Genomic DNA, 72,089 nt, shown 5'->3' with positions numbered 1-72,089 from the left:
TCCTATTGGATGATGGGACGTTGCGTACGGTGACGTGACAACGACGAAGCAGAGCGACGCCATGCAGTGGAGCCCAAAAAGGACGGTCCAGAACGTTGAGGACAGGTGAATGACACTCACCGGACCACACAGGGCACATTAAATGGCTATGCGGCAGCAGCTGAAGCAGTCTGCGCTGCCGGATAGCCGTTTATGCGATGGCCCCGACATACAAAAGCATTGTATGTTGATGCTGCCTTCAACATGCGATGGCCTCTGAGAGGCCATAGTATGTTGATATTATCGTATGTTGGGGCCATCATAGATCACGGGATCACTGTATGTGTGTACACTGGATGGATGACTGCTGTACAGTATATTTATTCATGTATGATGGATGTATGACTGCTGTACAGTATATTTATGATGGATGTGTGGTGAGGGTGTGATGAGGGTGGATGGAATTATCCTAGGGGCAGATGGCATTAACCCCTTATGTTTGTGATGCCATGGCGTGGTTTTACCTCTATACCACACCCAAAGGTGGATCCTGGGCTAGGCACAGGGGCAAATAATGACTCCAACGCCATGTTATAGAATAACGGCAGCTTTACTGAGTCAGACAGGTGTAACAGTCTATACAGCTTGGCTAGGCCCAAGGAGGTGACCAGTGACTTCAGAGACGACAGGGCTTGCTGGGACTTATAGTGGAGTTGGCCAATTTGTTGCAGGGCAACGCTGACTTGAGACAGATTGACTTGGACTGACTTGACTGAGACTGACTATGACAGACTTCACCCAGTTTTTAGCTTACCAGGTTTTGACTTTCACCTGTGGGGTAGTGGACTTGTGGATTCATGGCTGCGTGGTAGACTTTAGCCCCTTAAGGACTCAGCGTTTTTCCGTTTTTGCATTTTCATTTTTTCCTCATCACCTTCTAAAAATCATAACTCTTTCATTTTTTCACATAAAATTCCATATGATGGCTTACTTTGCAGTGACATTAGTCATTTTACCCAAAAAGCCACAGCGAAATGGAAAATAAATTCATTGTGCGCCAAAATTGAAGAAAAAAAATGTCATTTTGTAACTTTTGGGAGCTTACGTTTCTATGCAGTGCATTTTTCGGTAAAAATACCTTATATTTATTTTGTAAGTCCATACGGTTAAAATGATACCCTACTTATATAGGCTGGATACTGTCGTACTTCGGAAAAAAATCATAACTACATGCAGGAAAATGTATATGTTAAAAATTCTAAAAATCTTCTAACCCCTATAACTTTTTTTTTTTCCGCATATGGGCCGGTATGATGATTCATTTTTTGTGCCGTATTCTGAAGTTTTTATCAATACCATTTTTGTATTGATCAGACTTTTTGATCGCTTTTTATTCATTTTTTCATGATATAAAAAGTGACCAAAAATACTCTATTTTGGACTTTGGAATTTTTTTGCACGTACGCCATTGACCGTGCGATTTAATTAATGAAATATATTTATAGATCAGACATTTACGCACGTGGCGATACCACATATGTTTATTTTTATTTACACAGTTTTTTTTATGGGAAAAGGGGGGTGATTCAAACTTTTATTAGGGAAGGGGTTAAATCACCTTTGTTAACTTTTTTTCACTTTTTTTTGCAGTGTTATAGCTCCCATAGGGAGCTATAACGCTGCACACACTGATCTCTTATGCTGATCCCTGCAAAGCCATTGCACGGATCAGCGAGATAGGGGCTTGATTGCTCAAGCCTGTAGCTCAGGCTTGGATCAATCAAACCCCAATCAGATGCCGCAGAGACAGGTAAGGAGACCTCCGCTTGCGTCCTAGCTGATCGGAACATCGCAATTGTATTGCGATGTCCCGATCAGCCCGACTGAGCTGCTGGGAAGCGTATACTTTCACTTTTAGACGCGGTGGTCAACTTTGATCGCCGCGTCTGAAGGGTTAACAGCGCGCGGCACAACGATCGGCCGGGGTTTTAAACACCGGGATCAGGCTCAGGGCGTACATGTACGCCCTGAGTCCTTAAGAGGTTAATCCTCCTTAGGACACCAGACACACTCTCAGACTTGACCTTACTGCAACTCAGCTAAGCAGGAAAAGAGAATGAGCTATCTCCATCCAGGGCTTATATGGGGAGACTCAGGAGAGGTCCCATAGGTCACCCTGTAGGTGATATGGTCACTGGTACCTTCCCTGGTTACAATCACATGACAACAACACTTAAAGGTATATAACATTTTATGTACAATGCATTACATATCATAGGCACTTGAAGGGATAAATAAGACACAAGTACGGGGGGGGGGTTCAGGGGTCTCGGAATGAAGTCTGCCTGACAGGGCAGCTAGGGTGCAGGGGTGCAACTCTTGTACTGGACTACTGTGGTGTCCCAGTACCGTATTACATACCGTACCTGGTGTAGAGGTCCCCAAAGTCAGAGTAACTACACTCAGGTAGGGTCCCTCAGGTGGGACAGCCCCTAGTCGCCTCTTCTTAAGTCTAATTGTCTAATGTTAATATATGTATATATTTAATAATAGTATATATCTAGGATAATGTATAGTACTTACCTTGTTTAGCGTCGCAGGACCTTCGGTCATGTGACCATGTTAATCTCCTCTATGGTATGTTGGAGGACCCTAGGAAGTCCTTGGGTCACGTGTTACCCACAAATCTTTGTAATGGTGATTGACATCAGTAATGAACCAATTAGCACTAGTCCAGCCCCTGCCCATATATGGGAGCTGCAGCCAATTATCACTATCTTGGGTTGCTGCTCTCGTGGATGCCGGACTAGCAGGATGGATCTGCGCAACTTTCAAAGACATGCTAGGCCTGAAAAACCTACCGGCCTCAGCAGAACTAAAACAGTGAGTTCTGAACTACCCCCGCTAATGCTGGCGTGACTACTGGACCGCAACTAATCCCCTAAATCCAGTGGAACAGTGCATAATACTTAAAGACTCTAACTTGCTAAAGTCCCAACCTTTGTCAATTTCCAAAGAGACTACTTGTATGCATAAGAGACTGTTTCATTATTGAAGCTTGCAGAAAATCTTCAGTAAAAGTTATACCTGTTTCAGTAAATTCTCCGGTTGTGGACATTCTATTATTCTATACCTCCCTATCGCTCTAGGGAAGGGTGGCGGTATGACAAGCATTACTGAGGAGCCCTCACCCTGGCGTCACAAATAGCAAAGGTTAACAAGCACCCTTTAATAACCGCACAGCTACACTCCCCATACCCTACATCCCCCAGGCTATCACAGATGTATGACTAATGTACAGTATATGTGTGTATGATGGATGTATGACTGCTATACAGTATATGTTTATATGATGGCTGTATGACCGCTGTACAGTATATGTATATAGTCATTACAAGTGCCACATTGCTGCAGATGCAGGGATCTGTATTGATCATGGCATCTGAGGGATCTGCCGTGCATGATGCGAGCACCGCTACGTTGTTTTCCACCTCAGTCCACCTTAAACCTGCAATCTTTCGATTGAAAACACTGAACAATGATATTACATAGCATAGCATTGATCAGTGTTGTTGGGGCTCCATTACTACAGGCTGCTGAGGCTGCCTGCACATTTGGAGCACCAATCGGATAAGACAGAGCTAGGTAAGGGACTTCTGCCTGCCCTCTGAATTGATCAGGACCCCATAATTTCCCTGCTGGGGTCCCTATAAGCTCCACTGAGCTAACAGCAACTGAATTTTGAACTTTTAGACACCCTGATTGGTGATGTCCAGCATTAGCCATGTTTCCCGACAGTTGATAGCACTAGTTATGACATGTACACCTTTGATAACATAAATTCATTGAAGGGATATTCCCATCTCATAAGGTGATGGCATGTTGCTAGGATATTGGTGGAGTCTGGAAGCCCCCACTGATTCTGATTTCCCCCACACAATGGTGGACCGCCCAGCTGTTGCTGTTTCCTTTCACAGTGGGTAGCTGGGTGCTGAACCCTTTCATTCTCAGGATAAATAGTGCCAGATGTCCACCTATCATGAGGTTAGGGCATATCCTAAAATGGGAATACCCCTTTAAATACTGATAAACTGCTAATTGCATAATATGTTAATAAGTAAAACCTGAGGATTTGTCTCTAATGTTATTAATAAGAAAACAGAAAAAAGCACCAAACCAGACAGGGCGTTTTTCCTTCTAGTATTCTTTACTGTAATATATCAAGAAGAAAAAGGAATTCTGCTAGTTTCCACAATCATTTAAAACAACATTTTTTCTTAATTCTGGAATGCTGGCTCCTGGGCTACATTTTATTCTTTGAGCCTATTATTTTCCACTGTTTATGCTGGTAACCCACTAATGTTCAAACTCATGGGAAAAGTCTGCTGGAAAGCTTTCTGTTTCTACATTGTGATGAATTACAACAAAAACACCGACCCACTAAATCTGAGATGAAGGAATGAGGGCATTACCTGGTTCCATCTGATAGGGAGCGAATAAAGCTGGACTTATAGTCAGAAAGTTCATGGTGCCCACATTCCACGGCAGAGAGCACATTTCACAAGGGTTATGAAATAATGGCAAGGCATGAAGGGAAGAAAAATCAAAGATTTCAACCAAATTCACATTCTGGAGTTTAGTTTAAGAAAAGAGGAGAAAGCTTGGGAAAAAAAAAATTCAGGTCTAATTTTTCTAATGCATGAAAAAACGCCAAAGCCTTAACTGGTATGCATAGCTCAACAATAGCCTTTTATGGGTAAATGCAGTTCAACAATTTAAAGGGTTACTCCGGTTTTGACATGCCCACTCCATACGTCACTATGGGAATACCAGGGATACACGAGTACATCACTTGTGTATCTCTGGCTCTCCCATAGAGAGGCATGGAGGTGGCAGCATGTCAACCCCTGCTTTGTGCACCAGGAGAGCCATGCACATTGCAGGAGATTGCAGAGTACCCCTTTAAGATCATAGGCCTTGTTCAGACCATGTCTTTTAATACTCTTGAGTCATACAACCTTTTTTTTCTCTGCCAGACACACATTCATTGTCATATTTATTTTTATTTATTTTTTTATCAAACATTTTTATTACGTTTTTGTAATACAACGAGGTCATCAAATGAAAAACCAAATGGATACAGGACAGTCACGAACATAAGATTCAATCGTGAGAGGCATCATGCATGGAGTACAGAAACTTCAAGCCAGTCCCTTTATTAGGAAGGAGGGCTAGTTGTGTGTATGTTTTAAAGTATTTTGTTGTCAATATGTATCTAATTGTTATTTGGACTACAGCCACCAACAAAAACATAGCAGATAAAGGCCAGAAATGCTGCACAATAAATAAATACTGTTCAACAGAGGACAGTGGCACTAGCAGAGGTACGTTAGATACACTGCACTGTAAGCAGAGAGGCCAGAAATGATGTGCAATCTATATTCCGCAGTGCCACTGTAGGAGTTTTGCAGCAGTGTGGCACATATATTGTTGTGTTCCTAAATTTTACAATATGCTAATAAAAGTTAAGTTCCACAGTGGGGATAAAAGTGGGGTATTACTGATTTTTGAGGTTGAGTAGTCTGTAACTCACCTTTGCCTCCACTGGAGTACCTTGTTGTTTTGTACTTCATGAGGCCATACACTTTCCGTATTAATCACATCAATAAATAGGAGACTAAAAGCGGAGGAGTAAATTACCCTTCTATTATTGTCCAGTATACAACAGTCACATAATAATCAAGTTAATATAATGTACAACATTGAAACTTCTGTATATTCCAGGAGAGGAAAAGGGCAGAGACAGGAACAAAAGGGAAGACAAATAATACATATTAGGGAGAGGGGATTAGAGGGGGGTGAAAAAAACTTCCATAAGTAAGAAGAAAAGTGTATATAAGGTATGGAAATTAGCAGGACTTTTCTAAATATGTTTTTTTTTTATTATAAAAGTTATGCTGTTTACCACAGCAGTAAATATTAGTTTAATGGAAACCTACCAAATATATGCCATAAAACTGCACTATTTGCCCCTTAAAAACCTATGGGCACTATATTGTACAGTATATCCTTTTTCATTTCCTCATAGTACAATTTAGATGTGTATTGATACGTGTGTTTTTTATTGACTTCACTCCATGGTGTGGCTGTTTTTTGTCCATACAGTCATGTCCCCTACCGTACCTTGACACAGCAACAGTAGAGATTGGTTATTCAAACTGAGCTTAACCCAATTATCTATAATAGTAAGTAACCACCTGCACACTCACCCATTGCCTTACCCACTACACGCTTTTAATAAGACACTTAACTAAGATTTTGAATTAAATTGGCCACAGCAGCCATTAATCAATCAATCAAAGATACATAAAACAGATATATAATAAACAGTCTATGGATTTAACCCTGATAAATGTAAGGTGATACATATTGGGGAGGACAAATCCAGGCTGGTATTATGCACTAAATAGGAAGACACTGGGCACAACTAACATGGAAAAAGGACTTAGGAGTTTTAGTAAACAGTAAAATGAACATCCAGTAAACAACCAGTAAACTGTAGCAACCAGAACTATATCACTTAGAAAGATTATCAAAATCAGGGTTGTTTAGTTTAGATAAAAGTCAGCTAAGTAGTGACCAAATAACTATGTATAAATGTATAAGGTGGTATTTATATGGATACACCTTAATAATATGGGAATGGTTGGTGATATTAACTTCCTGTTTGTGGCACATTAGTATATGTGAGGGGGGAAACTTTTAAAGATGGGTGGTGACCATGGTGGCCATTTTGAAGTCGGCCAGTTTGATCCCAACTTTTGTTTTTTCAATAGGAAGAGGGTCATGTGACACATCAAACTTATTGGGAATTTCACAAGAAAAACAATGATGTGCTTGGTTTTAATGTAACTTTATTCTTTCAGGACTTAGTTACAAGTTTCTGACCACTTATAAAATGTGTTCAATGTGCTGCCCATTGTGTTGGATTGTCAATGCAACCCTCTTCTCCCACTCTTCACACACTGATAGCAACACCACAGGAGAAATGCTACCACAGGCTTCCAGTATCCGTAGTTTCAGGTGCTGCACATCTAATATCTTCACAGCATAGACAATTTCCTTCTGATGACCCCAAAGATAAAAGTCTAAGGGGGTCAGATCTGGAGACCTTGGGGGCCATTCAACTGGCCCACGAAGACCAATACACTTTCCAGGAAACTGTTCATCTAGGAATGCTCGGACCTGACACCCATAATGTGGTGGTGCACAATCTTGCTGGAAAAACTTAGGGAACGTGCCAGCTTCAGTGCATAAAGAGGGAAACACATCATCATATAGAAATTTTGCATATCCAGTGGCCTACATGATGATGTGTTTCCCTCTTTATGCACTGAAGCTGACACGTTCCCTAAGTTTTTCCAGCAAGATGGTGCACCACCACATTATGAGTGTCAGGTCCGAGCATTCCTAGATGAACAGTTTCCTGGAAAGTGGATTGGTCGTCGTGGGCCAGTTGAATGGCACCCAAGGTCTCCCGATCTGACCCCCTTAGACTTTTATCTTTGGGGTCATCTGAAGGTAATTGTCTATGCTGTGAAGATACGAGATGTGCAGCACCTGAAACTATGGATACTGGAAGCCTGTGCTAGCATTTCTCCTGCGGTGTTGCTATCAGTGTGTGAAGAGTGGGAGAAGAGGGTTGCATTGACAATCCAACATAATGGGCAGCACATTGAACACATTTTATAAGTGGTCAGAAACTTGTAAATAACTCATGAAAGAATAGTTACTTTAAAACCAAGCACATCATTGTTTTTCTTGTGAAATTCCCATTACGTTTGATGTGTCGCATGACCCTCTTCCTATTGAAAAAACTAAAGTTGGATTCAAAATGGCCAACTTCAAAATGGCTGCCATGGTCACCACCCATCTAGAAAAGCCCCCCCCCCCTCACATATACTAATGTGCCTCATACAGGAAGTTAATATCACAAACCATTCCCATTTTATTAAGGTGTACCCATATAAATGGCCCACCCTATACAAAGATCTCCACTATGATCAATTGAGCTAAGAACTGGTGAATTTCTCACCAGACACTAGAGCAGATCTACCATCTGTCCTTTTCTCAAAGGTCTGTGACTCCGTTTTTGAGGATCTACTACCATCTACTCCCATCATGACCCAGGGAAGACTTTCAGAGTATCAATTATTTACACCGATTGCTGCCACAGTCAATACAGATTTCAAACCCTGATACAAACTATACTGTACCATGTTTTCTATGCCTTCATCACTTAGTCAAACAGTCTCTGCCACTAACACCCAAAAAAGTTGTCCCTTCTTTGGAACAAATACATATTACACCCCCCCCCCCCACACACACACACACACACACACACTAGGTCAAAAACAGAAAAGCATATGGAAAAGAGGGTGAAGAGGAGGGAAGGCTAAAAAGAAAACAAAAGAAATGTGGAAATAAGAATTCATATACTGTATAATTCAATACTGTTAAGATCTTCAACCTGTCAAATTATCTGCTCAATAAATCTAAGGTCCTCAAGACAGGATTAATACTTCGTCCCACTATCAAAATGGTTTTGATTTCTGTCAGGATTTAAGTAGGGCTGTCTGGTTCAAAAGAGTAAAATGCTACACCCCTCCAACCCCCCACCCCCACCCCCCCTCGCCCACACACACACACAAAAAAAGGACAATTTTGTGGGGCAATCATTTTTTCAGGGTTCACAATACGGTAAAGCTATCCTTTTTTTAATACAACGTTTTATTAGCATTTTCAATTTTTTTTTTTACAAAACATGGCATCAGGGCATAACCTGATATCGACAGTCACCATAAGGGGAATAGCATACGTGCAAAAGTATATAACAGGAAGGCATTAATGCCACTTAGAGATGAACGCATAACCCCCCCCCTGCCAACAAAAAAAACTTTTCCCAACCAGTTTAATCCCAACCCCTGCTCACTCACCTATTGCCTTACCCACTACACACTTTTAATAAGACACATAACTAAGTTGTTGAATTAAATTGGCCACAACAGCCATTAATCAATCAATCAAAGATACATAAAACAGATATATAATAAACAGTCTATTGACTTAACACTGATAGATGTAAGGTCATTCATATTGGGGAGGACAAATCCAGGCTGGTATTATGCACTAAATAGAAAGACACTGGGGCCCAACTAAAATGAAAAAGGACTTAGGAGCTTTAGTAAACAGTAAAATGAACATCCAGTAAACAACCAGTAATCTGTAGCAACCAGAGTCAGGCAGCTGTTGCCAAGGCAAAAGGGATAATGGGATCAGGGCAACAAACAAACAAACTTTCCCCAACCAGTCTGGGATAGCTAATCACCCAAGTTACCCGTCCTCTCATGAGGTTGAGAATATAGGGGGAGAACTATGGGGGAGATTTATCAAAACCTGTGTAGAGGAAAATTTGCCCAGTTGCCCATAGCAACCAATCAGATTGCTTCTTTTATTTTTCAGAGGCCTTGTGAGAAATGAAAGAAGCGAGCTGATTGGTTGCTATGAGCAACTGGGCAAATTTTCCTCTGGACAGGTTTTGATAAATCTCCCCCATAGTTCTTGAAAGTAGTGATGGAAAATCCCATTGATAGTTTTAGGATTTCTATGGCACGTCCCCAACCCATCCTTAAGCACACTACACGAAGGGTGAACTCCCTTCGCAAATCTAGCTAACAATTGTCCGGGTTTGTTGCCAAACCTAAACAAAGAGGCCTCAAAATGAGACCTTTTCAAGTTATCACGCCTCTCCAGCCAGGAATCGTAAGCCGACTTGGCTAGAGACCAAGTTTGTTTTGCTAATGTAGAAGAGGAAGCAACTAAAACTGTGTATGCCTGCTGTAAGGACTCACTTAAACTGGGAAGATATGGACTTTTTAAAGGTGTTAGTGTAACCTATAATGCATCCCCTAATGACTGCCTTTGCATTATCCCAGTAGAGCTGCGGGTGATCTGCATGGGCTGCGTTATCCCCAGAAAACTCCCACCACCACCCTTTTAGTAAGGCTTGGAATTGCTCATCACGGGCTAGGCTAGTGGGAAAGCACCACAGGTAATCAGTACCTCTCAGAACAGAGTCAATGATGTGGATTAACAGTGGCACGTGGTCAGAGACCACTAAGTTGTCACGATTCGGCTTACAGGTTGTGGATCCACTGTGTCAGCGAGGGATTGGCGTGGACCGTGCCGGTGGACCGGTTCTAAGTGGCTACTGGTGTTCACCAGAGCCCGCCGCAAAGCGGGATGGTCTTGCTGCGGCGGTAGCAACCAGGTCGTATCCACTAGCAAGGGCTCAACCTCGCTGACTGCTGAGAAGGCGTGGGACAGAAGGACTAGGCAGAGGCAAGGTCAGACGTAGCAGAAGGTAGGGGCAGGCGGTAAGGTTCGTAGTCAATATGGATAGCAGGAGATCAGGTAACACAGGCTTGGACAACACTAAACGCTTTCACTGGCACAAGGCAACAAGATCCGGCAAGGGAGTGCAGGGAAAGTGATGTGATATAGCCAGGGAGCAGGTGGAAGCTAATCAGGCTAATTGGGCCAGGCACCAATCATTGGTGCACTGGCCCTTTAAGTCTCAGAGAGCTGGCGCGCGCGCGCCCTAGAGAGTGGAGCCGCGCGCGCCAGCACATGACAGCCGGGGACCGGGATGGGTAAGTGACTTGGGATGCGATTCGCGAGCGGGCGCGTCCCGCTATGCGAATCGCATCCCCGCCGGCAATGTCAGTGCAGCGCTCCCGGTCAGCGGGTCTGACCGGGGCGCTGCAGGGAGAGAAACGCCGTGAGCGCTCCGGGGAGGAGCGGGGACCCGGAGCGCTCGGCGTAACAGTACCCCCCCCTTAGGTCTCCCCCTTTCTTTGTCCGGCAACTACTTCACACGGGACGAGGACACCGGGAGTGAATGTAGGGTTTCCTCAAAGGCAGGCAGTACAGCAGGAGTGGGAATGGGGAGGGAGGGCAGAGGGTGAAGCTTGGCACGGGGCTGGGTGTCACCAGGACGGGGACCATGAGGAGGCAAGGCACAGTCCTGATAAGCCTTGGGGGGACCAGGTGTAGGAGAAATCCGCACGGGCACCGTGAGACGTGGAGAAGCAGACTTCGAACCAAGAGACGCCACACCCACGTGAGCTGGGTGCGTGCGTGCGTTTCCTAGACGTGGAGGACGAATAGGGCAATCCACCAAGAAATGTTCGGTACTGGCACAGTACAGACAAAGATTTTCTTCCCTACGGCGATTCCTCTCTTCCTGGGTCAGGCGAGACCGATCCACTTGCATGGCCTCCTCGGCGGGAGGCCCAGGCGTAGATTGCAAAGGATACTGTGGGAGAGGTGCCCAGAGATCTAAGTCTTTTTCCTGGCGGAGCTCCTGGTGTCTCTCAGAAAAACGCATGTCAATGCGGGTGGCCAAATGGATAAGTTCTTGCAGGTTGGCAGGAATCTCTCGTGCGGCCAGCACATCCTTGATGTTACTGGATAGGCCTTTTTTAAAGGTCGCACAGAGAGCCTCGTTATTCCAAGATAATTCGGAAGCGAGAGTACGAAATTGGATGGCGTACTCGCCTACTGAAGAATTACCCTGGACCAGGTTCAGCAGGGCAGTCTCGGCAGAAGAAGCTCGGGCTGGTTCCTCGAAGACACTACGGACTTCAGCGAAGAAGGACTGGACTGTGGCTGTGGCAGGATCATTGCGGTCCCAGAGCGGTGTGGCCCAAGACAAGGCCTTTCCTGAAAGAAGGCTCACTACGAACGCCACCTTAGACCGTTCTGTAGGATAGGGTCCGACAACATCTCCATATGCAGGGAACATTGAGACAAAAATCCACGGCAGAGTCTAGAGTCCCCATCAAATTTGTCCGGCAGGGACAAGCGGAGGCTAGGAGCGGCTACTCGCTGCGGAGGAGGTGCAGGAGCTGGCGAAGGAGATGGTTGCTGCTGTAGCAGAGGCAGAAGTTGCTGTAACGTGGCGGTCAACTGCGACAGCTGCTGTCCTTGTTGGGCAATTTGCTGCGATTGCTGAGCGACCACCGTGGTAAGGTCAGCGAGACTTGGCAGCGGCACCTCAGCGGGATCCATGGCCGGATCTACTGTCACGATTCGGCTTACAGGTTGTGGATCCACTGTGTCAGCGAGGGATTGGCGTGGACCGCGTCGGTGGACCGGTTCTAAGTGGCTACTGGTGTTCACCAGAGCCCGCCGCAAAGCGGGATGGTCTTGCTGCGGCGGTAGCAACCAGGTCGTATCCACTAGCAAGGGCTCAACCTCGCTGACTGCTGAGAAGGCGTGGGACAGAAGGACTAGGCAGAGGCAAGGTCAGACGTAGCAGAAGGTCGGGGCAGGCGGCAAGGTTCGTAGTCAATATGGATAGCAGGAGATCAGGTAACACAGGCTTGGACAACACTAAACGCTTTCACTGGCACAAGGCAACAAGATCCGGCAAGGGAGTGCAGGGGAAGTGATGTGATATAGCCAGGGAGCAGGTGGAAGCTAATCAGGCTAATTGGGCCAGGCACCAATCATTGGTGCACTGGCCCTTTAAGTCTCAGAGAGCTGGCGCGCGCGCGCCCTAGAGAGCGGAGCCGCGCGCGCCAGCACATGACAGCCGGGGACCAGGATGGGTAAGTGACTTGGGATGCGATTCGCGAGCGGGCGCGTCCAGCTATGCGAATCGCATCCCCCCCGGCAATGTCAGTGCAGCGCTCCCGGTCAGCGGGTCTGACCGGGGCGCTGCAGGGAGAGAAACGCCGTGAGCGCTCCGGGGAGGAGCGGGGACCCGGAGCGCTCGGCGTAACATAAGTCCTCCAGGGAGATATGCTCAACTCTATGGAGCAGAGCATCAGGGGCAAAACAATAGTCTAGCCTAGACCATGAGTCGTGAGCATGAGAGTAGTGGCTGTATTCCCTCCCATCTGGGTGAAGAAACCTCAAAGCATCTACCAATCCCATGGACATCGCCCACTGTGCCAAGTCCAAATCATGCCATCTAGGGACAGGAGGCGAAGGCCTACTACTATGCTGATCTTTCAGAGAATTGAGGACCGCATTAAAGTCCCCCGCTACAACTTGTGAGGGGTGCTATGGGCAGCCAAACTGTTTGTTAAGCCAGCAAAGACAGGGCCATTATTATCGTTAGGACCATAAACACTATAAATGTCATATACATTAGAGGCCATCTTTATTCTACCAGAAGAATACCTGCCGAGATCGTCCACAGTGACAAATAGGAAGTCATATACAAAAGCCTTATGAAACAGGATCAATACACCGGCCTTACGGGCCGCAGCAGGCAATCCCTCCACCCTACCCACCCACCATTTATACATATGGCTGAAGTCATCGGCTTCCAAGTGGTTTTCCTGCAATGGGACAATATTCGGGGAGAATCGCTTTAAGTGTCATAAAACTAAGCTGCGCTTATGGGGGAACATCAACCCCTTCACATTCCACGAGACTATCTGCATGGAAGTGTGAAAAAGGAAATATAATGGCTATTAGATTCAGACAGGTACCTGAAGTCACAAAAGCAGAAACCCCCCAATCCCTCTCTCCCCCCTCCCCCCCCCCCGTGAACTAGCCCCCAGAAAACCAAACCCCCAAAAGAACAGGGCAAGTCCCTCACCTTCCCATGAGGGTCACTTTCACTCGTTGCCTTTTGGACTTCCGGAGATCCCATACTGTCGAGACACAACCCAATGAGAGCACAGTAGCAACCCCTCCCCTTAACAAGATTAACAAGTGCAACAAATCCCACATGTCTCCCCAGTAACCCAAACCACAAGGACCACCTCCCCAACTAGTTAGGACCCACACCCAAAATAATATGGCAGCTCCCCCCCGAACCCTGCTGCCGAGCCAAAGCAGAGTCTCACAGCATGACAATCTAGAAAAGAACCAGGGGAGTAACAATAGTAATAGGAAGAACAACCCCAGACGTCAGTCCATGTGATTATATAGCTATGAGAGTCATATAGAGGCCACTGGCTGCGTAGAAAAGGGATATATTGGACGTGCAAAACAAATCAATAACAAACATAAGGTAATAAGCAACCTGTAGCAAAACATATTATATAATATATATATATATATATATATATTTTTTTTTATTTTTATTTTTTTTTTACCTAAACCCCCCATCTATACCCCAGCCCCCACCCCTGAATCTTCTCAACGACCCCCGCCCCCCACAGCCCCCCAAGAAATATAACCAGCACCCGGGGCAACGATATACAGGCCTGATCTAGGGTCAAAATATCAACATAAAGATAAGGCTGAGGTCCCTTAAGGACACCCGAGGTCACAGAATGATCCAGTGATAACTTGGGGAACATATCAGTGATTCCTCCAGTCCTTTGGAGGGAGATGTCAAGGGTCTTCAGCATTCCTGTTGGCGGGTGGTGCACCTGAAGATATCGCAGACACAGAGGGTCTTGGTGAGGATGTCTGGGTGTGACAAGGAGATCCAACTGGAGCATTCCCATGATGATCAGGTGGAGGGCCCAGGATATTAGTTAGGCCAGCAGCAGCATCGTTGGGCGAACGGTAGTTCACCATTGAGTCACCGAGAAGAACACCCTGAGGGTAAAGTAGGGCAAAGCAAATGTTCTTTGCTTACAGCGTCTGGTCACCTGTGCTGAGAAGTCCCCAAATATTAGGAGTTTCGCCCTGCCAATAACCAGGTCTTCTTTTCGGTGCTGAAAGGCGCGTAAAATGGCGAACTTATCCTGCAAGTCCAAGTGTTTAGTGATGACTTGGCACGGTTGAGTATGAGAATCCTGGCCAGGTGGTACCCCTGTTCGGGATCCCCTTAAAAGGTCAGTGCCTAACCTATGGGCCTTTTTGACTTTGCATGGTTTGGGGAGCCCCAGCATCTTGAGGATAAGGTACTCACATAGGTGCAGCAGGTCGGCAGCCGAGACCCTCTCTGGGATACCGACAATCCTTAAGTTGCTTCTGCGAGACCTGTTCTCCAGGTCCTCTAATTTATCCCACAGGCAAGCCACTCACTCTCCAAAGTAGATACCCGGAAGCCCACAGCATCCCCTACATCTTCTATCACACGCACTCGGTCCTCCACTGCAGACAGCCATGCTGCGATACCATGTGCTGCATTTCCTGTAGCGTAGACTGCATAGTGGTGATGAGAGTCTCTTTTACCCCTGGAATGATCCGCTCCACCATGGCTTCAGCCAGGGTCGCATAATCGGTGCCCTGACGGTCATACAAATCGTCTCCTGCAAGTAGCCTGGATTGCGAGGGGGTTGGGGAGGCAGCCCTATTTGAGGCCGGGGAGGAGGCCATACTGGAATGGCCGCTCCGGCTTCTTGGGGTTCGCATAACTTCTTTTTTGGCTATTCTTCGGCCTATAGGCACCAGGAACCGGTCAATACAATGCACCCTACCAAAGCGGAGAGAAAGGTGAGGCACAATCGGGTAATTGCGGGTGTTTAGGGCATTAAGAGAGTTGGCGGGAGAGGAGCCGAAGTGCCACACGTCCTCACAACATGGCACTGGAACTGGAAGTCTCTGACATGCTATCTTTATTCTGTGGGTCAGTATGATTCCAATAATACCAAACTTGGATAATTTTTACAGCTTTTTCCTACTTAAAACCAGTAGTTCTATAAAAGGCATTACGTAGAAATTGTTTTAACTAGGGAAAAGCAGTACATTCTAGTTTTAACACAGGCGTTCAGTAAGAACTGGTTTTCACTGTAACATTTATACAGCCATGTGCCATAATCTTGTTATTAATCTGATGAAGGGGTCTGTGAACCCTGAAACACGTTGTTACTGTACTGTGTTTTTAGTGGAATAAAGATCATCTGCTTTTACCACTAATCTCATTGTCTATTGGAATAACCTAGGACATGCAGCATTTAATCTAGGAGGGCCTTTTTCTACTCCTCTTACTCATTGTGCTTTATACAGGATGGGAAACACTCTGTTCCCTCTGACTCCACATCCCTGCGGCATAGCAACCCCCGGCTTTCAATTCTCAACAGGAAGAGCTCTCAATATTCACTCCATGTTAACAACTTGACAGTCTTGGGGCATTGCTGCTGTCCATGGATTATCAAGAGGGAAGTTACCAGTGCACCCTCTTTGAGAAATGAGTGTTGGTGGATGGAAAGTTGACACTCTAGGCCCTAAATACACCACCAATAGCTAGTGAATTTGAAATGGGTTGATTATAGAAAGATAATGATTGTGACACTGATTGTGATGAGATGAATGATGATAGCTGCTTTTGGAAGAGGCCACAGGTCCTCTTTAAAGGGGCTATCCATGATTAAAAAAAACATAACAGGTTTCTTCCAAAAACAGTGCCACTCCTGTACTCCATTCACTTTAATTGAACTGAGCTGTAATACCACACACACATTAATTTATTTTTATTAATCTTGCATCCCTTTTAAAGTCTACTTTTAGTTAACAGTTTAGGATTTTTTTTTTTACTTATATAGTGCAGCATAGGTTATTATTTCATAATACAGTAGAGGCTGTTGTGTATACATTGTGTATTCCTGTTTTAGCTGACAGGCATGGATTGTCTGCCATCTTGATTCTTATTCAATATGGTTTTCAACTGCCACTTACGCTTACCATGATGCATCTGGGTTTTCAAAGAGTGTGGCTTCAGTCTCATCCTCGCACTTGCTCTTTGCAGTTAGTGACACAGATCTTCTTTTCACTCATTTCCATTATGAAGTATTATATTGTATGTGAACAATTATATCACAGCTGTCTCCTTGTCTCCCTCTTTGTTCTTACACACAAGAGAAAGCAGTGTCTACAACACAGGACACACTACAGAGCCTGCACACAGTATGATCACTTGTATACTTGCAGCTGGTCAGGGTACGGAGTCACCTACTGTCACTGAGCCTCTTGTCTCTTAAGGAAAATAGTAAGGGCAAGGAACGGAGTTAAGGGAAAATACCTTACTAGACAAATTATGTTTTAATCCTTAATAACATTAAAATAAAATGACATTTTGCTCATAAAAAAGACTGGTACAGCCAATAGTATCATATATCCTTGTATAGATTTATATTGCAATGTCCATACTGAACCTTGATTCTCTGGTTTGTGTAATTGATATTCTTCCTGTAGTGGAATTCTATGTATCAGCTACTGAGTTATCTGAGGCAAAGGTTTCTGCAGTAATATCAGGAAGTATTACTTTACTGAGAGAGTAGTGGATGCATGGAATAGCCTTCCTGCAGAAGTGGTAGCTGCAAATACAGTGATAGAGTTTAAACATGCATGGAATAAGCATAAGGCTATCCTTCATATAAGATATGGCCAGGGACTATTGATAGGATTCAGATTATTGGGCAGACTAGATGGGCCAAATGGTTTTTTATCTGCTGACACATTCTATGCTTCTATGTTTCTAATACAGAAACAGAAACATATTACAAATCATGCCAAGTTACTTAACTGACATATTTTTAGTGGTAGTCAGTGTATTAATGCATTAACACTTTTAAATTTTTTTATTGCAAGGTCCACAAGTTTAAAAACTATTTTCAGTAAAACTTGGACGTAAGGATTTAGCTCAATCTGGCTTTGCTAGAACTTTCCAGATTATCATTATGCTGGAATTGTGTCATAATATCATTTCGATTTGCACTTGTACTTGGTGCTTTGCTGTTTCAAATCCAGGGCTGTTGCAATGACACATTTCCAATTCATAACTCTTTGCTTCACACATTAGTCTCCCTTTGATTCCATATCATCAAAAATATTGCATCCCTTCAAAGAGGTTATCCAGCATGAGGGGACTTTAGTACTTACCTTCCAGACAGTAATGTAAATGCTTAGGAAGGATTTGTGCTTGTCTTGGGGCTAAATTGCTATGTTGTGAGATTACCATAATGCTGCTGCTTTTTTTCTGTGAAATGGCTATTTCCTGTTTGATTTCCTTCCCTCCAACTACAAGTTCCAAGACCCCTTGTTTGTAAGTATGAGGTCCTTTGTCTCCCTCCCCCAAATTAGCCACCCCACCCATTGCAGCACAACTGAGCTCACTTACATGCAAGCTGTGCTTGAAACAACAATTCCCTGCAGCCCTCTACAGAATGATCTGCCTCCCACCCAGCGGCCGCTGCATCCATTAAAGGGGTTGTCCGCCCCTAGACATCTTATAAGATGATCTGATAAGATGTCTGATCATGGGGGTCCCGCCACTGGGACCCCCGTGATCTCCCTGCAGAACCCAGTGTTCGTTTAGAATGCTGGTGCCGGAGGCTCATGACGTCACAACCACACCCCTTGTGATGTCACACCACGCCCCCATAATGCAAGTGTATGGGAGAAATGTGACGTCACATTGCATCGCTAGTCATCCAGCATGGAGCGAAGTTCACTCTATGCACCGGATGACTGTGGTCCCACAGCAGAGATAGCGGGGGATGCCAGCGGCAGGACCCCCGCGATCAGACATCTTATCCCCTATCCTTTGGATAGAGGATAAGAATTCTAGGGACGGAGTACCACTTTAAAGCAGACAGGCTGCTTTACAACACGTGAGTAGTGAGGTAATGTCTTGGGCCACACTACAACCTGGGAAAAGCTGAGACGACACTCATTTTGTATGCTGGTAAAAAGAATTGGGAGACCAGCCATCAAACACAGGTACAGACACTATATTATGAACTATACTGATTTTACACCCCTGTAGCATAGTCCAATAAAAAACAAAATCCTGGAATACCCCTTTCATATCTCATTTATGGTAAGGCCATAAGAACATCATACTTGGTTAGGATTTGGACAATCTAGAATCCTGGAGGCCCATTCTTCTTGTAGTTGTAAAATGTATTGCCTTTTCATTTTGGAAAATGTCTCACTTTTTGCATCAACGCATCAACTTTTTAATATTTTCTGTAGCCAAATAAAACAATAGCTGATTATTTTTTTTCATCTGCTATCCCATCATCTCTTAAAACATATTTGTTGGCTAAAACTTATGGTAACATGAGCCAAGCAGATGTTTACTGAATGCCAATAGACTCCATCTACAGAGATATCCATTATTGTTAAAGAGAATGGCAACAATTCCGGTACTTATCTCTGAGCCAAGTCATGACAACATTTTCTTTGATGCGGAACTACAGTTTAGAACCTTTTATGTGGAGCACAGTAAATAGCATTAAGCATTCTACATAAGAAAGTTGTAAACACATGATTCATGATGTCATTCCTTGCTCAAAGAGGCTTACCAAATCCTCTAATAGGCTTAACAAACAAATCAGATTATTGTAATTACAATCTTTTGTGTACAGAAAGTCATTTACGTACGTGCATTGACATACATGTTCTCGCTGGTCATTTTATGGCACGGACATAAGTCTGACTAATACATATAACTGTGCTCTAGGTCAGTGTTTCCCAACCAGTTTCAACACTACAACTCCCAGGATGCCTGGACAGGCTGTCCGGGCATGCTGGGAGTTGTAGTGTTGCAACAGCTGGAGGCACCCCGGTTGGGAAACACTGACCTAGAGCATAGTTACATCTGTTCTTAGTTGTAAATAGCAGTAAGTGTCTTTTTTGTGGTCTAGGTTCTAGTGAACTATTTGGGGGGTGCTAGTGAAGTATAGGGTGCCACATTCTGGCATTATAAGCTCTAGACTATGCATAATAACATCCTTTAACTGTTCATGTCACTATTTTTTATTTATTTATTAAAAAAAAATATTATTTTCCAATGTACAAATTAACAACCGTACAATGAAATAAGGGAGCTAATACAGTAGAATGATAAATCATAGAAGCATTGAATCAAAAGCACATTCGATACCCACCACCCCAACCACAAATACCCCACAGTGGTGATGCTATCGGCTCCTATCAGAAGGGTAGGAGGCAGAATAACAACTAAGAGACCGGAGGAGAAACTAGGGTCAGATCGGTGGGCCAAAGAAGCACCAGAAAAGGATCATTAACATAAATGAGGAACCTGACATAAAGGATAACTTAAACTGCAGTAATAACACGTAAGAGAGTAAATCCCTGACCAAAGCTAACTAAAAAGCAAGAATACAAACACTAAGACAAATAGAACAAACCGACAGATGACTAGACCAACAAACATATATACAAATGTGCAGACATACAAACACAAACGCACAGGTACACAACCACCACATGGAAAAAATCAAGACAGTGGCCCTCATTTACTATTTCAAACCCGACATGTTTTGTCGGGTTGTGCGCCAGATTCTGTCGCATTGCACCAGAAATTCTGTCTGCTCCAGATTTTGCGCCAGAATTTGCGTCAGAATTGAAAAAAACCCCGACTAACTCCCCATTTTGCTAAGAAAACCAGAAAAGGGCCGTGGATGTCTGGAAAATGGGGTGTGGTCTCCAAAAAGGGGCGTGTTCCCGACATTTTCACAAAAACCCAACATATTCACTAAGGTTTCCACATAAAATGTGCTGGATTTGAGCTGAGGAAAACCAAACAGATCAGAGCATGTGTAAAGAAAAGCAAAACGTAGGGTAAAGTGCAAAATGTAGGGAAACCTTAGTAAATACCGTGGAAAATAAATTGTAGGGAATTAAAACCTACAAAGAAACCTACACAACACTCTTAGAAAATGAGGGCCAGTATGTCTCCAGAAATCAAAAGGTTTTCAGAGCGCCCAAAGAGTCAGGGAGCCCAGCCAGTAGGTACTATTGCGTATGAACAAACGGGCACATAATCGAAGCCCAGTCAGGTGAGTCATAGTAATGAGTAAGGAAGAGCTTCCACTTTGTAAAAAATATTTTGCCCATACATTCCATATGTTGGAGCACCTCATTTCTGTCTAATGTGAATAGATAATAACGCTACTAAAATCTACCAATGAGGCCACAAAGGACGCATTAAGCTAAAAAATGTATAATTTTATTGATAAAGATAATAAGAAAAACAATGCCTCACGATACAGTGCTCAGAAAGGTATCAGATATAGCACTGAATAATGAACAACAAACCAAGGGAGGGGGTTTGGGGTACAGGTGAAGAACCTGACCTAACCGACCCTACCTAGTCTAACCCCTTGCCCTCACTACAATAAGTGTGGACAGGGAGTAGGGATAATATAAGTCACATAAACATAAAAAATGAACAATGCAATGACTTAATATGTGTATATTCTTACTCCTAATGACCTACGCGTTTCACCCTTACTTATAGTTAGGGGTTCATCAGGGCTCAGGGGAGCAGTCAACATATCACAAATAATAATCAAAAAAACTCTATAAAAAAGTGATAAACAAACAAGTGAAGCACACGTGATACAAAGGTATAGTAACCGCACATTGATACTGAGTAATGATAGATAGATGTATGAGAAGTAGATAAATCATCCCACACTGGCCACAATGGAAGAAATGTGGATCCTTAATTGTACTATGAGTAGATGAAGAATATGTCCCTTGTCCAAAGTAAGTACTCCAAGAGTAATTAGGTAAATATGAAATAGCCCAGCGTCGTATTGTAGATATAGCATCACAGGGATCACTGTTTGCCACACCCTATGTTAATGAATGTGCTAGAACCCATATATGATGGTAATAGGCTAAAAACTGATGACTGGTGTGACACACCAAATATAATAGTACAAAATGTTGGGCCAAAGGTACCCCTGACCAGATAATGTACAGCGTCAGGACGGAAAAGGTGGATTATAGATAGATTAGAGACACTTCCAGCAGAGTACCTAATGTAGGATGTTTACAACATCAGGCAGTCCAGGATACAAGATGAATAAGGTAATAAGAGAACCTGGTATCACCTCCCTAATGTGGAGGCTCCAGAGGAGACGATGACTCCCAATCCCCGGTGTCCCATGTGTGGACTCAGTGCGCGGCGCACTGAGTCCACACATGGGACACCGGGGATTGGGAGTCATCGTCTCCTCTGGAGCCTCCACATTAGGGAGGTGATACCAGGTTCTCTTATTACCTTATTCATCTTGTATCCTGGACTGCCTGATGTTGTAAACATCCTACATTAGGTACTCTGCTGGAAGTGTCTCTAATCTATCTATAATCCACCTTTTCCGTCCTGACGCTGTACATTATCTGGTCAGGGGTACCTTTGGCCCAACATTTTGTACTATTATATTTGGTGTGTCACACCAGTCATCAGTTTTTAGCCTATTACCATCATATATGGGTTCTAGCACATTCATTAACATAGGGTGTGGCAAACAGTGATCCCTGTGATGCTATATCTACAATACGACGCTGGGCTATTTCATATTTACCTAATTACTCTTGGAGTACTTACTTTGGACAAGGGACATATTCTTCATCTACTCATAGTACAATTAAGGATCCACATTTCTTCCATTGTGGCCAGTGTGGGATGATTTATCTACTTCTCATACATCTATCTATCATTACTCAGTATCAATGTGCGGTTACTATACCTTTGTATCACGTGTGCTTCACTTGTTTGTTTATCACTTTTTTATAGAGTTTTTTTGATTATTATTTGTGATATGTTGACTGCTCCCCTGAGCCCTGATGAACCCCTAACTATAAGTAAGGGTGAAACGCGTAGGTCATTAGGAGTAAGAATATACACATATTAAGTCATTGCATTGTTCATTTTTTATGTTTATGTGACTTATATTATCCCTACTCCCTGTCCACACTTATTGTAGTGAGGGCAAGGGGTTAGACTAGGTAGGGTCGGTTAGGTCAGGTTCTTCACCTGTACCCCAAACCCCCTCCCTTGGTTTGTTGTTCATTATTCAGTGCTATATCTGATACCTTTCTGAGCACTGTATCGTGAGGCATTGTTTTTCTTATTATCTTTATCAATAAAATTATACATTTTTTAGCTTAATGCGTCCTTTGTGGCCTCATTGGTAGATTTTAGTAGCGTTATTATTTTGGCAAATTGTCTCCAAGGGCATATATATTACTGGCTGAAGCACCATACATCTCCTTTTTTCTGATTTTAATGTGAATAGATGTTTCAGCAATTCTATAAGATGGGGCATAGATGGTAAAGAGGTTGAGAGAAAATCCCTTAGTAGTCTCAATTTTGCCAAAACAATCACTGAGTGGGCTATAGATGTAGGTGGGTATAAGAAAAGGCACCTGGTGAACCCGACACCGAAATATTAACCCCTACAGGACCCATGAGGTAACGTTATATCATGATACCCTGGGTATGCCTGCTAAAATCAGGAGTGAGGAGTGAGGTGGCAGGGGAGCCACCCCTCCTATCCCTGCTATTGGTCGTATAGACGCGACGACCAATAACAGATTGGGGGCTGGGGGGTTAAGTTTTGGTTTCCCCGTTCTGCCCACCCACTGTAGGCGGGGCAGAATGGCGAAACTGACGGGGACCGGCGTCGAAGTCCACTTACCCATCCGTGGCAGCGGAGCAACAATCGGAGACGAAGATCAGCGGCAGAAGAGCACGGCGATGCAGCTCCCTGAATTCTACGGAAGCCGGTGAGTTGCCTAGCAACATCTGGAGGGCTACAGTTTGAGACCACTATACAGTGGTCTCAAACTGTAGCCCTCCAGATGTTGCAAAACTACAACTCCCGGCATGCCCAGATAGCTGTTTTGACAGGCTGGGATTTGTAGTTTTGCAACAGATGGAGGGCTACAGTTTGAGAACACTATACAGTGGTCTCTAAACTGTACCCTTCTGATCTTGCAAAACTACAACTCCTAGCATGCGCACACAGCTGTTTGTTGTCTGGGCATGCTGGGATTTGTAGTTTTGCAACATCTGGAGGGCCACAGTTTGGAGATCATTGTACAGTGGTCTCTAAACTTTAACTCTCCAGATGATGCAAAACTGCAAATTCCAGCATGCCCAAACAGCTGTCTTGCCATGCTGGGAGTTGTAATTGCGTACCCCCAGCTGTTGCATAACTACATCTCCCAGCATGCCCTTCGGTGATTAGTACATGCTAGGAGTTGTGGTTTTGCAACAGCTGGAGGCACACTGGTTAGAAAATGCTGAGTTAGGTAACAGAACCTAACAGAAGGTTTTCCAACCAGTGTGCCTCCAGCTGTTGCAAAGTACAACTCCCAGCATGCACGGTCTGTCAGTACATGCTGGGAGTTGTAGTTTTGAAACAGCTGGAGGCTTGCCCCAGCATGTGAATGTACAGGGTACATTCACACTGGCGGGTTTACAGTAAGTTTCTTGAAGTTTGAGCTGCGGCAAATTTTTTGCCGCAGCGCAATCTCCTAGCGGGAAACTCACCGTAACCCGCCAGTGCTAATGTACCCTAAAAACATTACACTACACTAACACATAATAAAGGGTAAAACACAACATATACACCCCTTACACTGTCCCCCCCCAAAAAAAAATGAAAAATGTATTGTACAGCAGTGTTTCCAAAACAGAGCCTCCAGCTGTTGCAAAACAACAACTCCCAGCATTTCCACCCCTATGCAATCCCTAATGTAGTCCTCAAATGCGCATGGCGCTCTCACTTTGGAGCCCTGTCGTATTTCAAGGAAACAGTTTAGGGCCACAAATGGGGTATTTCCGTACTCAGGAGAAATTGCACTACAAATTTTGGGGGGCTTTTTCTCCTTTTACCCCTTATGAAAAGGAAATGTTGGGGGCTACACCAGCCTGTTAGTGTAAAAAAATAAAAAAATTTACGCTAACATACTGGTGTTGCCCCATACTTTTTATTTTCACAGGCGGTAAAAGGAAAAAAAAAAAAACACAATTTGTAAAGCAATTTCTCCTGAGTACGGAAATACCCCATATGTGGGCGTAAAATGCTCTGCGGGTGCACAACAAGGCTCAGGAGTGAGAGTGCAATATGTACATTTGAGGCCTAAATTGGTGATTTGCACAGGGGTGGGTGATTTTACAGCGGTTCTGACATAAACACAAAAAAATAAATACCCACATGTTACCCCATTTTGGAAACTACACTCCTCATGGAACGTAACAAGGGGTATAGTGAGCCTTAACACCCCACAGGTGTTTGACAAATTTTTGTTAAAGTTAGATGGGAAAATGAAAAAAAAAATTTTTTTTCACAAAAATGCTGGTGTTACCCTAAATTTTTCATTTTCACAAGGAAACATAGGAAAAAGCCACCCAAAAGGGTAAGAACATACCCCATATGTGGATGTAAAGTGCTCTGCTGGTGAACTACAATGCTCAGAAGAGAAGGAGCTCCATTGGGCTTTTGAAGAGAAAATTTGTCCGGAATTGAAGGCCACATGTGTTTACAAAGCCCCCATAGTGCCAGAACAATGCAACCCCCACATGTGACCCCATTTTGGAAACTACACCCCTCATGTAATGTAATAAGGGGTAAAGTGAGCATTTACGCCCCACAGGTGTCTGGCAGATTTTTGGAACAGTGGTCCGTTAAAATGAAAAATGTAATTTTTCATTTGCACAGCCCACTGTTCCAAAGATCTGTCAAACGCCAGTGGGGTGTAAATACTCACTGCACCCCTTATTAAATTCTGTGAGGGGTGTAGTTTCCAAAGTGATATCACATTGGGGGGGTCCATTGTTCTGGCACCACAGGGGGCTTTGTAAATGCACATGGCCCCTGACTTTCATTCCAAACAAACTCACTATCCAAAAGCTCAATGGCGTTCCTTCTCCTCTGAGCATTGTAGTGCGCCAGCAGAACACTTGACGTCCACACATGGGGTATTTCCATACTCAGAAGAAATGGGGTTACAAATTTTGGGGGTCATTTTCTCCTATTACCCCTTGTAAAAATGAAAAATTTGCGGAAAAACCATCATTTTACAGATTTTTTTTTTCATTTACACATCCAAAAAGTCGTGAAACACCTGTGAGGTGTTGAGGCTCCCTGTACCCCTTGTTACATTCATTGAGGGGTGTAGTTTCCAAAATAATATGCCACGTGTTTTATTTTTTTTTATTTTATTTTTTTTATTGCTGTGCTGGCACCATAGTGGCTTCCTAAATGTGACATGCCCACCAAAAAACCATTTCAGCAAAATTTGATTTCCAAAAGCCAAATGTGACTCCTTCTCTTCTGAGCATTGTAGTTCGCCCGCAGAGCATTTTACTTCATAACATGGGGTATTTCCATACTCAGGAGAGATGGGGTTACAAATTTGGGGGGGGGGAAATTTTCTCCCATTACCTTTTGTAAAAATGGTAAATTTGGGAAAAAAAACTGCACTTTAGTGAAAACATTTTTTTTTCATTTACACATCTGACTTTAACAGAAAGTCGTCAAACACCTGTGGGGTGTTAAGGCTCACTGGACCCCTTGTTACGTGCCTTGAGGGGTGTAGTTTCCAAAATGGTATGCCCTGTGGGGGGGGGGGGGGGGGGGTTCTGCTGTTCTTGCACCAAAGGGGCTTCCTGAATGCTACATGCCCCCAAAAACCATTTCAGCAAAATTTACTCTCCAAAATCCCATTGTCGCTCCTTCCCTTCTGAGCCCTCTACTGCACCCGCCAAACACTTGACATACACATATGAGGTATTCTCTTACTCAAGAGAAATTGGGTTACAAATTTTGTGGGGCTTTTTCTCCTATTACCCCTTGCAAAAATTCAAAAACTGGGTCTACAAGAACATGCCAGTGTAAAAAATGAAGATTTTGAATTTTCTCCTTCAATTTGCTGCTATTCCTGTGAAACACCTAAAGGGTTAACAAACCTTTTGAATGTCACTGTGAATACTTTTTGGGGTGCAGCTTTTATAATGGGGTTATTTATGGGGTATTTCTAATAAGAAGGCCCTTCAAATCCACTTCAAAACTGAACTGGTCCCTGAAAAATTTCGATTTTGAAAATTTTGTGAAAAATTAAAATTGCTGCTATACTTTAAAGCCCTCTGATATCTTCCAAAAGTAAAAACATGTCAACTTTATGATGCAAATATAAAGTATACATATTGTATATGTGAATCAATATATACATTTTTTTGGAATATCCATTTTCCTTATAAGCAGAGAGCTTCAAAGTAAAATAAAAATGCTACATTTTCAATTTTTTCATCAAATTTTGGAATTTTTCACAAAGAAATGATGCACGTATTGACAAAATTTTACAACTATTATAAAGTGGAATATGTCATGATAAAACATTCTCGGAATCAGAATGAAAGGTTTAAACCCCATTAGCGGGACACAGGACGTACAGGTACGCCCTGAGTCCTTAAAGACTCGGGAATGGGGGCGTACCCATACACCCTGTGTCCTAAAGGGGTTAAAGGTACACCCACCCCTCCCACAAATGCAGGCTAATAAATTAGCAGCACTGGTCCGAAGGGATATGAAAGTGGCAGGTTTTTACATTTTCCCACTGGAGTACAAGAAATATATTGGTAGATTTATCAAAATCTTTGCAGAAAAAAAGTTGCTCAGTTGCCCATAGCAACCAATCGGATTGCTTCCTTTATTTTTTAAAGACCTTTTTAAAAATAAAAGATTTAATCTGATTAGTTGCTTTGGACAACTTTTCCTGTGCACAGGTTTTATTAAATCTCCCCAATAGGGATTTACATTTCATACAATGGTCTTATGTAAAAGCTTACCCGTGTCACCTGTGCTGAATTTTAGGGGTGCACAACTCTCAATAAATCCGGTTATCTAAATCCTGCCCTTGTGGTAGATTTCAGCCAGGGCTCAAGTCCTGAAGGAACATATGGGAACTGAGTTCCTGCACTTTTTCCACAGCATGGACACTATACCCATTAGCGGGAACAGTCCTTGAGTGGAAATCTTGGATTCCCACACTTTTTAACCCCAAGACTTGATTTCAGTTACAGTTTTTTCCTGCTTGCAGGAGTAAATTGTAGTAAATTTGGTGCCCGCAGGAGGCCAGGTCTACTTTGTGCTAGGCTATGCATATTTTATATTAAGCCACACCCACCGGACAAGCAAGGTGTAAAGTTGTAATTCGCTGCAAAATTTGTACAACCACTTGTACAACCACAACTTTTTGATGCCTGAAATTTTGTGGATAAATTCCCCCTAATACTGTAACTTAAGGGTAAGTTTACACGGTGGAATTTCCGTGTGGAATACTTCAGATAAATTCTGCATGGAGATGTTTCTGCCGCAGAAATTCTGATTCTGGTGCCCGCAGAAAGAATAGACATGTCTATTCTTTCTGTGAATTCTACGAGGAAATGCATTGCCATCTATGAGATACGCTCATGAAATAAGTTAATGAAATACGCTGCGTATACACCAGGTGGGAACGTACCCTTAAGCAGCTGTATGCTACAGAGGAAATTCATTTCTTTTTTAATTTCTTCTTTGTCTTGTCCACAGTGCTCTCTGCTGACACCTGATGCCTGTATCAGGAACTGTTCAGAGCAGCATAGGTTTGCTATGGGGATTTTCTCCTGCTCTGGACAGTTCCCGATACGGGCATCAGGTGTCAGCAGAGAGCACTGTGGACAAGACAAAAAATAAATTCAAAAAGAAAAGAATTTCTTCTGTAGCATACAACTGCTAAAAAGTACTGGAAGGGTAAATATTTTTTAATAGAAGTAATTTACAAATCTAAAAAGAAAAAAGGGGGTGTATGTGCAGCTCACAATCACAATACACACTGAGGTCAAACTGGGGCATGCAACTATACCCTAATTGCACAAAAAGACAAGCCAATAGAAAAAAGTTGCCCGGACCTTCTAAGTGAGTAAATGATGGTATGGATATTAAATGAGAAATATTAAATGAATGATTGTCTGGATCGTGCTTCAATGATAATAGTATAACAGTTTAATAAGATAGGATAGATAGACTGTAGTTAGTTACTTCTCACAGGGCCCATGTGAGAAGAACATATAAAATAAAAACAACCTTTAGGTAATAATGTACATGAAAAATATAAAATGACAATAATACCAAAAATTAAGATAATGTTATGGCATGGTAATATCACTGGCATATAGTGAGTGCAGCTGGTATTTAACCGCTAATATCTAGGCACCCACTGCACAATATGTTCAACAATTTATGACAGTTTTCAAATGAATGTTACCGGTCCTTTAGGCAGCAGCCTGGGCAAAAAGCGCTGCTTTCACAGTGTGTAGATGGTGCCAGTACACTGCGCCCTCTGTGCAACGTCCCAGATGGTGTTGGTAAAGTCCAGTAAGGTCCTGGTAAGAGCGGAGGCGATTGGCGCTGGCAGGCGCCGGTGATTGCAGATCGCCGGGAGGACGTTGGCGCTGGCAGGCGCTAGAGATGGAAAGTCCTCACCGCTGGTTAGATGTAATCAGGGCCATAAACTGGATACGAGGAGCTCACCTCGTGTTGTCGGCGTGTGACGTCAGCTGCTGCTGGAGCCGAGTTCGTTGCACTGGAGGTAGTTGGCAATGGTGGACCGGACTGATGTCGGACTGGATGTCCTGATGATCTTTAGTGGTTTGAAAGCGATGAACCAGCCTTGGTGGATATGCACAATATATAAAATAGATATGCCAGTGATCATGCCCAAGTGGACTAGACGCGTTTCAGGGCTATTTAATGTAACCCTTTCCTCAGTAGTCATATGGTTGTCATAAACTATTTCCTTTTTTTTATAGGAGCTCCTATAAAAAAAGGAAATAGTTTATGACAACCATATGACTACTGAGGAAAGGGTTACATTAAATAGCCCTGAAACGCGTCTAGTCCACTTGGGCATGATCACTGGCATATCTATTTTATATATTGTGCATATCCACCAAGGCTGGTTCATCGCTTTCAAACCACTAAAGATCATCAGGACATCCAGTCCGACATCAGTCCGGTCCACCATTGCCAACTACCTCCAGTGCAACGAACTCGGCTCCAGCAGCAGCTGACGTCACACGCCGACAACACGAGGTGAGCTCCTCGTATCCAGTTTATGGCCCTGATTACATCTAACCAGCGGTGAGGACTTTCCATCTCTAGCGCCTGCCAGCGCCAACGTCCTCCCGGCGATCTGCAATCACCGGCGCCTGCCAGCGCCAATCGCCTCCGCTCTTACCAGGACCTTACTGGACTTTACCAACACCATCTGGGACGTTGCACAGAGGGCGCAGTGTACTGGCACCATCTACACACTGTGAAAGCAGCGCTTTTTGCCCAGGCTGCTGCCTAAAGGACCGGTAACATTCATTTGAAAACTGTCATAAATTGTTGAACATATTGTGCAGTGGGTGCCTAGATATTAGCGGTTAAATACCAGCTGCACTCACTATATGCCAGCGATATTACCATGCCATAACATTATCTTAATTTTTGGTATTATTGTCATTTTATATTTTTCATGTACATTATTACCTAAAGATTGTTTTTATTTTATATGTTCTTCTCACATGGGCCCTGTGAGAAGTAACTAACTACAGTCTATCTATCCTATCTTATTAAACTGTTTATACTATTATCATTGAAGCACGATCCAGACAATCATTCATTTAATATTTCTCATTTAATATCCATACATCATTTACTCACTTAGAAGGTCCGGGCAACTTTTTTCTATTAATTTACAAATCTGTTTAACTTTCTGGCACTAGTTGATTTAAAAAAAAAAAAAATGTTTTCCACCGGAGTACCCCTTTAACTTTTGGCCAGACATTCCTTTCAACAATCGATGCTTATAAGTAGGGTCAAGTATTAAGTAGGAGACATTGTATCTGATGTTTATTAACAAAATAGCAAAACATAGTTAAATCCTGTAGTAAAGCAAATACAAATGACAGTGGAAATAGAAATAGGAGAATTAATTCAGATGTCACAGATTTACTGTGGATCTGGGGTGCGTGTTCTGCACTGCAAATCCACACTAAATGACATTACATTGTGAGTTTTCACCACAGATTTTACCACCTTTGTCTATGGAAGTAAAATCTATTAATCTGCAGCATAATTCCCAGTAAAATCAGCATGAAGTAGACACCGGTTATGCTGCCGAATTGCCATGGATTCACAGTGAAGTTGTCAATTGTAGCCTCATCATAATGCTTCACTGAATTGTTGGGGATGTTTTTCTAAAACAAGGGAAAATTGACATTACACAATCCCCTGTTTGTTTTGTATCTGACCCTCACTGTGTGTCTGACCTTTTCTTCCTTGGTAAGTTGGTAAATACTTTCATTGCTGTATTGTCTGGTACATTTCAGTGTTAAGAAGTAATTAGGCTGTGTTCTTTGCCTGATTAGACTTTGTATTAGTGCCAACAACACTTCTGCACTGGTTTCATAGGCTTTTATTTGTACACTGCAAACACATATTACAAAAATAAAATCTGATTGACATATCATATGTGTAACCTATGCAGTCATATAGGGGTCCAATAAAAGAGTCCACTTTTACCCTAAAAACACCCTCCCCTCTGTAACAATGTATGTAAGCAACTGAAGCAATGACAATGGTTTACATTTACTGACGGATTGTGCACCTGGGGGTGCTCGATGCCAACATGCGAACAAGAAGCCATATACTGTTCTTGCACAGGCACCCTCTGCTGTGTCCACTGTGATGACTTGCTCTGGCAAATAGGTGCGGTTGTAGTATAGAGGCAAGGAAACAAATCAAAGTTCAGTGTTTCATTCACACTTGGCACACAGCAAACAGTCTTTCAATGCAGAACAAAAGGAAAACGTAAAAAACGTCAACACCTGTTATCTCCTTAGGTGTTTGTTCACACCTGAGTCCATGCCATGCGGCATCAAACAAGTATTTTCTAGGCCTCCAGGCAGGCTGTTCACCAGCTTCTAACCATAGAACAAACGCAGGGACGAACTCCACATACAGCTCTCTCTGGCAGTGTGAGCTGCAACTAGCAAATCCTCTTCTGCTGGTGAAGCAGGCTGCCTTTAAGGTCAGCAAAAGGGGGCCTGGATTGTGGGTAATGATCCCCACCCTACACTTTGTAATTCCCAGTAAGAGCCGTCCCGGATTGGCCTTCCAGCCATACCACGGCCACAGTGTCAGAATGCATCGCAGCACAGACACTGAATAAATACCCGCTCTTACTTCACCAAAGCCAGGAGCCTTGGTGATACATAACGTCCATCCACCCCAATACCTTTCACCTTCTCACACCACCTATAAGCAAAAGTAAAAACATCAAATCGAAAATCGCATTTTAGGCATTATCTCCAGGGGTCATTCTTATCAGTAATTTGTCCATGGCTAAAACTGGCTTCACCCAATCTTGTATTGTTATAATACAAATGGAGGAGCCAGATAGCAATATTTATATTAGGGTTATTTGCTAGAAAACTGAAAATCATCAGTCAAAATGTACAATAGTCTGGAATGTATTATTAATTAGCTTTATTGATAATTTAGTAATCATTACAAGTGATACAATAAATTACAATGACACAAAGCATGACAGTACAATATACAGTACAGGTTCCCTAAGCTATACACTATACCACAAGCTACACTAACACTCCGCTCCATCACTCATTATAAAAGAAACAATGTCAGAAAAACAATACATTACAGTTTGTGATCGGGGAGGGGTGTGGAATCTATAGGCCGAACTAATCAGCAAACATATGGGGAGTATGTAGTGAGCAAGAGACAGGTGTGTTCGGTACTGCCACCAGACAATCCTTGCCTGCTTTTTACATTAACCACTAACCAGTGACTAGATCTGCAACAGTATATACATGATGGATCACCATATGAAGTGAAGTCGCTTCCAAATGTCAGTCTAGTAAGAATGAAGGATGCACTCACCGCAAGGCACGTAGTGTGAATAATGCTTTATTCTGGTGAAACCAAATGGACAACAGCAGCATAGGGTAGAGAACGGGGAGAGCAGGACGCCAGAGATGCCGGAAGTTACAGCCATTTCACCCGCGCATGTGGGCTTCGTCATGCCACACCAGTCAGTGACGGGGATGCAGGTAAATACTCTTCAGTAAACACGTCACTGGTCAGGTGTTTCCAAGTGAATCATGTGACATAAAACCATGTGTCAAATGAGCAAGTGTCAAATGAAAGAAAGTGGGCTGGCAAGCTTAGGTATGCAAGGAAATCTGACATCTGATATGATAGAAACCTGACAGTCTATGGCTTCCACAGTGGTGAACCTCACGGATGAAACTTTGGACGATGCTGATATTTCACTCCTGAAAAAAGGGCTGAACTTTTGCCTCACTGACAGCTCTAGTCTGGTGGACTTTGAAATTGACCTCTTCAAAAATATTCGCAAATTGAATCTGAAGAGGTTATTTTTCAATAAAGAGAATATCGCTAGAAGTAAAGAAGGCAAGAATCCTAGAAATATAGGGCCCTTGGGTTTTAGTCCCTTGCTAGACCCCAGTGAGTGAGAAGTTGAATGTCTCATAGCTCTAACAGAGCTTCTGGGAGTTGATTTAAGTAAACAGGTTGTCCCCACAGCAATTGAGTATTTTTCAGGGAGTGTTAGATTGACCTTCAATCCTCCAGTGACACCAGGCAGTAATTTGAATCTGTTCCAGCATAAAGTCCTGGAGGATATTAAAACACTAAAATATCCAGAAGATGGCCCAAATCTTACACCCTCTGAAAAAAAAGACCTCAAGAAACTGAAAGCACTCCCCAATTTCATCATTAAAAAAAAGTCTGGTAAAGGGGGCAATGTTGTGCTGATGTCCGATGAGTATTATAGAAATAACCATCAATCCTATGAAAAAGGTTCTAGCAAAATTACAAACATTCCCCAGAAAGAGTGTAGAAAGAGATGTCATAACAAATGCCACAGCCACTAAATTATTTCCCATAACTCCTAAGTATCCTCAGTGGTAATTTTTACCCAAGATTCATAAAACGTTGTAGACCCCACCCGGACGACCCATTGTCTCCAGTGTGGGGTCTCCAACCGAACCACTATCCAAATATATTGACTGGTTGTTACATCCGCACCTAAAGGAAATAACAGCGCTAGTAAAGGACACCAATGAATTCCTTAAAGTTGTAAATGATATGCCCTTGAAACAGGGTTGCCTTCTAGCCTCTATAGACATATAGAGCTTGTTCACCAGCATAAACCAAGAAAAAGCATGTTGAATTCAGATAAAGGCACATAATGTGTTGATTTTGTTATTGAAGTGCTCTCTCTGGTCCTGTCCAACAACATCTTTCAATTTAACGAAGAATGGTACACCCCAAAAAATGGAGTAGCCATGGGTAAGCCAGTGGTTTGCACCCTGGCTAATTTATATGTGGCCATGTTGGAGAAAAAATTCATATTTTGAAGTAAAAACATATTTTGGTTACACATCTTAACCTGTTGGGGACGGAGGGTGTACAGGTATGCCCTCGCGTCCTGGTGCTTAAGGATGGAGAGTGTACCTGTACGCCCTCCATATTTCCGATTACCGCCGCTGGCTGGGTGGTGATTAGACCGGGATGACTGCTGATATCTATCAGCAACAAGAAAAAAGCAAAGTTGGGCCGTTGGTGGCGCTGGTCCTGATGTAAAGAAAGCTCTGTAGACTCTTCTCAGTGTCTAAACGTGGTTTCATTAGCACAGAAAGCAACGCGTTTCTGGTCCGAACTGGACCCTTCGTCTGGCAGTGTGCATACAACATAGTGAACAGATGCGGTTAAAATACATTCCTTACGCAACCTTAAAGGTTACGTTCATTTGGCAATTCACAAACATGGTTTACGCAAGTAGCGTGGGTAAGTAGAACATCTGTAGCTGGAACCCGATGCCGTACGAGTGCATTCCTGTATCTGCACTAGACGGCCGGGAAGTCAGCAGCTTGCAAGGGAATGTGAGGTAAGGGCAATCTGATGCAGGTATGTGCAGGGATTGCCTTACTGGGCAACAATATCGGCCGGAGAGTGATATCCTCTTTGTTACTGCAGCCGAGGGAAAACAAGGCTGATTGGGTAAGTGGAGCTGGAGATGCTCCTGATAGGTCAGGGGGCGGAGACCTATGTTCCGTGCGTATCACTCTGACTACGGAGCTGTCAGATCCCTTAGCGCTATGGAGCGGTGGCAGAGTTGAGAAGGGGCGGACCTACAAAGGTATTGTACCAATGCGGGTGGGTCTGCTATCGCACAGCGGGGCGATATGCAGCAGTGGCAGAGTTGAAAGGGGGCGGACCTGTGTTGGAAGCGGGCGATATGCAGCGGGCCGATATGCAGCTGTATTAGAAGCGGGGCGATATGCGGCGGTGGCAGAGTTGAAAAGGGGCGGACCTATATTAGAAGAACTGACACAGAAAAAGGGGGCGGACCTGTATTAGAAGAACTGACACAGATTTGGGTAGGAGGGTAGTGTGACCGGCTAGATGTGCTGTGAGGCACCTTGCTAGGTGGACAAGGGGTAAAGTAACATATAAGGAGCTATAACCGAATATACTGTGTAGGGTATACAGCAGCCGTATGAAGTGTGTGGTGTGGTAGAGATGGGGACAATTTTTTCCTATTGGGAAGAAATCCTATTATTGCCAGGGATAGGGGAGGGTGGGAATGGTAGGTATACCAGACTAAGTCTCTGAAACTATCCTTGTGTAATCTCTATTACACACCCTAAATATTTTAAAATACTGCCTGCTCCTTCAATTCCAACTTTCACACCACCAGTATGCCACACCAAATACTGACAGTCCTACATACCTCACACGGTATACTGTACATACTGTATTATATGCCAACAGCCCTACATACGGCATACCTGGGTATACCTGGGACATTACCATTCCCACCCTCCCCTATCCCTGGCAATAATAGGATTTCTTCCCAATAGGAAAAAATTGTCCCCATCTCTACCACACCACACACTTCATACGGCTGCTGTATACCCTACACAGTATATTCGGTTATAGCTCCTTATATGTTACTTTACCCCTTGTCCACCTAGCAAGGTGCCTCACAGCACATCTAGCCGGTCACACTACCCTCCTACCCAAATCTGTGTCAGTTCTTCTAATACAGGTCCGCCCCCTTTTTCTGTGTCAGTTCTTCTAATATAGGTCCGCCCCTTTTCAACTCTGCCACCGCCGCATATCGCCCCGCTTCTAATACAGCTGCATATCGGCCCGCTGCATATCGCTCGCTTCCAACACAGGTCCGCCCCCTTTCAACTCTGCCACTGCTGCATATCGCCCCGCTGTGCGATAGCAGACCCACCCGCATTGGTACAATACCTTTGTAGGTCCGCCCCTTCTCAACTCTGCCACCACTCCATAGCGCTAAGGGATCTGACAGCTCCATAGTCAGAGTGATACGCACGGAACATAGGTCTCCGCCCCCTGACCTATCAGGAGCATCTCCAGCTCCACTTACCCAATCAGCCTTGTTTTCCCTCGGCTGCAGTAACAAAGAGGATATCACTCTCCGGCCGATATTGTTTCCCAGTAAGGCAATCCCTGCACATACCTGCATCATATTGCCCTTACCTCACATTCCCTTGCAAGCTGCTGACTTCCCGGCCGTCTAGTGCAGATACAGGAATGCACTCGTACGGCATCGGGTTCCAGCTACAGATGTTCTACTTACCCACGCTACTTGCGTAAACCATGTTTGTGAATTGCCAAATGAACGTAACCTTTAAGGTTGCGTAAGGAATGTATTTTAACCGCATCTGTTCACTATGTTGTATGCACACTGCCAGACGAAGGGTCCAGTTCGGACCAGAAACGCGTTGCTTTCTGTGCTAATAAAACCACGTTTAGACACTGAGAAGGGTCTACAGAGCTTTCTTTACATCAGGACCAGCGCCACCAACGGCCCAACTTTGCTTTTTTCTTGTTACTTACACTGCTGGGACATCACCTTTGCTCCAGAAGACCGTGGCTGCAGACCTGATATATCACCTAAGGCTATCACAGATGTTGTGCTCTCAGCACAACGAAAATAGGTGAGTGTTACAACTTAACCTGTTTTCATCTCACCTATAAACATCCTTCACTAGGGGCGCATATCCCTGTTTTTTTCTTCTATCTTTTCGATATCTATCAGCAGGCATCCTGTGACATCACCCAGGGGGGTCCTGAGACCCCCCATAATGGCAATCGCCATAATTCGCCAGTGAAATCATGGTTTTTCCGGGCTGATCGGGTCTCTGGTGACCTGATCACTCGGAAAATAAGCATGATCGGAGCTGTCAGAGACAGCCATGATCATCCTGAAGGATAGGAGTGAGGTGGCAGGGGTGCCACTTCCTCCTATCCCCTGCCATTGGTCAATCTGGACTGACCGACCAATGGCAGTTGAGGGTGGGGGGTTAAAGTTCATTTCCCCCGCTCTGTCCACTGATGGAAGACCGGGCAGAGCGGGGGGGGAACATGTGAGGCGAGGGGGGAGCATAGCCGGCTTACCGGAGCAGCTGCGGCGGAACAGACATCGATCAGTAGAAGAGACTACAGGCTGGAAACTGCAGCGGTGGAGGAGGCTGCAGTGAAAATTGCTGGTAAGGAATCTTCACTGTGGCCTTCTAGAAGTTGCAAAACTACAATTTCCAGCATGCCCAGACAGCCAAAGGGAGTCTGGGCATGCTGGAAGTTGTAGTTTTGCAACATCTGGAAGGCCACAGTTTGAAGACCACTGTGTAGTCTCCAAACTGTGGTCCTCCAGGTGTTACAAAACTGCAACTCTCAGCATGCCTAGACAGTCCAGACATGCTGGGAGTTGTAGTTCTGTTACATCTGTCCCTTCAGATGTTGCAGAACTATAACTCCCAGCATGCCTGGACAGTCTGGGCATGTTGGGAGTTGTAGTTTTGCAACATCTGAAGGGACACAGTTTGGAGACCACTATACGGTGGTCTCCAAACTGTAGCCCTCCACATGTTGCAAAACTACAATTCCCAGCATGCCCAGACAGTCAGGGATGCTAGAAGTTGTAGTTTTGCAACATCTGGAGGGCCACAGATTGGAGACCACTACACAGTGGTCTCCAAACTGTTCTCCAGTTGTTGCATAACTACAACTCCTAGCATGCCTTTCGGTTGTCAGTGCATGCTAAAAGTTGTAGTTTTGCAACAGCTGTAGGCACGCTGGTTGGGAAACACTGAGCTAGAGTCAGTTCCCTAACTCAGTGGTTCCTCACCAGTGTACCTACAGCTCCCAGCATATACAGTCTGTCAGTGCATTCTGGGAGTTGTAGGTTTGCAACAGCTGGATGTCCCCCCCCCCCAGACACCCCCCTCCCCCGCCCATGTGAATGTACAGGGTACAGGGGTTTACAGTGAGTTTCCTTCTGCAAACTCCCAGCGGGACACTAACTGTGAACCCCCACTGTGTGATTGTACCCTAAAAACACTACACTACACTCCAAAATAAAAAATAAAACACTACATACACCCCCTGAAATGACCCCGTCCCCTTCCCCAATAAAGGAAATACAAAATGAAAAATGTCTCGTACGGCACGGCTTCCTAAACAGAGCCTCCAGCTGTTGCAAAACAACAACTCCTAGCATTGCTGGACAGCCATTGACTGTACTGGCATGCTGGGAGTTTTGCAACAGCTGGAGGCACCCTGTTTGAGAAACACTACTGTAGGGTATTTTTGGTGGAGGCAAGCACCATGCTTGTATCCGGATCCGTCCCTATGCAAATCCCAAATTTAGGCCTCAAATGTGCATTGGTTATCTCTCACTTCAGAGCCTTGTCGTATTTCAAGGCAACAGTTTAGGGCCACATATGGGGTATTTCTGTACTCTGAAGAAATTGTGTTACAAATTTGGGGTCTTTGACAATTTTTCGTTAAAGTTGGACATAAAAATTAAAAATTAATTTTTTTACCCTGAACTGCTGGTGTTACCCCAAATTGTTGATTTTCACAAGGGGTAATAGGAAAAAGCCCCCCAAAATTTGTAACACCATTTCTTCTGAGTAAGGAAATACCCCATATGTGGATGTAATGTGCGCTGCCAGCGCACTACCGGGCTACAAGAGAAGGAGCACCATTGGGCTTTTGGAGAGAGAATTTGGCTGGAATTGAAGGCCATGTGTGTTTACAAAGCCCCCATGGTGCCAGAACAGTGGACCCTCCCCACATGTGACCCCAATTTGGAAACTACACCCCTCACGGAATGTAACAAAGGGTGCAGTGAGCATTTACACCCCACAGGTGTCTGACAGATTTTTTGAACAAATACAAATGTGTGTGCAGCTCACAACCAGTATCCAAGGTTAAGTGCGGTTGATGATCGGTCCCCACCGAGCAAGAAAATATATTTCAAGAAAAATTTCAACCACCCCTCAAGAATACCACCCTGCTGGGTACACAGTAAATGAATGGTTTAGGAAACAGTTAGTTTGAAAAATGCTAAAGATTTTTATTAAAACACAATAGATAAAAGAAGGTAATTTTACCAGATAAAAGACATAACTGACAGAGAAATAATATATATAATATTATACCATTGGGCCCTAATGGTGTATATGAATGAATATAGCACTGCTGATATTGGCTGGCTATCCGGAATAGACTGTTAATCTGGCAATTGGATGTTTGAAATAGTGGAACAGTCTTTGAAATTATCAGACTGAGCTGTTCATAGTCATTAAAGGGGTTAAATGTTTCTCACCCTGTCTGCTGGTCCCTGTCTGCTGGTCCCCGTACTGCGAAGGGCCGAAGGTAGTGTAGGTTACAGTTGGTATGTTGTAAGCTTGGCTGCTGTGCGTTGGTTGGAATCCGCCTGGAAGCAGGGCTCTGAATTGAGACTCCAACAACGGAGGTCCGCAGCAGCGGCGTGCGGCTGCGATGGCGTCGGACCTCTACTGAATTCATCAGAGCGGAGAACTCGTGGAGATGGCAGCATGCAAAAGTAAATCAATGCAGCAGGTAGGTGAGACTCCCAGCTAGGGCAGCAGGTGTGTGGACAGCTTGTTCCAATTAATATGCCGGCTTCTGTATAAGAAGTGCGTCTCTATATTGCTCTGTTCAGTCAGAGACAAAGCCTAGATGTGATTCAGGGTGCTCAAATGGCCCCTTCTTCAGTAGGCAAAATTGTATAGGACATTGCATAGGATTTTTTGAACAGTTGTCCGTAAAAATGAAATTTTTTTCATTTGCACAGCCCACTGTTCCAAAGATCTGTCAAACGCCAGTGGGGTATAAATGCTCACTGAACCCCTTATTACATTCTGTGAGGGGTGTTGTTTCCAAAATGGGGTCACATGTGGGGGGTCCATTGTTCTGGCAGCACAGGGGCTTTGTAAACACACATGGCCCCCGACTTCTATTCTATTCCAACCAAATTCTCTCTCCAAAAGCTCAATGGCGCTCCTTCTTACCTGAGCATTGTAGTGCGCCAGCAGAGCACGTTATATCCACATATGAGGTATTTCCATACTCAGATGAAATTATGTGAAACATTTTTGGGGCTTTTTCTCCTATTACCCCTTTTGAAAATGAAACATTTTAGGGAAAATGCATTTTAGGGAAAAAAATCAATTTTTGTTTTTTTCTACGTCCCACTTTAAAGAAAGTTTGTCAATCACCTGTGAGGTGTTAATGCTCACTTTACCCTTTGTTATGTTCTTTATGTTCCAAAATAGTATACTATGTGTTTTTTTATTTTTTTTTACTGTTCTGGCATCATGGGGGTTTCCCTAAATGCGACACGCCCCCCAAAAGCCATTTCAGCTAAATTCACTCTCGAAAAGCCCAATGTAGCTCCTTCCCTTCTGAGCCCTCTAGTGAACCCACAAAACACTTTATATCCACATATGAGGTATTTCCTTACTTGAGAGAAATGGGGTTAACAATTTTTAGGGGCATTTTCTCCTATTACCCTTTGTGAAAATGAAAAGTTTGGGGTAACACCAGTATTTTAGTGTTAAAAATCTAATTTTTCATTTTCACGTCCCACTTTAACGAAAGTTCGTCAATCACCTGTGTGGCATAAAGGATCACTATGACCCTTGTTACGTTCCTTTAGGGGTGTAGTTTCCAAAATACTGTGCCATGTGTTTTTTTTTTTTTTTTTGTTTTTTACTGTTCTGGCATCATGAGGGCTTCCTAAATGCGACATGTCCCCCAGAAACCATTCCAGCAAAATTCGTTCTCCAAAAGCCCAATGTCACTCCATCCCTTCTGAGCCCTCTAGTGCACCCACATAGCACTTTGCATCCACATATGAGGTATTTCCTTTCTTGAGAGAAATTGAATTACAAGTTTTGGGAGGCCTTTTTACCTTTTTACCCCTTATATAAATTTAAAAAAATGGTGCTACAATAACATGTTAGTGTAAAAAATGTAGATTTTGATTTTTCTCCTCTACTTTGCTGCTATTCCTGTGAAACATATAAAGGGTTAAAAAAAACTTTCTGAATGTCATTTTGAATACTTTGAGGGCTGTAGTTTTCATAATGGGGTCCATTATAGGGGATTTCCAACATAAAGACCCACAAATTCACTTCAAATCTATACTGGTCCCTGAAAAATTATGATTTTTAATTTTTATGAAAAATTGGAAAATTGCTGCTTTACTTTGAAGCCCTCTGATTTCTTCAAAAAATAAAAACATGTCAACTTTATGATGCCAACATAAAGTAGATATATTGTAGATATGAATCAATATGTAATTTATTTGACATACCCATTTTCCTTACAAGCAGAGATCTTCAAAGTTAGAAAAAAATTTTGCCTGAAATTTTGGAATTTTTCACCAAGAAATAATGTAAGTATCGACGAAAATTTACCACTAACATAAAGTAGAATATGTCATGAAAAAACAAACTTGGAATCAAATTTATAAGTAAAAGCATCCTAGAATTAATAATGCATAAAGTGATAGTGGTCAGATTTGCAAAAAATGCTCTCATCTTTAGGGTCATAATGGGCTTCGTCCCCAAGGGGTTAAACTACTTAAGATTTGTTGATGACATTTTAATTGTATGGACAGGACCAGAGACATACTTCCTTGCATTTGTGGATTTCCTAAATAACACAAATGACATGAATTTGCGCTTCACCTACAAAACAAGCTATGCGGAGCTTGAATTCCGTGACGTTCTTGTGCAGGTCGAATGACAATCATTACAAACATTTGGGTATAGAAAACCCACTGCAGGGAATTTGCTGCGGCATTACACTAGTTATCACACATTACATGTAAAAAAAAAAAAAGCAGTGCCCTATGGACATTGGGCAATATTTAAAGCTACAACGAATAAATAGCACTATTGAAACCTTTGACCTACAAGCTAGTGCCTTGACATCATGCCTGATAGCCAGAGGATATCCTAGATATATCTTTGACACCGCTTGCCTGAGAGCCAGAAGACAAGACAGGAGTACACTTATCCAGAATTCAGACAAGAAACGTTCACGCAAACAACAATCTCACAATAACACAGTAGTGAACATTGGTTTTGTTTTACGTTTAATCACAGTCCCATGTCAAACAGCATCAAACAAGTAGTCGAGAAAAATTGGTACCTGATCCAAAAGGACCCCGTCCTTGCAGAATATAGCACCAAAATGCCCTTAATTGAGTTCAAGCGCATCCCTAATTTGACTGACACCCTCACGAGAAGTAAATACTGTACCAAAAAGAAAAATGAAGACTGGTTAAGGAAATCTATACCAAACGTTAACCACAAATGTGATAGTTGTAAATGGTGTCCACAATTTAATGCTGGTCTAAATTATAATCTGGGAGGCATCAATGTGACTATCAGGGACTTTATGTGTTGCCGGACAAATTACGTTGTATACGCATTAGTATGCAATTGAGGGCAATTTCATGTGGGTAGCACTACTCGGCCCATGCATACCCAGTTTCGGGAACACATTTACTCCTTGAAGTCAGTGGCGTCGCTAGGGGGGGGGGGGGCACCCCCTAGATAAGGCCGTGCCCCCCTTGTGCCCCCCCCCCCCAATTTAAAATAAATAGGGCTGTCCCAATCAGTGGCGGATCCAGGGGGGGAGCAACGGGGCAATTGCCCTCCCCCCCCCCCCCCCCGAGATTGCTGCCCCTCCCGATACTATAGTATTGCTGAGCGGGAGCTGTCAGCCCCGGCTCCACTGTCCCCTCACCTGCAGCATTTGCAACGTGTGAACTGCGGAGACACCATCCTCTGCAGGCTGCCTGTCAGTACTGAGGATGCTTCGGTCTCAGAATCATTCAGTCTGCAGGCATTACACTGTGCAGGGGCTGGGAAGAGATAAGCTCCTCCCCCTCTCACTCCTCTGTATTTCCAGCAGGCCGGGCTCAGCATACTGCCCTCCACCACAGGCCCGGACACCCCCCCAATGCCTTCAGACCCCCCTGCCCACTCTGATGCTGCCCTTCATGGTAAGTAACTTTGGGGTGAGGAGGAGGGGGGGGGGGGGTCAGGAGACAGTGAGAGGTAAAGGGGGACTCTTATCAGTGTTTCCCAGCAGAGGCCTCTAACTGTAGTAAAACTACAACTCCCAGCTTGTATTTGGCTTTGTGGGCATACTGGGAGTTGTAGTTTTACAACAGCTGGAGGCACCCTGGTTGGAGAACACTGATCTATCTGTCTATCTATCTCCTATCTATCTCTCATATCTATCTATCTATAGCATATCTATCTATATATCTATCTATCTATCTATCTCATATTTATCTATCTATCTATCTATATCATATCTATCTATCTATCTATATCATATCTAACTATCTATAAATCTAGCAACAGAAGAATGCAGCAGCACACTGCCAGCACAAAGATATAGGTGCAACATGAATATGCAGTTAAAACATGAAGAGCTATACAGCTATGGTGTAATAGATGCAAATATGAAACTATGAAATAGTGAGGCACTTAGCTCGCAAATTTGTCTCCGCCGGCGGTCAAATAGTTTGGACCGTCCCGCCACGATAAGGTGGCCTCCTTGGGACGGACCCTACACTGTGAATATGCCTCTGTGTGAACAGTTCAGTAAGCATGGCAGGGTCTGTAACATCCAAGACACCTTATATACACACCTGATAGAGGTGGGTGGGGTGCAAGGCCAACATGGAGGTAGCCACTCCCCCGTATGTGCAATACAGACAAAGAATAAGTCAGCCAGCACTTTAGTTGATACCAAACTATTATATGGACCTGGTCTACAGGTGCACGCTACTAGGCTAGATATACAGCAACAGAAGAATGCAGCAGCACACTGCCAGCACAAGGACATAGGTGCAACATGAATATGCAGTTAAAACATGAAGAGCTATACAGCAATGGTGTAATAGATGCAAATATGAAACTATGAAATAGTGAGGCACTTAGCTCGCAAATTTGTCTCCGCCGGCGGTCAAATAGCTTGGACCGTCCCACCGCAATAAGGTGGCCTCCTTGGGACGGACCCTACACTGTGAATATGCCTCTGTGTGAACAGTTCAGTAAGCATGGCAGGGTCTGGAACATCCAAGACTCCTTATATACACACCTGATAGAGGTGGGTGGGGTGCAAGGCCAACATGGAGGTAGCCACTCCCCCGTATGTGCAATACAGACAAAGAATAAGTCAGCCAGCCTATCTCATATCTATCTATCTCATATATATCTATCTATCATCTATCTCTCTCATATCTATCTATCTCATATCTATCTATCTATCTATCTATCTCATATCTATCTATCTACCCATCTCATATCTATCACCTATCTCTCTCATATCTATCTATATCTCCTATCTATTTCTCATATCTACCTATCTATCTATCTATTTATCTATCTATCTATCTCATATCTATCATCTATCTCTCTCTCATATCTATCTATCTATCTCCTATCTATCTATCTCTCATATCTATCTATCTATCTATCTATCTATCATCTTTTATCTATCTATCTATCTATCATCTATCTATATATCTATCTATCTCATATCTATCTATCTATCTCCTATCTGTCTATCTATCTATTTATCTATCTATCTATCTATCTCCTATCTATCTATCTATCTATCTATCATATCTATCTATCTATCTATCATCTTTCATCTATCTATCTATCTATCATCTATCTATATATCTATCTATCTCATATCTATCTATCTATCTATCTATCTATCTATCTATCTATCTCCTATCTATCTATCTATCTATCTCATACCTATCTATCTATCTATCTATCTATCTATCTCTCTCATATCTATCTCCTATCTATCTATCTATCTCATATCTATCTATCTATCTATCTCCTATCTCTCATATCCATATATCATCTATCTATCTATCTATCTCATATCTATCTATCTATCTATCTATCTATCTATCTCATATCTATCTATCTATCTATCTATCTCCTATCTATCTATCTATCTATCTATCTCATATCTATCTATCTCATATCTATCTCATATCTATCTATCTCTCATATCTATCTATCTATCTGATATCTATCTTTCTATCTATCCCACTGCTGCCAGCATCTATTTTTCATTTACTTACAGCCTATTTAGACGCCGAGACAGAGCATAAGTTATAGATTGTGGGGGATCCGAGCGCTAGGACCCCCTACAATCTCCTGAACAGGGCCCCTGCAGTTTGCTGTAAGGGGGTGTGCTGAACCCTGCACGAAGTGCCGGCCGACATGCCCCCTCCATGTATCCCATGTGTTGGCCGCGGCTTCCTGCGGGGGACATTGAAATGGCCACTTCCGGCAGACTGACATGGCCCCGTTATGTGCCCCTCACTTATAATGCCCCCCTGTCTTGTGCCGCTAACAAATAATGTGCTCTGATTTATAATGCCCCCTTTTATGTGCCCCTTACTTAAAATGCCCCCTGAGGGTGCATGACAGGGGGCATTATATGTGAGGGGAACATAACGGGGCATTATAAGTCGAAGCACATTATATGTTAGCGGCCCAAGACAGGGGGGCATTATAAGGGAGGGGCACATGACAGGGGGGCTCCTCACGTATAATGCGCCCCTGTCGTGTGCCCCTCACATTTAATGCCCCCCTGTCATGTGCCCCTCACATTTAATGCCCCCTGTCATGTGCCCCTCACTTATGCCCCCTGTTATGTGCCCCTTACTTAAAAGGCCCCCTGAGGGTGCAGGACAGGGGGCATTATATGTGAGGGGAACATTGCAGGGGCATTAAATGTGAGGGGCACATGACAGGGGGGCATTAAATGTGAGGGGCACATGACAGGAGGGCATTAAATGTGAGGGACACATGACAGGGGGGCATTATAAGTGAGGGGCACATAACAGAGGGCATTCAATGTGAGGGGCACATGACAGGGGGGCATTACAGGCCCTCACTTATAATGCCCCCCTGTCTTGGGCCCCTCACTTATAATGCCCCCCTGTCTTGAGCCACTAACATATAATGTACTTCGACTTATAATGCCCTGTTATGTGCCCCTTACTTAAAATGCCCCCTGAGGGAGCAGGACGGGGGCATTATATGTGAGGGGAACATTGCAGGGGCATTATAAGTGAGGGGCACAGCACAGGGGGGAATTATATGGTAGGAGCACAGGACAGAGGGCATTATTATTATGAGGAGGAACAGGACAGGTCATAGTTATGTGCAGGCACAGGATGGGGGCATTATCACTATATATGAGGGGCACAGAGTATAAGGATTTCTGGGGTAGTACGGTTTTCATTAGCCACAATACATCACTGTATTGTATTCAGAGGGATATTTGGAGCGTACAGTGTGTGGTAGTATTATATTCTGAGGTTACAGTGTGTGGCAGTATTATATTCAGGGGTACAGTTTGTGGCAGTATTATATTCAGAGGTAAAGTGTGTGGAAGTATTATATTCAGGGGTACAGTGTGTGGCAGTATTATATTTAGGGTTACAGTGTGTGGCAGTATTATATTCAGGGGTACAGTGTGTGGCAGTATTATATTCAGGGGTACAGTGTGTGGCAGTATTATATTCAGAGGGTACAGAGTGTGGCAGTATTATTCAGTGGGTACAATCTGTGGCAGTATTATATTCAGTGGGTACAATTTGTGGCAGTATTATATTCATTGGGTACAGTGTGTGGTAGTATTATATTCAGTGTGTACAGTGTGTGTCAGTATTCAGCGGGTACAATGTGTGGCAGTATTATATTCAGAGGGTACAGTGTGTGGCAGTATTATATTCAGTGGGTACAATGTGTGGCAGTATTATTGAGTGGGTACAATGTGTGGCAGTATTATATTCATTGGGTACAGTGTGTGGGCAGTATTATATTCAGTGGGTACAGTGTGTGGTAGTATTATATTCAGTGTGTACAGTGTGTGTCAGTATTCAGCGGGTACAATGTGTGGCAGTAGTATATTCAGAGGGTACAGTGTGTGGAAGTATTATTCAGTGGGTACAATGTGTGGCAGTATTATATTCAGTGGGTACAATGTGTGGTAGTATTATTCAGTGGGTACAATGTGTGACAGTATTATATTCATTGGGTACAGTGTGTGGGCAGTATTATATTCAGAGGTAAAGTGTGTGAAAGTATTATATTCAGGGGTACAGTGTGTGGCAGTATTATATTCAGGGGTACAGTGTGTGGCAGTATTATATTCAGAGGTAAAGTGTGTGGAAGTATTATATTCAGGGGTACAGTGTGTGGCAGTATTATATTTAGGGGTACAGTGTGTGGCAGTATTATATTCAGGGGTACAGTGTGTGGCAGTATTATATTCAGGGGTACAGTATGTGGCAGTATTATATTCAGAGGGTACAGTGTGTGGCAGTATTATTTAGTGGGTACAATGTGTGGCAGTATTATATTCAGTGGGTACAATGTGTGGCAGTATTATTCAGTGAGTACAATGTGTGGCAGTATTATATTCATTGGGTTCAGTGTGGGGCAGTATTATATTCAGTGGGTACAGTGTGTGGCAGTATTATATTCAGTAGGTACAATTTGTGGCAGTATCATTCAGTGGGTACAATGTGTGGCAGTATTATATTCATTGGGTACAGTGTGTGGGCAGTATTATATTCAGTGGGTACAGTGTGTGGCAGTATTATATTCAGTGGGTACAATGTGTGGCAGTATTCAGTGGGTACAATGTGTGGCAGTATTATATTCAGTGGGTACAGTGTGTGGCAGTATTCATCGGGTACAATGTGTGGCAGTATTATATTCAGAGGGTACAGTGTATGGAAGTATTATTCAGTGGGTACAATGTGTGGCAGTATTATTCAGTGGGTACAATGTGTGGCAGTATTATATTCATTGGGTACAGTGTGTGGGCAGTATTATGTTCAGTGGGTACAATGTGTGGCAGTATTATATTCATTGGGTACAGTGTGTGGGCAGTATTATATTCAGTGGGTACAATGTGTGGCAGTATTATATTCATTGGGTACAGTGTGTGGGCAGTATTACCGTATTTATCGGCGTATAACACGCATTTTTTAGGCTAAAATTTTTAGCCTAAAGTCTATATGCGTGTTATACGCCAATACCGCCCCAGGAAAGGCAGGGGGAGAGAGGCCGTCGCTGCCCGCTTCTCTCCCCCTGCCTTCCCTGGGGTCTAGAGCGCTGCTGCCGGCCCTTCTCACCCCCTGGCTATCGACGCCGCTGCCCGTTCTGTCCCCCTGACTATCGGTACCGGCGCCGATAGCCAGGGGGAGAGAAGGGGCAGCGGCACCCATTGCCGACGCCGCTGCCCCCGTTGCCTCCCCCCATCCCCGGTGGCATAATTACCTGAGTCGGGTCCGCGCTGCTGCAGGCCTCCGGCGTGCGTCCCCTTCGTCGTTGCTATGCGCTGCACGGCACGGTAATTATGCCACCGGGGATGGGGGCAGCGGCGCCGGCAATGGGTGCCGCTGCCCCTTCTCTCCCCCTGGCTGTCGGCGCCGCTTCTCTCCCCCTGGCTATCGGCGCCGGCAGTGGGGCGCCGGTACCGAGAGTCAGGGGGAAAGAACGGGCAGCGGCGCCGATAGCCAGGGGGAGAGAAGGGCCGGCAGCAGGGCTCTAGACCCCAGGAAAGGCAGGGGGAGAGAAGCGGGCAGCGACGGCCTCTCTCCCCCTGCCTTTCCTGGGGATGTATCGGGGTATACACGCGCACACACGCACCCTCATTTTACCATGGATATTTGGGTAAAAAACTATAGGCCGGTGCGTGGTATACCCCGATAAATACGGTATATTCAGTGGGTACAGTGTGTGGCAGTATTATATTCAGTGGGTACAATGTGTGGCAGTATTATTTAGTGGGTACAATGTGTGGCAGCATTATATTCTGTGGGTACAATGTGTGGCAGTATTCAGTGGGTACAATGTGTGGCAGTATTATATTCAGTGGGTACAGTGTGTGGCAGTATTATATTCAGAGGGTACAATGTGTAGCAGTATTATATTCAGTGGGTACAATGTGTGGCAGTATTCAGTGGGTACAGTGTGTGGCAGTATTATATTCAGTGGGTACAGTGTGTGGCAGTATTATATTCAGTGGGTACAATGTGTGGTAGTATTACTCAGTGGGTACAATGTGTGGCAGTATTATTCAGTGGGTACAATGTGTGGCAGTATTATTCATTGTGTACAGTGTGTGGCAGTATTATATTCAAAGGGTAAAGTGAGTTGTAGTATATTCGGAGGGTACAGTGTGTCAGAATTATATTCAAAGGATAGGATGTTTGGCAGTTTTATAATAATACTTGTTTTCATATAGAGGTTCAGAATCCGCTGACATAGTGAGGAGCCGTCTGGGCATCAAGTTCTTCAGCGAGAACATTTAGCTGGACCTGGCGGTATGTACCATCTGAATTAGATAAGGAAAGACTATAGAGAAGACGTCACCTGTAGTCACTGATATCATTGTGTATTGTCCTGACTGTCCCATCAGAGCTGTAGTCACTTGTAAGACTACAGCTTTTGCAGTAATGATGGGTGAAACAACAATTCCCAGCATAACCTTACCACTACTTAGGTCATACTGGGAGCTGTAGTTTTAAATTGTAAAAACTTCTTTAGCGCTTTCCCATTCTGTGGCAATTGGTGTATTTGATTATTATACTGGATACATTTAATAATATTGTAAGTTCTTTAAGAAACACCTTATTTTCTGTCCACCAAAACGAAATTCTCTAATAGTGCCCCTCCTGAGACTAGACTCTGGATCCGCCCCTGGCCCCGATACTAGTATCGGGATCAGGGGTGGACTGACCGGCTGGGTAAAGAGCCCGCTGCAGCTGCTGGGGATATCCCTGCGCTGCTCCTGGTCTGCGTATCATTAGCAGAGACAGGCAGAGCAGGGATGAAGGTACCTGATGATGGCTCCGCCCCCAGCACTGGAGAGGACGGGGGCCGAGAGCTGACAGGGCTCAGGAACACAGAGCAGCTTCATGTGAGATGAGTGATGTCCTGTGTCCTTCCTCTCTCCCCCCTGATCAGCAGTATATCCTGGGGCTGGGTCATGTGTATAGTAGCAGTCCAGTGAGGTCACTTTCCCTCCTTCAGTGTCCACAGGTCACATTATCAGAACAATTTTTCGTAAATCGTGGTAAAACCGCACAATTTTTGGCACAATTTTTCCATAAATTGTTCTGGTAATGTGACCTGTTGGAGACCTGTGGACACTGGAGGAGGGAAAGTGACCCCTCTGGAAGGACAACATGTGAACACACTGCTAGTTTATCATTAAACCCCATTAAATCACGTGTACAGGATCAGCTGCATATTTTTGCTGCATATTTTGTGCAGCTGATTTTGCAACCCATTAGCTTCAATAGGTAGCAAAATCAGCTGCAGAAAATATACAGCAGATCCTGTACATCTGAACGTACCCTAAGGGCTCATTCAGGGGTGGATCCACAGCATATTTTACGCTGCGGATCCCCCGACAATGGACCCTACAGTGCTGCCTCCATCTGTGCCTGCTCATAACAGCAATCCGCCACTACGAGCAGACACGCTTTGATGTGTATACTCACACACATCATGGCCTCTCCTCCTGCTCTCTGAGCTAGGCCGAGAGCAGCCGCGATGTCTGCGAGTATACACATGAAAGCGTGTCTGCTTGTAGCGGAGGATTGCTGTTTTGAGCAGGCACAGATGGAGGCAGCACTGTAGGATCCATTGTCGGGGGATCCGTAGCGTAAAATATCCATCTGATCCATCCGTGTAAATGAGCCCTAAGGACGCAAGGCATATGTGTACGCACAGTGCCTGCACTCACTGTGTTGTATAAATCATTAGCTAGAACCCTTGGCTAATGCCAAACATCACCAATCAGGCTGATGTCCGACATTAACACTTTAGATGCCGCTATCAAAGTTGATGGTAGTGTCCAAAAGTTTTAACCCTTTAAGGACATAGTGTTTTTCCGTTTTTGCACTTTTGTTTTTTCCTCACCTTTTAAAAATCATAACCCTTTAAATTTTGCACCTAAAAATCCATATTATGGCTTATTTTTTTGTGCCACCAATTCTACTTTGTAGTGACATCAGTCATTTTACCCAAAAATCTACGGCAAAAACGGCAAAAAAAAAATCATTGCGCAACAAGAATGTAATTTTAAATTACATTTTTTTTATTTTTTATTAAACATGTTCTGCACAGTGTGTGTGTATGTGCGTGTGTATATATATATATATATATATATATATATATATATATATATATATGTGTGTGTACTTATTTATGATATATATATATATATATATATATATATATACACACACATGTTTTAAAATTGCCCCCCACTTTTGTCACTGGCCCCCCATGTGCCCCCCCTAAATATGAATGCTGGAGACGCCATTGCTTGAAGTCCAAAAAGGGATCCCTCCAAGTCATAAAACATGTTAATGAAATGCATGGGGGTAATCCCTTATCACTAAAATTCTTCGGGTTAGAAAAAATACCCCAAAAAAAGGAACAGATAGAAAGAACGTTTTACTGCGAGCAGAAGCAGTCTGAATATTGTGAACCATGGCCCAAGGTAACCTGGGGTTTAATGACAAGATAGACCTTGGCATTTTTCTATAAGTTGCTCATTTTAGTGCATTAATAATACATCTCTTGTGATTGTTTTTAGTATCATGGTTTTATGTCACATGATTCACGAAGCCCGCATGCGCGGATGAAACGGCTGTAACTTCCCAGTGTCTCTGGTGTCCTGCACTCCCCATTCTCTACCCTATGCTGCTGATGTCCATTTGGTTTCACCAGAATAAAGCATTATTCACACTACGTGCTCGCGGTGAGTACATCCTTCATTCTTATTAGACAAACATATGGGGAGGTAAGGGAAGTAGAGGGGCGTTAGTCCTCTTCTTTATCAATGTCCTGACTGTCCAAGATGGAATAGTTTCCAAGCAGGCTATGAATCAGCCTGCGGCAGTCCTGGATGGACATGTCCTCAGTGTTGTAGAGGAGGCAATTCCTGGCCAGCCACATAGTTATGCCTAGTTTTTAAGTGTAGAAAAGTTGTACATTTTTGTGCAAGCTCTTGTTCATGCAAAAAGTGGGATTTTTGCCCTTCTACACCACTCGCACCTGTTTTTTTTTTTTTTTTTTTTTTTTTTTTTTTTTTAAGAGATTCTGGTCTGGGGAAATAGGGGGCATGGCCAAATCCTATATCTAATTTGTGCCATATATGCCAACAAGCTATTGTATATTGTAGACGAAATCTCCTCCAGCTCGGAGATGGTGTAAAAGTGCAGCGTGAGAGTTAAGCGCAGCAATGCCTGATTCATAGGGATCCTTAAATGATCTGCAGAATGCCATGGCTGACGGAGCTTTACTTAACTTAAATCTTCCCCATTATGTTTATGTCTGTTGAGGCATACAGTTTTATTCTATACAAGTCCAATGTGTCTGTTCAATAGGGATATGCCCAGCAGATTGGTAAATAAAGGGATTTTATTTATGTAATGCCCCAGAAAACAATTTTATGCCTAGAGTTAGACTTGACATGGGAAAGAAGGATTTACATCTGCCCCTTGTCTCCAATACTTTAGTATAAAGCCTCACAGACTGCTGCCACTGGGTTTAAACAGGCACAGAAGCCTTTCTAACACAAGCATAGGTCTCTTTAACCCCCAGCTAGTTTTGTCCTTCTTGACCCAGTCCGTTTTTTTCAAATCTGACATGTGTCTCTTTAAGTGATAATAAATTTTAACTGCTTTTACCTGGCAAAGTGATTCAGAGATAGTTTTTTCAAGACATATTGTACTTTATATTAGCAGTAAATTTTTGTTGATACATGAAGCGATTTTTGTGAAAAACTCTAAAATATTGAAACTCTCTACTTGTAAGAGAAATAATCATGCCAAATAAATTAAGTTATCAATTCACATTCACAACATGTCTACTTTATGTTGGCATCATTTGTTAAACATTTTCTTACTTTTTCACGACATTGGAAGGCTTATATTATTATGAGCATTTATATATATATATATATATATATATATATATATATATATATATATGTATATACACACACACATATATATATACACATTATTATTATTTTTTTACTTCTACACAACAGCTCCCCCCTAGTGTCTAGTGCGCAAAACAGGTTTAGGACACTAGTGGGGTTAAAGGGGTACTTTGCCTCTAGACATCCTATCCCCTAGGGGATAGGATGTCTAATAGAGGGGGTTCTGCCGCTGGGACCTCACGATCTCTGTGTAGCACCCGGCATTCGTTTAGAATGATGGGTGCCGGCGGCGCAGTCGTGAGGTAATTGCCACACCCCTCGTAATGTCAGGTCACACCCCATTAAAGGTAGTCTATGAGAGGGGACATGCATTTAATGTCACGGCCCTGCCACCCACTTCAAGCATTCGGAACAAAATTTTCTGAATGCTGGTGCAGCAAAGTACCCTTTTAATAAACACCTTAATGTAATTTTCCCCAGCCGCATCACACTCCCTTGGTTATATTTTAACCCCTTAAGGACCAAGGGCATACAGGTACGCCTTTGCTCCCTGGTACTTAAGGACCAAGGGCGTACCTGTACGCCCGTGGGAATTTCGGTCCCTGCCGCGCGCCGGGCAGGGACCGGACCGGGGTGACTGCTGATATCTATCAGCAGGCACCCCGCGCCAATGCCCAGGGGGGTCATCAGACCCCCCCATGTAGGCGATCGCCGAAAATCGCAAGTGAATTCACACTTGCGATTTTCGGCTAGTCCGGTGATGCGGGTCACGTGTGACCCGCTGACCTGGAGATACAAGGTGATCGGGGGTGTAGGATACACCCCCTATCACCCTCTGTATCTATGGGGAGGTGGCGATGTCGTCACCCCCCCAGGATCGCTGCTATTGGCCAATAGCAGCCGGCAGGGGAGGGGTTAACGGCCCCTTCTCGCGGCTCTGCTTGCTCCCTGAGTTCATTCAGCGGCCAGAGCTGCGAGAAGGAGCCAGGGACCCCCCCTCTGTGAAGATCGGAGCCCCTCACAGAGGAAGACCCCCCTTAGAGCAGGGAGAGAGTACAGCCCCAGGGACAGGTAGGGTTAACCAGTAAAAAAAAGTAAAAAGTAAAGTAAAAAAAAAGTGTAAAAAAAAGTTTAAAAAAATCTTTCCCCCCCTGACCCCCTAATAGGACCTAAAGGGTCCGCAAATTTTTTTTAGTGTGACCCGGCCCCTATTAGGGATTCAGGGCGCTGCATTTGGCCATTTTTTTTTTTGGGCTGCAGCGCTTTTTTCCCCCCCATACAGTTAGTTACACCAATCACACACTACATACTCCCCCCCACACACACACCCGCCACCCCCGCCAACAACCCCCCCCACCACCGTAGAAAAAAGGCGATGACTGGCCAGGCATTTTCGGCAGCGGAGGCATATGCTTTTCTTGCCTCCGACTCCGAATTTGTCAGTGAGGACGATGAAGATCCAACATTCCTGTGTTCTTCATCGTCCTCCTCATCATCTAGTACTGATGATGAGTCACCTATACGGCGGCGGAGACGCCGCCAGGCGAGGCCACGCACCCCCCATGATAGTGGCCAAGTGGCCGGCACTAGTGCGAGTGGTGATGCTGCTCGTACTAGGAGTCCGACCCCCCAGACAAGTTTACCAGAGCCCCCTTCTGGTGAACCTGTCTGGAGACCCCCAGAGGCCTATCAGCCACAGGTTCCGGAGTTTGTTGGCGACTCCGGAATCCGGATTGACAATTCTGGATTCACTGATATTGACTATTTCAGTAATTTTTTCAGTGACAGTTTTGTCAATCTAATGGTGGAGCAGACGAATCTGTACGCCAGGCAGTTCATCGCCCACCACCCTGATTCTGTTTTGGCCAGGCCCAATGAATTGTACGCCATTGATGCAGCAGAGATGAGGACATTTTGGGGCCTCTTGCTGCATATGGGCCTGGTCAAAAAAACAAGTGTCAGACAGTACTGGAGCGGGGACATCTTCTACCAGACCCCACTTTACAGTATGGTCATGGCACGGAGGCGGTTCAAGGCCATTCGGAAATGCCTGCATTATGCAGATAATGCGGCATGTCCGCCCCAAGGTGATCCCGCCCATGACCGGCTTTACAAAGTGAGGCCGGTCATCGATCACTTTGGGGCCAAATTTTTGGAGGCCTACGTACCCCTCAGGGAGCTCTCTGTTGATGAGTCTCTTATCAGTTTTAAGGGGAGACTCATCTTCCGCCAGTATATTCCCTCGAAGCGGGCGCGGTATGGCGTGAAGCTCCATAAACTTTGTGAGAGTGCCTCCGGGTACACTCTCAAGTTTAGAGTGTATGAGGGACGAGATTCCAGTATTGAACCCCCAGATTGTTCCCCCACTCTGGGTGTTAGCGGGAAAATCGTTTGGGAGCTTGTGCACCCTTTGCTGGATAAGGGTTACCACGTGTACGTGGACAACTTTTATACCATCATCCCTCTCTTCACATCCCTTGCCGCCAGATCCACGTCCGCTTGTGGGACCGTGCGGAAAAACCAGAGAGGCCTCCCTCTAAATTTTCTGCAGACACCTATGCCCAAGGGTGAGTCCCGTGCCCTTACCCATTAAAACCTGATGTTGGTCAGGTATAAGGATAAGAGGGATGTCCTTATGCTGACCACTATTCATGGTAACGGCAGCTCACCTGTCCCTGTGCGAGGTACCACAACACCGGTCCTCAAGCCCGATTGTATTCTGGACTACAATCGGTATATGGGGGAGTTGATCTTTCTGATCAAGTCCTCAAGCCATACATGGCCATGCGGAAAACACGGGTATGGTACAAAAAAGTTGCGGTCTACTTGGTACAGGTTGCCATGTACAACGCTTTTGTACTGTCCCAGTATGCTGGCAACACAGGGACATTCCTCCAGTTCCAAGAAGAAGTCCTAAAGGTCCTGATCTTTGGCGACCGGGAAAGAGCAGGCCGGACTTCCCAAGGAACTGGAGTTATAGGTGCCAGGATCATCCCAGGCCAACACTTTCCAGGTGAAGTCCCCCACAGTGGAAAGAAGGGACTATCCCAGAAAAAATGCAGAGTGTGTAACAGGAGAGGGATTCGGAAGGACACCACCACTCAGAGTGACACTTGCCCCGATCATCTGGGCCTCTGCATTAAAAACTGTTTCAGGGAGTATCACACTTCCATGCAGTACTAAATTTTCCCTTTTCATTTTAATTTTCCATAATTTGACCCCAATGTACCATGTCCAGAGTACATTCCAAATTTTAACACCATAAAACCACTAAATTGCCCAAAAAAACTAATCTAAAAAAAAAAAAAACTGATGAGACCTCTGGGGGTATTTTTTTCTCTGGGTCATGGGTTACTGAGTCACTATCATTGGGGACTTTTTTTTGTTGCCTCAAATGCGCAGCGCTCTCTCTCCACCTGAGCGGGATGTGCATTTGAGGCAACAGGTTAGGGACGGCCACACACGTCACATTCCCAGAATGATGATTCAGAGCATAGGGTTTGGGGTGGGCATATTTTTTAGTTTTGGCTATGCTCTGGGTCATCATTCTGGGACCATAACCTGTTTTATAATTTTATGTCCCACTGTACCCCATTTTAGTTATTTAGTGTACCCCAGTTATTTACCCCATGTAATGTCCCTTGAGGGGGGGGGGTCCCACTGTTCTGGCTCCATAGGCCGCAACGCAGAAGCTCAAGGCCCCTGAATGCGACCTGCTCCTCTCAGACCAGTGTGCAAGCTGTTTACGCCCAGACTTGAGGTATGTCCTTACTCCAAAGAAATGTATTTACAAACTTACGGTGACACTGTACCCCTTGTTATGTTCCTTGAGGGATGTAGTTTCCGAAATAGTATGCCATGTGTTTTTTTTTTTTTTTTTTTTTTGCTGTCCTGGCACCATAGGGGCTTCCTAAATGTGACATGCCCCCCGAGCAAAATTGCTCTCAAAAAGCCAAATATGACTCCTTCTCTTCTGAGCATTGTAGTTCGCCCGTAGTGCACTTCAGGTCAACTTATGGGGTACCTCCATACTCAGAAGAGATGGAGTTACAAATTTTGGGGGGTATTTTCTGCTATTAACCCTTGCAAAAATGTGAAATTTGGGGGGAAACACACATTTTAGTGAAAAAATTATAATTTTTTTTTACATATGCAAAAGTTGTGAAATCCCTGTGGGGTATTAAGGCTCACTTTATTCCTTGTTACGTTCCTCAAGGGGTCTAGTTTCCAAAATGGTATGCCATGTGTTTTTTTTTTTTTTTGCTGTTCTGGCACCATAGGGGCTTCCTAAATGCGACATGCCCCCCCCCGAGCAAAATTTGCTCTCAAAAAGCCAAATATGACTCATTCTCTTCTGAGCATTGTAGCTCGCCCGTAGTGCACTTCAAGTCAACATATAGGGTACCTCCATACTCAGAAGAGATGGGGTTACAAATTTTGGGGGGTATTTTCTGCTATTAACCCTTGCAAAAATGTGAAATTTGGTGGGAAACACACATTTTAGTGAAAAAATAATAATTTTTTTTTACATATGCAAAAGTCGTGAAACCCCTGTGGGGTATTAAGGCTCACTTTATGCCTTGTTACGTTCCTCAAGGGGTCTAGTTTCCAAAATGGTATGCCATGTGTTTTTTTTTTTTTTGCTGTTGTGGCATCATAGGGGCTTCCTAAATGCAACATGCCCCCCAAAAACCATTTCAGAAAAACGTACTCTCCAAAATCCCCTTGTTGCTCCTTCCCTTCTGAGCCCTCTACTGCGCCCGCCGAACAATTTACATAGACATATGAGGTATGTGCTTACTCGAGAGAAATTGGGCTACAAATATAAGTATACATTTTCTCCTTTTACCCCTTGTAAAAATTCAAAAATTGGGTCTACAAGAGCATGCAAGTGTAAAAAATGAAGATTGTGAATTTTCTCCTTCACTTTGCTGCTATTCCTGTGAAACACCTAAAGGGTTAACACTTACTGAATGTCATTTTGAATACTTTGGGGGGTGTAGTTTTTATAATGGGGTCATTTATGGGGTATTTCTAATATGAAGTTCCTTCAAATCCACTTCAAACCTGAACTGGTCCCTGAAAAATAGTGAGTTTGAAAATTTTGTGAAAAATTGAAAAATTGCTGCTGAACTTTGAAGCCCTCTGGTGTCTTCCAAAAGTAAAAACTTGTCAATTTTATGTTTCAAACATAAAGTATACATATTGGAAATGTGAATAATTTTTTTAATATTTGGAATATCAATTTTCCTTACAAGCAGAGAGCTTCAAAGTTAGAAAAAAGCAAAATTTTCTAATTTTTCATCAAATTTTGGGATTTTTCACCAAGAAAGGATACAAGTTACCACAAAAATTTACCACCATGTTAAAGTAGAATATGTCAAGAAAAAAACAATCTCAGAATCAGAATGATAAGTGAAAGCATTCCAGAGTTATTAATGTTTAAAGTGACAGTGGTCAGATGTGCAAAAAACGCTCTGGTCCTATGGTGTAAAATGGCCTTGTCCTTAAGGGGTTAAAGATCTGTAACCAGTGACACTTCCTTGTGGAAACTTAGCCTGCAATCTCTATTTCGAGATTGATGAGGGTCTAAACATACACCTCATCCGATTAAAACTTTTGGCATGTCTCTGCAACATGACAAAGTCACATAGGCATCGCTTCCCACCATACCACAGTATGGAACTAAAAAGGCTTTTCATCACATCTATTAGATGTATTTTGAAATCTGTTCCCAACAAGTCTAATGTGTAATATTAGCTGGCATTATAGGATTAAAGGAACATCGAACATAACTCACACAGTCACACCGGCTTGAAGGATATGTAAATTATAGTGCTGAGCTAAAATATGCTGGAATGGTTGTGGTGAGAACTGATAAAGCAATAGAAATTAAAGTGGTACATTAAATCAGAGTGAGAAATTAAAACACATTTTTCTATCAATCCACATACAAACAACATTTGGAGCTGCAGTTAGTTGGCAAAACTTTTGGACTGAACCCAGATTGAGTTTAGTTACATGCCTGTGGTTGACTAGTGCACAGCACTTCCCATACTTGAAAACAGGTCTGTTGTGAGACACTCTTACTTGTCCTGTGTGCATAGTGAAAAAGCAATATTCAGGCTAGGTTTCCACTTTTTTCTTTATTTTTTTTGCAAAAACGCCAATAAAAATGCCCATTGTGCCACATGGCGTTTTTCTTATTTGTGAAAAAAACGCTGTGGCAGATGTTAGCTGCAAGTGAATAGGGAACTGCAAAATGCCATATCCACTTGGTGTTTTTCAGTTTGGCGTTTGTTCAGCTATTTTTGGCTCCTTGGCAGTTTTGCAAAAACAACCTCTTGTGGAGACTTTGGCATCTTTTTAAGGAAAAATGTTGGTGTTTTTTTCTCATAGAAGTCTATGGGAGTGAAAAAACACCATGTGGGTTTTAGCTTTGGTGTTTTTGCAGGTGGTTTTTATTCTTTTTTGGACTTAAGCGATCCAAAAATGTGATGGAGATACCTTTTTTAATAAAATTTAGTAGGGTACCATAAAAAAATAATAAAAAAAACATACAATAGTGATGGTAAAAATTGTATTTAACAAAATGTATCTTTTTTTTATAATAAAAGTTTTAATAATTTTTAAACAGGGATCAATTTATTTGGGTGGGCAGGGAACTAAAAATGTAGCCGACAATAATACAAATTTAAAAAGGGGCCATTTAAATGTAAAAATAATATATTTGTGATAATACATTTTGTTAAACTTTTTCTTAATAATGTATTTTAATGTGTTGAATAAAGTGTGTGTTTTTTTAACTTTTTTCTTTATTTTTTTAGGTAGTACTACTACTCCCAATATGGACCACACTGTTCCATGATGGGAGTAGTAGTACATGTACTAATTGACGGATCGCCCCAGGTGTCACTTCTGACACCCATTGCAATCCTCCTGTATAATGTACAGATGCAGGCGGGCGGCCGGTACTGCCTGCACTGCCATATATATACACCCATATATATATATATATATATATATATATATATATATACACACATTCATATTTTCCACAGAGAGCTGTGATTGGACGGATAGTTCCAGCTAGGGATGAGCGAATTTTTGAAAACTTAGGCTGATTCTCCAAATATTTCTGGCCTACAGAGACCCTCTATAGGGGTGTAGAACATTTTGCCTTGCTGTAACACGCACAGGGTGTGTGCTGGGTTAGGGAAATAATACTGTTATTCAGTATACCATGCAGATCAGAGGCGTCGCTATTAGAATCACTGTCGCAGAGCGGCACAATGACAGAGCCAAGAGGTGGCATCAGTATGAGGAGACCATATAGTGGCTGAATGACACAGTGTGGAGGTGGCTGCAGTATGAGGAGACCATATAGTGGCTGAATGACACAGAGTGGAGGTGGCGGCACCATCAGGCAAACGTATAGTGGCTGAATGACACAGCCTGGAGTTGGCGGCAGTATATAGTGGCTGAATGACACAGCCTGGAGTTTGCGGCAGCATGAGGAGAACATATAGTGGCTGAATGACACAGCCTGGAGGTAACGGAAGCATGAGGAGAAAATATAGTGCCTGAATGACACAGTGTGCAGTTGGCGGCAGCATGAGTAGAACATATAGTGGCAGTATGAGACAGCTTGGAGCTGGCATCAGCATGAGGAGAAGATATGGTGGCAGAATAAGACAGCCTGGAGGTGGCAGCAGCAGCATCAGGAGTTCTGAAAGTGACTCGATGACAGAGTGGTGCGGTGGGTGGCAATACCAGTACCCGGTGACGAAGGTGGGTAAAAAATAGGAAATCTTGGCATCAGATGTGTGGCATCAGGCGGGTGGCAGGATAAGAATAGTAGCTGAGTCAGGTAAGCAGAAGAAAATGGTCTCTTTTGTAAAAGTGTTAATGTGCACAAGTAAGTATTGAGGATATGCATTATGTAAAATTTTACTTTTAATAATATGCTTAGGATAAAATATATGGACCGAAAATAGTTTTTTTAAATCAAACAAAAGTAAAGGTGTGCAAAAAACACCATGTGCCACCTACACCACCAAGTATTGATGTAATGCAAATACCTCTAAAAGGTGGAAGGGAACAATGTATGGTCCATTGTGACCGGTGGCGGTAAAAACTTCCCCTGCAAGGCTCTACTCTCACATTATTAATTACCTTCTTGGCAAGTGTTACTCGCCCTAAAAAGGGAAGCCCCACACAGGAACCTCTCCCTATGTCCACTTACAAACACTGCTGTTACCCAGGGTTTTTAGGTGGAAATAGGGATTGGTTCCTGTGTGGGACCGCACTTTTTAAGATGAGTAACACTTTCCTTCGAAAAGGTGGAAGGGAACAACGTATTGTCCATTGTAGCAGGTGGGGGTAAAAACTTCTCCCGTAAGGCCCTACTATCGCACTATTAATTCCCTTCAATTGTTACTCACCCTAAAAAGGGTGGACCCACACAAGAAACTCCCTATTTTCACCAAAAAACTCTGGGAAATGGCAGTGTTTGAAGAGGGAATTAGGGAGAGGTTAAAAGTTAAGTTTTACGTGATGCATATCCTCAATAATTGTACTTGTGGTCTGATGCAGAGGAATGTCTGTAACTGGGGAGCAGTGATATGTTTAGCACTATCCATATTTGTGAAGTGTTGGTGTAGCACCATGGTCAATCTATTCTCATGCGTCAGTCACTCCACGTTGACAGATGAGTTCTCCTTGGAATTACTATGGCCCCCGCCACACTAAACACCTGCTCTGATGACACACTATTGGCCGGGCAAGACAACTTTTCCAGGGCAAACTCTGCTAGTTGTGGCCACAAATCAAGTTTGGCTGCCCAGAAGTCCAGAAGATCTTCAAGGTGTGTTGTCATTGTCATGTCAAGGTATCCTACCACCTGCTGGTTCTGGTCCTGCTCAAGATATACCTGCTGCTGATGAGTCGCTTCACTATGCGAGTGAAGAAAGCTACTCATCAGTCACTGTAGACTCAGGCTGCTGCTGATGGAGCTGGTACTGCTCCTGCCACCCCTCCCCAGTAGCCATGGCAGTGGAAGGGGAGAGCAGAGGGCCCCCCGAGTAAGACCTGCGAGGGGATGTACGATGGCGCAGATAGGCATCTGCCAACTGACTACGTAGGATGTCTCTGTAGTAGGTCAGTTTGTCCTCCCTCTCATTGGGTATAAAAAAGGCCCCCATTTTGTGCCGGTAGTGAGGGTCCAATAAGATAGGGAGCCAGAAGTCATTCCACTGCCAAATGGTGACAATTCGGTGGTCACTACGCAAGCAAGTGAGCATGCATCGTGCCATTTGTGCAAGTGACTCGGAGGGACTCCCTGCCTCCATCTCCACTGCATACTTCCACGGTGTGTCTGGGTCCTCTGTTTTGCCTTCCTCATAACCCTCTAGCTGCTCCTCCTTTCCTGTCAGATGACTACGAGTGAGTACGAGTGGCTAAAGTGCATGCAGAGTTTTCTACCCCCATGTCTTGCAGATGGGGGGGAACACTTCAATAACCGCTTGACAACCAGGTTTAACACGTGTGCCATGCAGGGCGCATGTCTCAGGCTTCCTTCTCGCAGCGCAGACAAGATTTTTTTCCCATTGTCCATCACCATGGTTTCCATTTCCAGTTTTCGTGGAGTAAGCCATGATTCAATTTCTTCATAAATGACTTTTAGTAGTTCCTCCCCTGTGTGACTAAGTTCGCTAAGGCAAACCATGTGAAGAACAGCGTAACACCGCCTTGCCCTACACACATGGTATGCTGGAGGGGCACTGAGCACACGGTGGAGGATGAAGAGGCGGAGTCGCACACTGTCACAGGACCAACAGCCTGAGAGTGTGGAGGCGGAAGCGGCGTTACCTGTCCAAGTTGCTGTTGTGGCTTTGCCGGAACCACATTCACCCTGAGGGCCATAAAGGACATGTATTGTCCCTGACCATAGGTACAGCTCCACAGATCGGCACTGCCGTGCCCTTTGGTACACACCAACAGGCTCAAGGACTGGCCAATCTTCTGTTCCACAAAATTGTGCAGGGCTGGTACTGCCTTCTTCGCAAAGAAATGACGGCTTGGGACTCTCCACCTCGGCTCGGCACAAGCCATAAGTTCTCTGAAAGGTGCAGTGTCCACCACTTGAAAAGGGAGGGACTGCAGCACCAGCAACGTGGACAGGATTACATTCAGCTTCTGTGCTGTTGGATGAGTGGGCGCATACTGTTGTCTCTTGGAAATGGCTTCGCCGATGGATTGCTGGGGGAATGACTGACTTGAAGTAGGAGGAGCAGGAGCATCTGGAGCGACAGAAGAGGGGTTTGACACACAGCTTCCTTCGGCTGAAGTGGTGGAGCCTTGGCTGGCTGAAACAGGGAGCGGCATGCCACTGGGTGATGCAGCAGGCTGGACCACCACATCAGAGCCACGGTTCTCCCAGGCCGCTTTATGGTGATGCTGCATATGTTGATGCAGGGCCATGGTGCCAACATTGGGACCCCTGGCCACGCTTGACCTTCTGCCGACACATCTTGCATGTGGCCATGTTAACCTCCTCCGGATGCTTGATGAAAAACTGCCACACCACCGAGTAGCTGATTTTCCCACCAACAGTTTGCACTAATTGACTGCTACTGCCGCCAACTACAGGAACCCCTGTTCCACTACCTCCAGGGAAGGTAGGCTGCCGCGAAGCAGGTGGTCTCCTCCGGCACGTTTGGCTCCAGAACTTCTACTTCTGCCACCACGCTGACTGCCAACCATGCTACCACCTTGCTGGCTCAGCTGGTGCCTCACGGGTAGCCTGCAACCCTCTTCTAGTGATCATGATGAAGCCCCTTCTGCACCTGGCTCCCAATTGCGATCGGCTTCATCATCATTGAGTTGTGTCTGCACGTCACTGATGTCCTCTTTAGGTTCCACAACAGTGTCTGCTTCAGGAACCTGAACGCTCGCAACTCCACCTCGCACGTCACTCTCCTTATCACTACTTGCCCGCCTAGCAGAGGAGGCAGCAGATGTCTCTCCACTTCTTGGCTGGGCAGTAGTTGCTGACTGTTCTCTAGATCATCCTTACTAAATAGTGGAGCTAAACCCCCAACATAAGATACTTCTGTGGGGGAGGGAACAGCACAGTACAGAGGCAATGGGAGGACAGGGACTGCTCCCGGGCCATGCCAACTGAGGGTTGTGTCTGAGGAACCCACCGACTGTTGACTGGAGGTGTCAGATGTCACTTTTGATGAAATGGATGACCCTGTTAATCAATCGATGACGACAGATGGGTTGCTGGTCGAGACACAACAGCTAGCTGATACCGGGAGCTCAGACCTCTCGCTGCGACTCCTGCTGCCACTCGCCCCTAATCTGCTGGGACCTCTGCCTGAGGAATTTAGGCCTCTGCCACATGCTGGCACTTCTCTGCCTGACATACTTAGTGCGTATATGAGGGAAGTACAATACGCTCCTCTACGCTTAAAACATTATTTGGGTACAAAACCAGCAGGTGTGTACTTTTGGCTGGCCTTTCACAGTATCTAGGCCCTTAAGACTTTAACAGGAACAAAATACTACACTACTTAGATGTATGTATGTGGTATGCACTTATGAGGGGAGGACAATGCGCTTCAGTATGCTTAAAAACGTATTTGTGTACAACACCAACCAGTGTGTACTTTTGGCTGGCCTTTCACAGTATCTAGGCCCTTGAGACATTAACAGGAACAAAATAGTACACCACTTAGATGTACATATGTGGTATGCACTTATGATGGGAGGACAATATGCTCCAGTATGCTTAAAACTGTATTTGTGTACAGCACCAGCCGGTGTGTACTTTTGGCTGACCTTACGTGGTATCTAGGCCCTTAAGACTTTAACATAACAAAATAGTACACCATTTAGATGTACGTATGTGGTATGCACTTATGAGGGGAGGACAATGCGCTCCAGTATGCTTAAAACTGTATTTGTGTACAATACCAGCCGGTGTGTACTTTTGGCTGACCTTTCATAGTATTTAGGCCCTTAAGACTTTAACTGGAACAAGATAGTACACCATTTAGATGTACGTATATGGTATGCACTTATGACGGGAGGACAATACGCTTCAATACGCTTAAAAAAGTTTTTGTGTACAACACTAGCAGTGCACACCAGTGCTACAGCACAAAGGTGATGTGTACTACACTCAAAATTGCACTCTCTATCCCATTCCCTTCCCTATCAGTGCTTCTAGGCTGGATTTGGGCTTGAGGTGAATCGCTTCTGTTCTGTGCAACACTTTGTGCAACACATTGTTCTCTGGCCCTCTCTCTAATAGAACGTTTTAGTGACTGGGAGGTGAATAGCTGCTGTAAAAATGCTTTTCTGTGCAACACACACTGCTCTCCAATCTTCTCTCTGTGCAACAGAATGCTGATGTGACTGGGAAGTGAATCGCTGGTGGAAAAATGCTTTTCTGTACAACACACAGCGCTGTCTGTCCCTCTCTATCTCTCTGCAATAAAAGGTTGAAGTGACTGGCTGCAAGTTTGCTGCCGATTATATAGGGCTGTGACATCACAGGGGTGGCTGGCTGCTGATAGGCTGCATGCTGCATGTGATTCAGGGTCATCCCGCCTACCCTTTGTCCCACCTTCCCAGGATTCCTTGCCCCATGTCCTCACATGTGGATCCGCATTTTATATGCCCTGGACCCTGGACCGCACTAAATGGAGTTTAGAGAAGTGATTCATGTGATCGAATCGCGACAATGTTCATATTTGTTGCAAATCAAATTTTTCCTGAAATTCGTAACAAATTCGGATTCGTCAGATGCGATTCTCTCATCCCTAGTTCCAGCCAATCACAATTATCTGAATAGGTGTATGTATACATCAGTGCAGGGGACCCCAGAAGAGCGGCCGGCCACCCACCCGCATCTATACATTATACAAGAGGATCACAGCAGGTGTCAGAAATGGCACCCGCTGTGATCTTTCATTAACTGCAGGTACTACTGCTCCCTATATGGAGCACACTCTCCTCCATGCTGGGAGCTGTAGTACCTGCATTAATAGACAGATCGCAACAGGTGTCAGAAGTGATAATCACTACGATCTGTCTATTAATGCAGGTACTACAGCTCCCCGCATGGAGCTGAGTGTGCTCCATATTGGAAGCAGTAGTATCTGCAGTTAAGGACAGGTCACAGCAGGTGTCACTCCTGACACCTGCTGTGATCGTCCTTCATCTTTCATCTCTGAGATGCAGAGCACCTTTTTCCTGCAGTCAAAATCTCTGCTCTGTACTCCGTCCGGCCAGTGATGTGAATATAATTTCACATCACTGATTCATATTTCCCATTGAGAGCAGGGATTGGCTACCACCATCCGGCCAATCACCACTCTAGGTGAAAATAGGAATATCTATACACATTACTGACCAGCCCGGAGTTCAGAGTAGAGATGCGTGTGCAGTATAGAGCAGCTCCACATCTCATCAATAGATAGGATGATCGCATCGGGTGTCAGGAATGATCTGTCTATTAGTACAGGAACTACTACTCACATCATGGAACAGTCTGTTCCATGCTTGAAGAATGAGTACTAACTAAAAAATTTAAAAAATGAAAAACAAAGTTAGACACACACACACACACACTTTATTAAACACATTATTAAAATACATTACTAATAAAGATTTTAACAAAATTTATTATAAAATTATATATATTTTTTTATTTAAATGGCCCCTTTCTACATTTCTATAATTTTCGGCTACATTTTTAGGTCCCTGCCCGCCTACATAAATTTGTCCCTGTTTAAAAATGAATTAAAATTTCATTATAACAAAAAAAAAATTGGGTAAATATGTCTTTTTCCATCCCCACCGCATCCTTTTTTTTTTTGGTACCCAACAAATTTAGAAAAAAAACACCAAAGGGGCAAAAAAAATGCACTTTTAACTCAAAAGCAAAAACACCAGAAAAATTCCAGAAAAACTGCCAAAACGCAGGGAAAAGCATTTTTTTTAAATGTAAAAAGAAAACCAAGTGGAAACCTTCAGAGGCACGCATGCACACAAAGAAAATTACCCCATGCACACAAAGAAAATTACCCATTTTACAATTACGAAGAGGCGTATAACTGAAGTGAGACCATTGATATACATGTGGGTATATAGTTAGAAAATGTACTGTAAGCAATGCTTTTGCTGTCTGCTACTCTTTGAAAAATGTTTAAAAGTTCTTCAGGTTCCTGGCCCCATTATGACGGTCAGGCCACAGTGATGTTAGTTCATGTCACATAATACTATGTTAAATGACAGCTCTGAAATGTTTAGTTAGTTAATAAGATGCTATGGATTACATATCACTGGGGTCTAGTTAAAAAGCAGATCGCTGCATTGGTGGTGGTAGGAATTTAAAAGGAAAGCACATAGGATTGGTTATTATGTGAACATTTCTTGAAGTTTGTAGGATTTTTGTAAAAGTACACATATAAGTAATTTTATGTCATATTTAAATTAGAAAAATCTTTAGATAGTATTTACTGTATTTTTCGCCGTATTAGACACACCTTTTCTTCCCCAAAACTGTGGGGGGGGGGGGGGGGGGGAGTTGGTGCGTCTTATAATGCAAATACACATTAAAACCCTTTCATATCGCGGCAGTCCCTGCGGCTATCAATGGCCGGGACCCGTGGCCAATACAGGACATTACCGATCGCGGTGATGCCCTGTATTATCCCTTCAGATGCGGCGATCAAAGCTGACCGCCACGTCTGAAGCGAAAGTTAAACTAACCCGGCTGCTCTGTCGGGCTGTTCGGGAGTGCCGCCGGTGAAATCGCGGCATCCCGAACAGCTTACAGGACACCGGGAGAACCTTACCTGACTCCTCGGTGTCCGATCGGCGAATGACTGCTCCGTGCCGGGATCCCCTGCATGGTCGGCGCTCTCCTTCGTCGTCATCACGTCGTCACGCACGCCCTCCCGTCATCCAATAGGAGCAGTGTGCGTAGCGACGTGATTGTGGCGACGGAGAGCGAGGATACCGGGCAGCAGAGACGTTCTGGAGGGACGGGGACACCCCGGGGAAGCGGCGACAGTGATGGAGGGCAACATCCAGGGCAGCAGTGACGAGCGGTGACGGGTCCGGAGCGGCGGGGACAAGTGAGTATTACCTCTTATACCAGTGGTCTTCAACCTGCGGACCTCCAGATGTTGCAAAACTACAACTCCCAGCATGCCCGGACAGCCAACGGCTGTCCTATACTTTACATTGTATTTGGTTCAGAATATTTTTTTCTAGATTTTCCTCCTTTAAAATTGGGTGCGTCTTCTATGCCGGAGCGACTTATAAGGCGAAAAATACGGTACATCCATATACATTTTATGTAGAAATATGCATGTTCTTATTAAATGTGTTTTCTACTCAGGACAAACACTTTTCATATGTCTTATGAAAGACAGTTAGTGTGAGTGGGGAGGCAATGTAAGTAAGGGCAAGTGCACACTTAAGAGCATAACTATAGGGGGAACAAAGACATTTCTTTGGGCTGGGTTATATGTATACTGACATTGTATGAATATTATTGATACTTATATTGAAGCCCTTATGATCTTTTGTGATCTTTTGCATATTTGCACATATTTAACATACTGTTTATATTTAATATAGCACAGTATTGGGAGCACCTTTGCATGTATTAAAATCTACTTAAAAGGATGAGGTCACTACCTTGGGAGGAGGGGTTCATGGCCCTGCTCCAGGGTTGTGTTGTGACTCTTAGTGAGCATTTTTAATTGATTTTAAAGGGTACCTTTCATCAAAGAAACTTTTCATATATTATAGATTAATGTTTGCAGAATAACTTTCCAATAGCATGTTATTAAAAAATATGCTTCTTTCTATTTAATTTTCCACTTTGAAAAAATGACCACTAGGGGTCTCCCTACCAGTCCTTTTCTATAGATTTCAGACTCATGCAGGAGTCCTAAATCTCATACTGCAGCCGGAACACAGACAAACTCAGCACTGCTCACTGCCAGGGAGCAGTGTAGAGCTTGTCTGTGTCCCGGCTGCAGTCCGAGATTTAGGACTCCTGCATGAGTCTGAAATCTATAAAAAAAAAAAGGACTGGTAGGGAGACCCCTAGTGGTCATTTTTTCAAAGTGGAAAATTAAATAGAAAGAAGCATATTTTTTAATAACATGCTATTGGAAAGTTATTCTGCATACATTAATCTATAATATATCAAAAGTTTTTTTGATGAAAGGTACCCTTTAATTGTTCCTTTGTATGTGGTCAATTGTATATATGTTTTTATTTTGATATTGAATAAAGTAATTTCGATATTCCATATATATCTCATATTCAGTGATTGTTTTTCTTGGATGTAAATGAAGATTCAAGTCTTAGGGCAAACCTGGAGTCACCATGGACAAGAAAGTTGCAGGACTGTGAGACCTAACCCTACTAAGAAGCTAAATTGAGAAGGTCAGGAACGACTACTGTCTACATGTTCTTTGGCCTATTGGATCAAGTGCTTACCATATACTTTGAATTGTCTTTATGTGGATTAAGTAAAGTTAACATGCGTCCTGCTACCTATTTCACACAACCCTTACTGTACTACTACTGCACTTATCTTCTTAGTAGCTTTATTCCAGAATGAGAGAAGTCTGTGGCTTGAGCTTGTGAACATGACTGGCTGTGACACTTTAAAGCCCAGCTTGCTCACAGGTACCATGTCTATTAGTGGTGTTCCATCTAGGCTGTGATGTGGAGTACTGCAGTTGTACTTAGGATCTGCTACTTGACATTAACCAACAGCCTTTTTTGCCACAGGCTATCAGGATACAGTACATTCTATGGTGCAGTTAAGTTTGCAGGGTTTTTAGGAACTGTAAATCATACCTCTTGGCAGTGTACAAACATGAATTCAAATGTATTTAAATCGCTAGCGTGTAATACAACATTTCCCCCTGCAACAGCCAAAACAGGTACCATCTGTGGGAACCACGGCAATAAGCTGATCAAGAGTGGGTCTATATTTGAAAATGGTTGTCCTTATGGAATAACCTCTTTCAATAAAATGGTAAATTACGTGATAGTTTTAGCCACACTGTTATGATGAAATATCTGTGCCCCATAGGTTTATCATAATTGTCCCCATTACAGTATGTTCTGCTATTGACTAGAAAATACCAATTTGATTTGACAGAACTCAGAATGCAGTTAGCTTTTCTCTATACAGTTAATGGAGGCAACTAGACTTGCTTGACAATACATTCGAAAATGGGCGTTACGCTTTTGGATTTATGGATGGTAAACTATAGCCTTATTTTGGTGTTCTGGAACACATTCTATGGGAAAAAAAATGCTAACAATGTCCTAATATTATCATTAGGCCATTTTCACACTGCATAAAATTGTCTGTTTTTTTTTTTTTTTAGCCATAAATGACATTTATTTGCTTTACGTCCCAACGTTTCTTTTTAACAGTGTGTGAATATACCCTTAAGAGTACAAAGAGTACATTTGGTTATCTGATTTAAACCAACATTGGACTGGAAAACTAATTAAATAATTATTTTTCCAAGCATTTTTGTCTTTGCATCTTCCTGTATGCAATCCTTAAATCGTATACAGAAACCTATTCAGCTTTACTCATAAACAAACCTCTTCTCCAGATGCGAGTCCTGACCCGAAATTTGTTTTCTTGGTAAAAACAGGATGTATTAATAAAAATCTAATGATATGCTCATTGCCCAGTGTACACAAACCTTCGGAATAAGACACTGACCTTTCTGTTGTATAACGCAGGTCCATCACCTGGCATAAGAAGGGTTAATGCAGAGTTTATATTGGCTTACTTCTAAGGTTGTTGCTTTTTTATTATAGGAAATAGTGTTGAGCATTCCTTTGAAGCAACTCAATATAAGTTCTCTGTGTACCTTTCTTACTGGAACATGTAAATGCAGAGGGTTATGTAGTGGAGCACACTCCCACTTCATTCCTTTACATTTGATGTTAGCCGCCTAAGGAATGTAAACTTGTATTTGGAGCAAACCCTCAGGTTAAGGATTACGGTAAACCACTCTAAGGAATTCCAGCATGCCCACTGAAATTTATACAGCGGTAAGGTCTATGAATAGAAAGTTTGTGCAGACTATGAATATGGATAAAATACATCACTCACAGCTGGATTATGGCACGCAATTCGAAAACACATAGTTGTGCAAAAGATATTTAAGAATAAACAGGCAGGTATCTTCGGTGAATAAAAAAAAATACACAAAAAAAAACATTTCAGAAAGGCATAAGGCATAAACAGATTACGTTTTAACAAGGGTTGAACCAGGTTGTTTTCCACATCACTGTACAGAACAACAACAGCTAAAGTTTTTTGTTTTTCATGCCGATTCACTTAAGCTGTTATGATGAATACAGTGGGGAAGATTTTTAGAAACTAAAATAAAAAATAAATACAAAACACTCCTTTTATTATTTGCATTCTATTTGGGATGGCTCCTAAAATGCTTCCTCAGTGTTAGATGAAAGTTCTTACAATGACAGACTCCCATGCAGGATATAAAAAAAACGAGAACCGGAAAAGAGAATCCAGAAAAAAAAAACTAAGAAATGGGTGGGTGCGGGGTCCCCCAATGAAAGCTACGAGAAAGAGATTTTACGATGAGTACAACAATCTCTTTTTCTCGGTCGTTCTTCATTGCGGGACACCTATACTGATGAGATGTACCAAAGCAATCCCCTAGGGTGGGAAGAAAAATCACCAGAGAAAGGCAATGAGTCCCGAGACCGAACCCACTTGACCGTAAGGCCTGCGGACGAGAC

The sequence above is a fragment of the Hyla sarda genome, chromosome 3 (assembly GCF_029499605.1).
Source record: "Hyla sarda isolate aHylSar1 chromosome 3, aHylSar1.hap1, whole genome shotgun sequence".
NCBI classification, from domain to species: domain Eukaryota; kingdom Metazoa; phylum Chordata; class Amphibia; order Anura; family Hylidae; genus Hyla; species Hyla sarda.
The sequence above is the reverse complement of the archived record's forward strand: the minus strand, read 5'-3'. Positions refer to the sequence as shown.